We start from the raw sequence: 72,089 nt of genomic DNA on the forward strand, positions 1-72,089 counted from the left end.
GTAGAGTCACAGAACACCCCAGTCAAGGTTCTCGATATGGTAGCAATGGATGAGCAACTAAGGCTGAGACTCAAAGAGGTGATACAGGCTGGTTCCGAGGTACAGTGAATCCCCAAGTCCCCACAAAGGAATGTCCACACACTATGTTATGTGTTAACACAGTACTTTTATATAAAATAGGGTACAGGTAAATATATACACATAAATAACACACTTTGTACTCAGACAAAACTATCCTAATAATGGCAGTAATATAAACTCTGTGGTACCACAATATACTTAGATTCAGTCAAAATGCACCCACATAACTGCTGACAGTTATTAAAAAGCATGAGAATATGAAGCAAGGTGTAATTTCATAGATTACAGGTAGAAGGCAGATTAGATTAGACACATTGTTAGAATGCTTTCTTTAGAGTAGATATACAATATTGTGTGAGGAGCCCTCCACGTGGGCAACCTATAAGGAAATGTTAAGGTGTACTTTATCTTGTATATTACAGCTCAGTCCAAATATGTTCAATAATAATTTGCCTCTCTTTATGCAGATCCCACTACACCAAAGTACCTTGGAAGTCACAGAATTACAGAATCCAAGACAAATCTGGGACACCTGGTTGAATCCTCAGGATGGAAGATACTCTTCCTTGTCACAGTACCTTGGGTGCTTTGACAGGTGGTGGAGTTTCTTGGCTTTAGTCGACGAGACCCCTTTAGTATGGACCCCCATTGGAAGAAGCAGTTTCTGGGATGTCAGTGTCGAGAAGATGAAGGGAACCGAGCAGTGTCAGAAAGGCAGCACTTTTGGTTGTCGCAGTGGTCTCAGTTGGTGGGTCACTACTCTGGTTGTGGATGTCCCACGAAGGTCAAACTTACTGTGGACCTCAACAAGGCCTTGCTGAAGAAGTTAAGACCCTTGGTAGCCTTGGATGACTTTTGGTGTTGACCGCTGCAGTGGCAGAATTAGGTGTGGGGTTTTGCGATGTCGTGTTTACAGACTTTCGAGTCTTCGGTGCTGTAGCCGCAAAACAGACCGCAGCATGGCTTCTGGTGACCTGGAAGCGACCACTGGACTGGTCTTCAGACCATAACCAAGTCTGGGCCCTCGGGACCTCTTCTTCAGATTTTGGTGGTTAGAAACCCACTGGTTGACACTCCACTGCAGGCAGCGACCCTGGACCTTCTCTGGTGTGGACAAGTGGACAGATGTCATGGCATGGATGCCCCTTGAAGGATTCTTCAATGATTTTGAACTTTCACAGCTCCGGGTGCCAAGCAGCACTAAGCCAGGCTAACCCTTCTTCGGGCAGATACTCAGCAGCTTGACTTCCAGCGGTCACGAACACTCATCTGGACCCTGGGTGACACAGGTGAGCCTCTTGGCTTCAAGATGTTCAGACATTCCTCTTCTGGACTCACAGAGATCCCTTCTCCAGATGGCAGGCACAGAGGACTGGCTTCCAGGACACTCTGGGTGAAGAGCAGTAGGCACACAATGTCCCCTCGTTGCTATGGGAAGAGGTTGCCTATCCAGGCCCTCTGTGGTTCATTCCTTGAATCAGCATGGCAATTTTCAGATTTCAAAGATTGGAAGAGATGCAGCCACAGACTTCTTCCTCCATCTGGATTACAGGATGAAAGCTTAAGATGGCTTCAGCTTCTGCATAAGGTTTCTTGTTACAGCATATAACAAGGAGGTGCATGTGAGGCCCCCTGTTATACAAAACACTCCCCATTCACTCAGGATGAGCCATGCTCAGCCAGTCAATCCCACACAAGTGCATGCATGCAGAAAGCACCCAATTAGGCTCACAGGCTTTCAGGCCATTCACCAGAAGACAGACACACACAATACATGATGTAGATTGGGAGATACTGCCCAGCCTTTCAGTGCAACATGCTGAATTCATTCCAGTTTCAGTCAGGGCTTGCTCAGACATTTTGTCACCCAACCAAAACCAGACACTAACAACACAGAATGCATATTGACATCTCACCCCATTCAGGTAGGCTCTCCCCAAGTGTGTTCCCACAACAAGCAGCCCTTAGAAAGGCTCCACCCAGTCTAGCAGGAGACAGCCCCAGAGCCATATATGGTCCTTTCACCCAACAACCATTCAGGGGAAGGGAGCAGAGCCAGGGCTTCTCAGGACTTTAAGAAACAAGGGTGTAAGTCATAGGAAACCAAGAGGTCACCATTGGTCATCTTGCCCTTGTGTAGGAATCAATTGAGTCCTATGGCAGGGCCTGAGTATTCCACAAATGGAGCATATATTGCGCCACTGCCACATCAGCATGTAGCTGCCACCAGCCCATACCCTGCTCTGTGGGCAACACACATGTGCCCAAAAACATGCACTAGGGGTATAGGGTTGTACCCCAACCCATGGGTGCCCTAAGGATATCCCATGGGTCTTTGTCCACCAAGAACAAAATGAAAAGCTGCCCTGCCAGAGGTCTGACCTGGAATTCTGTGCATAAAATGAACAGAACGCACAGAATAAGGAGGCATAGGACAAGGATGCCATGTCCCTCCAATGCATTTCCAGCATCTTATTTATTTATTGTGTTTTAATTCCATCAGGAACATTTCACAATTTTTGTTCAGTCATTTCAAATAATATAATTTACAAATTCAACCCTAAAATCACATCCTAAAATTAATTCATTCAATAATTACAGAACTACTAAAACCTCACTATTAGAATCACAATCTTAGATATTTCCTGTAAGGAATCTTGCATCTAAACATTAAAAAATGTCAATATGTTTTCCCAAATTCTATAAAGTGCTACGTGCATTGCCATTGACTGCATATTTAGGCAATACAAGCATTTTCCGGAGATTTGATTGACTCATAGTTATGCGTCTATTTGCCCAGAAGGGTCATATATACTGAGGCCAATTTTGGACATTCCGTGAACAGATGTTTAACAGTTCCCTTGTTTGACTGGATCAAGCAAATTCTACTGAATCATCTTATTGGGGGTAACTCCCATTGCATACCACAGGTAACTTGTACCGGTAACTGATTGGTGCATATTTGAAGTCGAATTTTACGAACAGCACCATCTGGACATCTCCGTAAATAAAGTTATGACTTCATGTACTTGTGTATAACCGTAGCTACCTGAGGATGGCCATGTAATTTTGACAAATGTTTGTAATTTTCACCCCAATCCCATCTAAATAACCTTCTGGCAAATGCTCTTTTTAACGTGCTTAACTGATTGCATCGTGTGAAATCGGGAAACCAGTTTAACTCTACCCACAGTATGCTAAGGCACTCCTTTTCAACAGTTTCCAACCTACGTTATCTACCCTTGAGTTGCCTACTGATGAACATTATGGGGTCATCTCTTCCTTTGTCGTCCACTGGAATAAGACATTTCCAATTCCTGTGTCACTGGCATCAGTTTGTACAATAAAGGGCCTGCAACACCTTATCCAAATGAATGAAATGTTCTTCCCAAAGGGAACGTTAGACAGCAATGTCATCTAGATAAGCCACACAGAAGGCCTCTAGTCCACTGAGGGCATGGTTGACTTGCCTTTGGAAGGTGATAGGGGCATTCTTCAACTCAAAGGCATGACTCTAAACTGGTAGAGCCTTTCAGTTGTTGAGAAAGCCGTTTTCTCCTAGGCCTGGTCAGTCAGAGCTATTTGCCAATAGCCTGATCTGAGGTCAAATATGCTTACAAACTTAGCAGCACCTGTGGTGTCCACAAGCCGCCCATCAGTCCTGGGCAATGGGTGAGCATCAGTCTTAGTGACTGCATTGACTCCTCTTTAGTCCACACAGAATCTTTAGTACTGGCCTGTGAACTTGCCTTGGGAACAAGTACCACTTAGCCGGACCAAGGACTTGTTGAGGGTTCATTTACACCCATATCCAACATCTTGGCGACCTCTGCCTGTATGTGGTGCTTTACAGTGTCTGACATACTGTAGCATCTGCTTTTGACAGTACACTGTCACCAGGGTCAATGTCATGCCTGCACCATCGGGTGAGGCCTGGTGTCCATGTAAACAGATGGCCATACTGCTGGATGAAAGCCCTGGAGGCCATTTGCTGCTCTGATGTCAGATCTGGTGAGAGATGCACTCACTGCACTGAGCCAGCCTGAGGAATGCCATGCAGCAAGCCAGGAAAAGGCTCATTTTCATCCTCCTCCTGCCCTGAGGCTATCAGAAGGCGTGAGACGTCCTCTCTTCTGTGGTATGGGTTAAGCCTGTTAACATGGAAAACCTGAGGGGCTACCCCAGGGTTATCCATGTCAACCAGATAGTTAACCTCACTCATTTTAGAGATTGTTCTCAAGGGGCCAGTCCACACATCTGCCAAAGCTTGAGGCTTGGTGGGTTCGATGACAAGGATCTCCTGGCCAGTCAGGAGTCCATTCCACTTGTGAGGCTTTACGGTAATGTCAGTATATGTTCAGTTCTTGGCTGGCCTTGAGATTTGCTGATACCTGGCCCATAATCTGTGCAAACCAACTTCTGAGCCCTAAGACATAGTCCTCCACTTGCTTGGCAGGACCTGTGGGTGTGGCTTCCAAGCCTTCTCTAACTAAGGAAAGGGGTTGTCTAAAGAGGAGCTTGAAGGGGCTGAATCCAAAATCCTCCTGAGGCAACGCTCTATAGGCAAGCAGCAGGAATGGTAATAGAAGGTCCCATTTCTTTCTCAGGGGCTCTTCAAAAGCACCCACCATGCCTTAGAGAGTTTTGCTAAATCTCTAAACTAGACCAGTGGTGTGGGGTGACAGGATGTAGAGAACTTCTAAGTTACACCACACTTGCATGCATGTAACTAGACATGAAGTTGGAACCCCTGTCAGAGATGACCTCTTTACAGAAACCCACGCTGGTAAAAATGCCCAGGAGAGCCATGGCCACCACCTTGGCAGTTATGGTTCGAAGGGGTATAGCCCAGGGTACCCGATGGCATGATCAACTAGTACCAGGATGTACCTGTGAGGGTCTAAGGGACTGAAGAGGTCAAAGCCTACCATCTCAAATGATGTGCCAACTACTGGCAAAGGCTGCAGTGTGGCAATGTCAACAATAAAGGGTGGACCAGTGGATCGGGGGTGACACGACTCACTATCTCAGTTAATAAAAATGTTATTAAATAAATCACAAATAAACATATATCTGTATGTTTCCTCAAAAACAACATTTTCATTTTTACAAGAAAAAAGTCATACATATTTCACAACTCAGAGGTCAAAACTCTCAATCCCTCATTCATACATACATAAAACCATAATGGCCTACTATACATAGTGTAGCAACAAGCAACAATCAAATACTGCACCAATATTCACAAAAATCTATTCGACCTCTATTTTCTCTGACCCTGTCCGTATTAATAGTGTCATATACAGTATGTTTTTTAATTTTCGGTTTATAGACATAATCTAAAAAAAAAAGTCAACTTACAAAAATGTAGAAAAAAAATGTAGAAAACAATAATGTCGAAAACCTATACATATAATGAAAAGAGTCAATTTTTTGAAAAAAAATGTCAAAAAAAAATGTCAATTAGCACTATCAATAAATAAATAAACAAGAAGAGTATCATTTACTAGGGGGGGTCCCCCTCCAACCCCCTTCACCCAACACCTCCCGGCCACCCCCCCCACCATCCTCTCACCCCTCATACTCAATACATTTTAATTATATATATATTTATTTATTTTTTCGAAAAAATTCTAAAAAATGTAGAAAAAATTCGACATTATTGTTTTTCGACATTATTGTTTTCTAAAAAAATAAAATTGACATTTTTACTTTCTACATTATTGCATTCTACATTATGACTGACCACCTTAATTTTCAAACAGTTTGTGTGGTCATCAACGCGTGTTTCGGTCACTTGGACAAAACATTACTGCCCTTTTCTTCTTAAGACCTTCCTCAGGACGTGAGGCAAAATCAAGATGGCCTGCCTCTCAAGGACTGGAGTAAGCCATACCAAATCTAAAAAACATACAGAAAATAAAACCTATCAGGGTCTTGTGTCATTCCCATTTCTTCAAACATGCATTTCTCAACAGTACATGCTTCAACATCTTACTCTCCCCATCTACCAACTCCGGAGATGTAGCTAGATGTGGTGGAATCAATCCTTCACAGGTGCCCAATATCCTATTAGACTAGGTCCTGTGAATTACAACATTAAAAAAGGACAAACTAATTTACTGATTAACCAAATGATGGAAATAGTCCTGACTATTGATCACAAATCCAAGGTACTTACACAAACAGACACCCCGCCAAATTATCTCTGGATCGTATATTTTAATCACCGCCCATAACAGACATGCACCCTCTGTCTCTGGCTCCTTTGATCAAGGAAAGATCCATATGTGATTTGCCAGTCTTAGTATGAAAATTTAAAACTATACACACCGATGTCTCTCATATACAGACTTACACCCTTAAAGATCTCAACTGGGTGGGTAGTTCATGGAGAGAGTTAATTCCTCTGTTCACTGTGAATATTCAGTGCCAATAGTTCTTTTTCTTTTTCTTTAGCTGGTTCTGAATTCATTAGGTCTCTGAAATGGAAGACGTATCATCGTCAAAATCCATCCATGTTGCTACTAGTTACTAAACAGCAAAATCAGTCGCCATTTCTAGTAGACATTCTCTAGCGCCACCATGTTGTAATGTTGTACATCCAAAAGGAATAGACTCATTTTTAACATACCTCTTAAAATATTCTGCCTGTTGAAAAACAATTACGCCTGTTAAAACACCCCTGCATGGACTACACACTGGCATCCACGTCCGGGCCACGCTTAAACACAATGAATACATATCATTTACTTGTTTTCATTGATCACATTGATCACATTCACTTACTCATATTTCCCAAATGTTGTGTCTGTCCTTAGATGTTCAAAAAATCATGCGATTTCCCAGTGCTCTGTCCCCGTTCAACTCGAAAGTATAGACATAAAGAGTGGACTACTGTTTATACTGATCCACAGCACCGTCATGGTAATAGAAATGGGACTACATGTCCATCATTACAAATGCATCCGCATTTGTTTAGGATGATGCTGATTTATGTCTACAGATACAGCACCATCGTAGTAATAAAGAGGAGACTCATTGTCTGTCGCCACCTATACCTTCTCATTTATTTCAAAAGGTTCCTATTTAACTAATTTTTGATCATTTTTTTCTTCTTGTCATTTTTTTCGGGTGGTGCCTACTGATACAAGGTTAAGAACCTCCCGACCTTGATCAATAGTCTGCATAACTAGGCTCTACATAGCCTGAAAATAATTCCATAACTAATGTACAGGTCACTATACCAAGTGATTCATACCAGTGCCTGCGGGACATGGCCCTCTAACATAAATAGCAGTGAAGAATATCAACGGCTCCAACTACACTTATGGATAATGTGCCGGTCACTAGTTCTTCTAATATGAACAAACTTGTGTAACATCCGACCACCTAATATATCATGTAGACTCATCTCACATGAAAAAAGGGAGCAGGATGCCTCACCCTAGTCCTCCATGATTCCTATCTGTCCCCATTCTGAGGTCCTGCCTAGTTTGCCTAAACGCTAGATGTGTACTGTTGGTCAATTAAAAATATACATCCGAACCTACTTTGGTCACTGTGTAATAGTTATTTTATTTTCTTGTAACCAAAGAATTCCACTCTACTGAAACGTTCAAGCCTTGCTTTACTGTATACAAAGTATGGATCCATCGCTGTTCAATGCGGTGAAGCAGAGTTCCTACATCGCCTCCCCTCATGTTGACCTTTACATGTTGCAGAACAAACCATTTCATATCCGTTTCTTTGTCTTTGAACTTGGTAAAATGCTCAACCAGAGGTTTGGCTGCCACATTGTTGCGTATACAACTTCTGTGCTCGGATATACGCTGTCTTACTTCTCTAGTTGTTTTACCAACATATAAAAGTTGGCATGGACAACTAATCATGTGAATAACATTCTTAGTGAGGCAGTTTGTGTGGTATTTAATTTTCTAAATTGCGGTGCCATACCGAAACTCCAATGACGGACGGCAGTCCCAACTGATTGAGGACCGATTGTTCTTTATTACATTCCTTATATGTGTGCACCAATTTCTGTCTTAAATTCTGGTTCCTTTTAAAGACAAACATAGGTTTATCTGAAAGGGTACCTGGCTGTTTTACCAAATGCCAATTTTTATTGATAATCTTCTTGAGATCACCACTGATCGGGTTGAACGTGGTGACACAGACTAAACAATCGTTCTCTTGTTTCTCTCGGGTGGCCAAACACATATCCCTGTCAGTATTCTCTGCTCTTTTCAGGTGAACCTTTACTAGTTTTTGTTGGGTAACCTCTCTTGCCCAACCTCCCTTTTAGATGGTCTGCATGTGTTCTAAATTCATCTTTCTCTGCACAATTACGGCTAATACGGAAAAAATGGCTGTAGGGCAAAATTTTGGCGTAAACTGGCAGGATGGAAGCTGTTAAAATGTAAAAGAGAGTTTTAGTCAGTGGGCTTCTTAAAGAGGGTTGTGATCAACTTTTCCCCCTTATTTCTTTATCATAAAATCAAGGAAACTTACCTGCCGATGACTATATTCAATTGTGAACTTAACATTCACATCACAAGTAATGAGCCATTTATGAAATTCTACCAAAGATGTTATTGAACCCCTCCAAATGAGGAAAATATCATCTGTGTACCTCCGCCACACCCGAAGTTGAGTGCTGAGTTCCAAATGACATTCTAGGAGATTCTTAGTCCCTAGTATATATTTATCCTCATAGTCATATTTTTTGAACATCTGAGGACAGACACAACGTTTGGGAAATACAAGTAAGTGAATATGATCGGTACCCCATGTAGAAATTGTGTGGACTGCCATGGACTAATTGGGTTTCGTCCCATGAATTGCGCCGTCCATGTTGGGTGGTAGCAATCCTCCCATTCTGCAATGGTCAGGCGTAATCTTAAGGGACATGAATGAAAACAAATAAATTACATGGATACATTGTGGTTAAGCGTGGCCCCGACGTGGATGCCAGTGTGTTGTCCGTGCAGGGGTGTTTTAACAGGCGCAATTGTTTTTCAACAGGCAGAATTTTTTAAGAGGTATGTTAGAAAGAAGTCTATTCCTTTTGGATGTACAACATTACAACATGGTGGCGCTAGGGAATGTCTACGAAAAATGGCGACTGAGTTTTCTGTTTAGTAACTAGTAGCAACATGGATGGATTTTGACGATTATACGTCTTCCATTTCAGAGACCTGGCAGCTTTCGAGGGAGAAGTCTGCGTACGTGGAAGGGATGCCGCCTGCCCCAGATCTGAAAGGATCCACAAATGTGAGGGTGAGACCTCTTTGGAGGAACATAGTAAACAAGATTAACACCCCATAGAGTGAGCGACCTCAATGAACCAACAATTGCGGCAGGGCGACACTTCTGGAAAGTAACAGACTATTGTCAGAAGGCAGGAAACAAACCGTCCAGAGGGCACTCTTGGTAGGCATTGATAGCCAATATAGATCCTCTAGAGGAAGTACATACAATTGGAAACGCCCTGGACCAGAGGTGGTCCAGGTGCCTGCCAGCCATTCTCTCACTTGGAGCTCTGCACAGAAACACAGCTTGACCCACAGAAGTATGAAACTCAGTTGGAAAATGGAAAGAAGTCACAGTGTGAACATCTAGATGACACGCATTGCATATTGAATTGAACGCTAACATGAACTGGTTTTTTGGTATTCAACAATCTATATGTCCTGATGAGGAGCACCAGATAGAAATACTATATCTCTATTGGGGTGCCTGAAACTCGAGTAGACAACACCATAGAGCCCATTTTGTTCAGTTGGGCCTTGTTGAGTTTCTGTAAAATATACAAGCAATTGACACATGTTCATGAGTAAGCATTTTTTGAACATCTGTCCTGTTTAACTCTATGAAAGGAAATATTCACTGCCAAATAGATCTTTGTAATTATATAACAATATTGGAGCCCTAATAGAGGGGTGTTCTATTTCTAGAACAGAGGGATCAGAATTGCGTTTTTTTGCACAGTACGAATGGTAAATGGTATGAATGTGAATTAAAGTGGATGTGAGTAAGAATAGGTGAAATGTGATCACTGTTTTTTTATATATGTGTTTTTTCTAGATGTGATATGTATATCTTTAAAAATTGTTTTTTAATATATGAAATGTTATTGTGTTATGTGCAGTTTTTTCTATAAATGGATGTTTTATAATGAATTTTGAGCAATGAATGGACGAAATGAACTTTAAGCACACCTACTGTGATTTATCTACAATATATGCCCTTTAAGTAGGGCTATTCGTTTGGAAAGGATGTTTTGTCAGCGTTTTGACGCACAAATTGTTTCATAAATGAAGGGAGGGGATGCACTTATCTAGTGACAACTCCAGTTTTTGTATAGTAACTAGTATTTTTAAAGGTCAGGGAGATCCTCTGGTTGTGTACCTCTCCCTGAGGAGTTAAGTTTAGGGTCACCACTGGGTCCAGTCCCTTAGGAGGTTGTTCCTCAGTGGATACTTCTGAACAGAGGTGGCCTTCTTGCTGTTCCTTCTTTCCTTGGGTTTCCCCTTTGGCATGGTTAATTGACTATCAGTCAGAACCTGTTTGGCCTGTGACATAGTGACAGAGGAGTAGAGAGGGGAGGGCCTGAGCGGGCAAGGCCCACCCAAAATCTGTAAATGCCCACTCAGCAGCACTGTGTGGGCACTTATCGATGTTAATGTCACTGCAGTGGGCCCTTCTACATTTTCTTCAGGCCCCATCTGTTAGACAATCCTGGCTACGCCTCTGCGTAGTGACTGCTGCAGCAGCCAGGAGTAGCCCATCAGAAACCAACCCCTAATCAGCTAGGTCCTTTCCCAACAAGACCTGGGCAGGCACGTTGTTTTGTACAATTACAGGCAGTTTGGCTGTCTTGTCCTCAACCATGGATGGTGACTAAGGCTACAGGGGCAGGTTTGGGAGGCCCGCCAGCTAGCCTGGCGATTCTCAGAGGAGCACCTACATATTCCTCTGGCCTGAGCAGGGTCCTGTACACCACTGTCATGCTAGACCGTGTCTCACTAACCGCTAGAAGAATGACCTTTAATGAGGACACTTCTCAAAAATCTCTGGATATTCAGTGGGATAGTATTCAGTACTTCTGAATACTGATCCGAGGACCCTAAGGAATTCTCTGCAGGAGCACCAAAGGTGATTTCTGGAGAGGAGCTAAGGACAGTGGCCTTCACCTCATGCATAGGGTAAGAGTAGGCAGGGGGCGGTTCACAGCAGCGAAGGAGGCTGTGGTGCAGCGGTAGGTGTGCGGTCTGCTCTTCTGTGACCATTGAGGTGAAGGAGTGCGGGTCCGTCTTATGAACAGACCAAGAAGCTAAGTGACCATCGAAAAAGAAAACCATTGCAGTGAAGAGTGACATAATATAGAACTGAAAACACAAGAAGCACTCCTTGGTTACAATTTTTTGGACAATTTAACAGCGATGAAGAATATGTAAACAATCTCTTCATCCACGCAGGAGTATTGGCATGGCGTAATAGCTGAAATCAGGTTCCTGGTTACTAAAGAACCATTTAGAGAACATTATCAGACTTATTCAAAGAGGTCGGAGGGTATTCGGGTGCACTGTGGCACACCTACACTGCAGTAATCCTACTTGTGAGGAGTACGGTTTGAAGAGTACTGTTGGGGCCCTGGATTACATGGTGGAGAAAAAATTAAAAGTGTTCTTCCCCTGAAGAAGGTTCATGCATTTAGCGCCACGAGGAACTGAAACATGTCGGGACTGTTTATTCTGAGTTAATAACACTCAGTGATTGGAAATGTTTGAATCATTATATAAATTTTATATGTTGATGTATTGTATTGTCATGTTATAGGAATGGATGTGAGTGAAACTAGTAATTTGTATTGTAGATGTATCCACCGTATGTTGTGTTGTGGGGTCCTTTTTACTGAAAATTCTGTTTTAGAGTTAGTTTTATAAAAGAACAAGTTGGGTTGTGATTCAACCTATCAAAATAAACTATTTTTGATATTATAAAAAAACAAATAAGTACTAGGTCTATTTTTTCAAGACTATTGGTATAAAGAGGGTCTTTCAGCATCACACGATATGTAAAGATCAGTGTTGAGTGGGGAATGTATTTTCTGTCTCCTTTATATGATGAAAATGTTGGTTATCCCCTAACCGTGTGAGAGAGGGAATGTTAAAATAAGGGGAACGGTAGACCTTTGTAAAGATAGATAGGGTAAGAGTAGGTCAGACTGACAGCCTGGACTCCAAGTGCCTTACCTTTACACTTAGGGTCACCCTTCCTGTGATCCTTAGCTCCACATCCCCAACAAGTGCCAGGTATGTGTGGAACTGAAGTAGGATCACTGGGAGTCTACCTTACAGCAAGAGGACCACTAATGTTACTCCCACGCCCATTAGACTTATCCCCACTAGCTTTCTAGAACGTAGGAAAGGGAGGTTTTGGTTTATTTGACTGTGGATGCCTTTTGTGCTCCTTAGGTTTCTGAGAGGTCTCCTTTACTTTTCCGTCCCACTGGAATCCTTAGGGGACACCATGTGGGAGACCCACTTGTCAACCAGCCTGGAAAACGTACAGGGATTTAAAATGTTCTGGTCAGCAATGTACTGACACAGCTCTGGTGAACAAGCTTCAGAAAAATGCACACAAAAAGGAGGTGAGATAATTCAACAAATGTTTTCACCTTGTATTCATCAATCCAACCCATCATGTTCATATGGGCGGCAGCACTCACCCAGTCAACCCAAGACACACTCTCTCTCATGTTCCAGGAACCTTTTAAGGTACTTGGTAGGTGTCTTGCCAAACATGCTAATCAAAGCAGCTTTCATACTGCCATTCTGGCCTCCTTCTTCCCCTCAGCTTCAGAATACAATTGTGACCAGTATGAGGTTTTCTACTCAATAAACACTTAACCCGATCTCTATGGTCAACAGCATGGTTATCACAAGCCATCTCAAATGGCTCTATCCAGTGGAGAGTATCAAAACGCTCCAAATACACATCAACCAAATCTTTCATAAACTTGGTAGCAGGAGACCTGACACTCTCAACTGGTCTAACCAAAGTCTCGACCTTACCTTTCTCTGACTGGAGTCTCAGTGTATTTGTCTTTGTCTTTGAGTACTATTTGTTGGGACAATTCCTCCTTTTTCAACTCAGCTTCTGTTTCAACTTTTAGTACTGAAAGGTTAACTTTTCTCTTTGTAGCTCCAATTTCAAAAGTTCAAGTTTCAGGGCATCCCCCTGAAGAGCAGTGCTGGGTGTGGGAATAGAAGTGGTAGGAGAGGTGGCAATCCCAACAATAGAATCTGTAACAACCCCAGGGGCAGGCTCCCCATTATACCCCCGGCCCCTTCATCAAGAGTGTCATAATCATTCTGATAATCCACAAAGGCAGCTATAAACTCTGCCCTAAACTTATCCTGGAAGTCTAATTCTCTCACAAGCACTCTGTAGAGCCTCTCAGCTCATTCTAGTGAATTTAGCATTAACAATAGATACCATTGTTTGTTGTGATCTTTTTCGTATATACCACTAAACCCTAAATTAACAAAATTGGAGATATGTTGTAAGTAGCAGGATTAAACACTGTGTGCTTAAACCAGTGATCCCACTGCTCTGCAACCAGTGTAAAGACTGGAGGGGGATATCTGTATTTCTGTCCCCTATACAGTTGGGGTAGAGGCACAGTACACCCCAGCCAAGGTTCTCTAAATGGTAGCAATGGACAAAAAACCAAGACCGAGACTCAAAGGAGATGATGCAGGCTGGTCCTTAGGCGCAGTGAATCCCCAAGTCCGCACAAGGATCGTCAATAACACAGTACATTTATATAAAATCGGGTTCAGGTAAATATATACGTATAAATAACACATTTTGTATTCAGGCACACTATCCTAATAATGGAAATAATATACACTCTATGTGGCACCCAAAATACTTAAATTCGGTTGAAATGCAACAACTGCTGACAGTTATTAAAAAGCATGAACACTGTAAGCAAAGTGTATCTTCATAGATTACTGTAGGATGACAGATTAGATTAGAAGCATTAGCAGAATGCTTTCTTTAGAGTAGATATACAATACTGTGTGAGGATCCCCCCACCTTGGCAGCCTGTAAGGAAAGATTAAGGTGTACTTTATCATGTATATTACAGACCAGTCCAAATATGTTCAATCACAGTCTGCTTCTCTTTCTACAGATACCACTACCCCAAAGTACCTGGGAAGCCACAGGAGAACAGGATCCAAGACAAATCTGGAACACCTGGATGAATCCTGAGGATGGTAGATGCTCTTCTTAATCACAGTACCTTTGGTGCCTTGGCAGGCAAAGTGGTGGGGTTTCTTAGAATTACTCAATGAGACCCCTCAAGGATGGACCCTCTTTATAAGAAGAAGTATCTGGGATGTTGGTGTCGAGAAGAAAAAGGGACCCAAGAAGTGTCGGAATGGCAGTACTTTTGGTCTTCGCAGTTGTCTCTGTTGGTCTTTACTCTGGCTGTGGATGACCCACGAAGATGAAACTTACTGTGGACCTTGACGAGGCATGGCTGATGAAGATAAGACCCTTGGTGACCTTGGATGACTTTCAGTGGTGATAGGTGCAGTGGCAGAAATAGGTGTTGAGTTTTGGGATTTCGCAGTTCACTGACATTCGGTTCTTTGGTGCTGCAGCCACAACACAGACCTCAGGATGGCTTCTGGTGACCTGGACGTGACCACTGAACTGGTCTTCATACCATCACCAAGTCTGGACACTCATAACGTTTTCTTTGGATTTTGGTGCTGGGAAACCCATCAGCGCACACTCCACTGCCAACTGCGACCTTGGACCTTTTCCGGTGTGGATAAGTAGACAGATGTCATGGCAAGGATGTCCCTTGAAAGATTCTTCAATGATTTAGAACCTTTTAAGCTCCGGGTGTCAAGAAGCACTGTGCCATTGTACCCCCTTTTTCAGGCGATACACAGCAGCTTGGCTTCCAGCTGTCACAAACACTCCTGTCAGAGCCTGGGTGTCACCGATGAATTTCTTGCATCAAGTTGTTCAGGCACTCCTTTTCAGGACTCACAAAAATCCCTCCTCTGGACGGCAGGCTGACAGGACAGGCTAACAGGACACTTCAGGTGAAGAGCAGCAGGTGCATGATGTACCCTCATTGCTACAGGAAGAGGTCACCTATCCAGCTCCTCTCTGGTTCAATCCTTGAAGCAGCACAGCAGTTTTCAGATTTGATGAAGTGATGCAGCCGCTGACTTCTTCCTCCAACTGTATTCCAGGATGCAAGCTTAAGGTGACTTCAGCTTCAGCTTCATGTTGCTTGTTACAGCTTCTGACAAGGAGGTGAGTGTGAGGCCCCCTGATATGCAAAACACTCCCCATTCACGCAGGCTGAGCCAGGCTGAGCCAGCCAATCACACACAAGTGCTGCATACATGCAGGCAGCACCCAATGAGGCTGACAGGAATTCACAGAAACCAGACACCCACAACACAGGATGTGGATTGGGGGCTTCTCCTCAGCCTTTCAGCGCACCACACTGAATTCCTTCTCGTTTCAGGGCTTGCTCAGGCATTGTGTCACACAACCAAAACCAGACACTTACAACAAAGAATGCATATTGACTATTTATTTTATTTATTTATTTATTTATTGTGTGTTTTAGTACATAAACTGAACTTTTCACACATTAAATCATCAAAACACAGTATCACCAGTTAGTACAGGAATCATTTAAAAAAAGATTTTTTAAAATATTTAAAACAACATCCAAAAATTCTAAAAATCTTAAAGATAAAGAAATGTCATTTGTGTTTACAATTCTTATCCATAAATCCTCTTCCAATGAACTTAAAAACAATTCAGTTTTTTTCCTCCAGAAAGGACGCAAGTCAGAGCAAGACACACAAAGATGTTTTCGGGTCTCATCCTCTTGAGCACATTATCAACAAAGTCTAATTCCCCTTGGTACCAACCTCCTTATCCCCAACACCTCCATGGTAGGGAGTACATTTTCCTTCAACCTCAGCATTTTGAACCTAAACTCTCTGGATGGATGCTTCTTCAAATAAGGGGTCAAAACATTATAATTTTTTTATTGACCAAACCAAGTGGTCATTAGAGCACTGATATTCCTACATTCCAGCAAATCAGCCCCAGCTGTATCAAGCATATCTATACAGCCTTTGCTTCACTTTGTTTGGGTTCAGGGACAGTTCCTGTGTTCAATTTATAAAAGAACCTGCGTGCACCGCTGCACCCAGTTCACCAGAACCCTAAAGTTGCCATTTACCTACATCACATTAAGGTACACAAAGAAGGAAGCATTTGGGGTAGAGACTATACTAGCACAGATTTGCAATTTTCCTCAGTCAATTAATGTCTGGATTGGAAGTTGTCCCAATTCATACAAAATCCCAACCAAGGTAACTGAAGTTGAGAGACGCAAAACCTGTCTCCACAACTTTTTCTCAAACTTCGCCCAGGGAGCACCATCTTCCATGGGATGAGCCCCAAAAATCATTTTTGGAAAATGATTTTGTCTAAATAGCTTCATCACAGGCAATGCCGAAAACCTACCAAACTTACAGTCAAATTTAATTAGCTGACTTGCGGCTGCCAAATATGTAGACTTAAATCTCCGTCAGGACCCCCTCCTTCCCTTCATAAAGGAAAGAACCCAGATACTCGTACTTGTTTACGACCTCCAAGACTTGTCCATTCAAGGACCATACAAATGTTTTCCATTTTGTCCTTTCTCTATTCAGCATCAAGATTTTAGATTGTAATGCTATTTATTGAGAGGTCCAGGTTACCCAGAAATTCCTTAACAGCCTGTAGAGCTCTCTGCAGGTCTATGGGGGTCATATCGCAAATGACTTTGTAATCCGTGTATTTTACATATTGCAGTTTTAACTTCTTCCAATTTTGGCGGATTTGTCCTCACTGAGTGCCAATAGGCTGCCATATCCTTGATGGAAAAATTAAATAGGAACAGCGCAAGCGAACACCCCTGGCACAGCCCTCGATTCGTCTCTATCCAATCTATGAAAGAACCACGGGCATCCAACCAGACTCTAATCCTAGTCCCAGAATGGAGAGCCTCCATAGTCCCATTTAGGGGCAAGGTGTATCCATTGTCATTTAAGCTCTTCCAAAGAATTGGCCTATTTACATGATCAAAGGCTTTGCTTAGATCAATGAAGGCCAGAGAAAACGGTCTCCCCAGATCTTTTGCTTGCCCAGATAGGAGCGACAATACAAAGCTGTTTAAAGCTGTTCCCACACCCTTCTCAAAGCCTGCCTGACATGGATCCAAACAAATTATCTATCTCCACCCTTAAAATCAGAACAATCAATGCTGCACTTCAGGTCCCCGGAAGCTCTCTTTTTACCAAAATGTTTCCAAACAAATGGGACAGTAGTTGGGACCATAACAGAACACTGGATTTGAAATTTAAATTAGACAGACAATCAGGGCCCAGAGCATTAGACTTGTTACTCGGCTTTATTAAGAGAGCAGTGTCATCCAGGTCCCAATAGACTGCCCCCAACCAACTAACATGCAAAAAGTAACAACAGCCATTCAGCCCTGTCTTTACATAGACATCCGTGAAGTGTTTCACCCAGATGTCTTTAGATATTGCCTGAGTCTGCAAGTCTGAGTCTGAGGGATCAATCCCCCTAGGTTTAAGTAGCTGCCAAAACCCAGCGGTGTTACTTCCCAACATGCAACCCAACATTTTTTCACCATCGTTGATCCCTATAACAAATCTGTGACCCTTTAACCAATTCTTGGCATTTTGTTTCACTTTGCGAATTTCTGAAAATTCTCCTGGCGGCTTCCCCCTCTGTATCGACTTGATTTCAGAGCACATTTACCTTTTACGCACTTGGAACAATGGGTTAAAACCATGATTAGACCCCACCAACCTTGACCTTTTTTTCAGTTGTTTCTCAGACAATAAGTGCCCTAAAACCGATAAAACACAAGTGGCAAAGCCACTCGGAGAACACAAATCTTTCGCATTAGACCTAAAAAGACCCCCAATCTGGTCATCAAAGGGCAAGGCTACTCACTGAGACCATTTTACTGCATTATTTCTTGGGTTCATTTCAACATTCATAATCATATCATTCGCAGATTTCACCCAGGACAATGACAGCTCACAGCACACCATAGAATGATCACTCAACACTGTGTGCTTTATCGCCAATTTTCCACCCAACATAAAGAAGTAATCTAAGGTAGAGCTCCAGGGACCATTGTGCAAAGTGAAGCTTGGAGGCATGTCACCAGTAAAAAGTCCATTCAATGGTGACAAATGCCACACCTCAAGCTCCTGTCAAACTATTTCACCACTGTCATGTGCTGCCCTTGACCTTTTGCTCCTATTTTGATCTTGATACCACAAATCTTCCAGGCATTCAGCATTGAAGTCCCTGTGGGATGCATTGACCCACTAGGCTCTGCCCTGCGACATCACTGTGTGCTGCTTTCACCAGAAACAGAATGGCCGCCAAAAAGCCCTATGCGCGCTAGAAACCTCTGAGAAGTGCGCAGGGAAACCCCAAAACCTGTAATTGGGCTGCCCACAGAGTGAAATGGAACTAGTTGAAAGGGCAGTGCTTCATTGCCAGGAAAACCCAGAAGTGCTCCAAAATCCCTTTTTCCTTGGCTGTTGAAATTGCAAAATAATGGTTCCCAAACATCAGAAAAGATCCAACATCCTTGTTGGGTGTTAACCATCACCTTATTTAAGGAATCCCCATAAGCACAATGTCAGGAGAAGCAGATTTCATCACAAGAATATCCACATTCAAAAAGGCTTGCCTGGAAAAATCTGTCAGAATATGGGCGCAGTATCGCCGCCGGCCTGTATCAAAGCTGTCATTTACTTACACTGGGAGTTTAAACTTGTACATTAAAACCAAATTGGGCTAGCAGAATTCCAGTCCAGAAATCCTTTGACCAGATCCCTGACGGGCCTATTCCAAACCATAGTTGTAAGTTTCTATAGCATAGAATTGTCCACAGCCAGTATCTTATCCTTAAGTAATCCTATCCAAACCCATTCTATCAGATCCAGACTGCACTGTAGAAAATCCATTGTCTTTCCTGAATCTTTCCCTCATCCATATAGTCCTTTGATAGTTGTAGTGATAATATCATCTTTCCGCTAATATAGTTGCTGAAGAAAGACAAGCATCTCGGCAGGTAGAAACCATCCGGAGACGTTGCTGGATTGGTGGCTGTGCTGTCGTGTAGCTTGTGGCTTCATAGACTCCCTAGTGTAAAGAAAATCTTGTCGTAAATTCAAAAGCACATCTTTCTTTTGAAAATCTTGACTCTTTCTGAGAAAAATCGACCTCTACTAAAACCTTCATAACTTCCGTACCGTGCATGCTAGAAACGGAATTTAAGTGTCAAATTGAAGCTAACATATTCAGCTTTCCAAGTCCTTCTAGTTTTCCAACAATCGCGTTTCTCGCACATGGAAAGGTTTGCTGGACATTTTTCGTTTGGCTCAATTTCATCACATGTAAAACAGCTGTCCTTTGCATCCTACCTCAGAATTCAATTTTCAACCTGCTAGTTATTCAATCATCATTGCTAGTGTTTACCTGAAACTATACAAAGCGGCTCCCACTAGTTTTGAATCCAATTAAGGGAATTAAATCAATTTTTCTGTGTTTTTAACCATTCATTCAAAGCCACATTCAAAAGCATTTCACCTGTTTGAAATCATTCCTGTTTCTCTCTCTATGCTTGCTGGGGGGAATTGGGATTGAAACTGTATTTGTTGAGTGTTTATTCCTGAAACCTGTGTTCTCTCCTTCCATCTCTATATTGCATATTGGGGGGGATTGAGTAGTGTGCAGGGAGAAAGAGTGATATTGCATTTGACTGAACCCACACAAAGTTTTATCATGTGCTGCATTGTTTTCCTATCCATACTGCTTCTGATTAAAGAGATTGTTGATTGTTGTGAGATCACCCAATGGTGATCATTGTATAAATATTAAATAGTGTGATATATATTGTGCAGATCCATAAAATAAATCTTTTAACTTTGCAAAACAGCCTGCTTCCTGGTTCAGTGAGACTGGGGGGGGGGGGGGGATTCAAAGAGAGGGGCGTGATATAAGGGTACATCATTCAGAAATAAAACAACTTATAGACACAAATATATAATTAAGGGTTCCAGCTGTGCATCACATGCTAGGCATTGAGTTAGGTGGAGTGCCGGGTTGAAATCACTTACATCCCCCAGAACGATGATTGATGTACCTTCCTCAGGCATATCCACCAGGAGTAGAAAACAGAGTGCAGAAAGAGCTTGCTCCATCTGAAAGGCCTCTGGATTAAGATATACATTAACCAGCAAACATTTGCTAGTCATATCCTTTCTGCCTGAATGTATTTTATGCACAGCGAGGCCCTGAATACACCTGATAGCTTTTAGAACACCACCAAAGGGACATCCCCCTAAGCCCCACTGTGCTTCAATGAACATTACTTCGAACCCGGCTATGATAAGCATGTCCATCAGCAGAGTTTCCTGGGGGCAGATGATGTCATAAGAGGCAAACTGATCTTGATTGCTCACTATGCTTGTAAAACCTCTGAAATTCCAGGATACAAATATTAAATACGAATTCAAGCTTCCTGCCCAAACCTATTTCTCCCCTAAGCACTATTGTCTACCCAGGGGCTCCGCCCATGAGTAGAATGTCTTTGTGGTCTCTGCACAGGATGCCAGAAAGGCTCATCCAAGTCCACTTGCATGGCATTTTGTTCCCCCACTTCCTTATGACCAAACACATCATTTGAAGCAGAAAGTCTGCAGATAGCTGAGATCCCCACGTCAGCTACTTCAAAACCCGGGGAGAGGAAACATTCATTTTCAACCAAAATGTCATTATTAAGAATTTGTGAACACAGGTGTATTTTTACAATATCAAGACAGTTCTCATGTACAAATTCTAAAATACTGATGTCGCCAATGGTTACAAATCTAAGACTATGGATTTCAAAGAAAAGCGACAATATATAATGTCTGTTTATGGGTATTCTATTTGAACTTTCAAGGAGCCGACTCAAGTAAAGGTAAGTCACGCCGTCTTCTGACTTCTTTTAGCACCTGCCCCAGCTGATACCCTAGCCCCTCTGTTCGCCTGACTACCCCTGTCTACCAGATGGGCAGAAGGGGACGCTCCTTGTGGGAGTTTCTTACTTTTAGGCATACCTGACCTCTTCTCTTAAATTGTACGGGACATGGGCACAGGACCTTTACAAAAAGCTCCTGGGAGATCCACAACTGGGGGTCTAATTCAGTAACAACCACCAGTCTTGAAAATATTGAAAATGGTATCTACTTAATCAGCGGACATTGCAAGGCCCTTCATTAGACTTCAACCCCACTAACGTTGTTTATTTCTGAGCAGTGGTTTCAAGATTGTATCCTCTTGTATCCCTCATAACACAGAATTTCCCCTAACCCAACCCCAGTACAGGGGTAACCCTATGCAGGTGTTCTTTAGCCCCACCACCTTGCACCGAGACTACGAGTTCCTCGTCAGACAGATAAATTGAGATGTTACTTAGGTCAAAGGAGGGGCTCTCTTCAAGTTGTTTAACATCTTGAGGAGCACTCCCTTCCATCCCCTGCCCCACGCCTTGAGGGGGCCCACTCCTGGACCTCATGGAGCTCTTTACCTTCCTACTCTTAAAGAAATCCTTTTTCCGCTCTTGATCTGCTTTTGTAAGGGTCATACCTTTGTCTACCTCCATCCTTAATTCTTCTGTTCTATTATTCTGTTTAGGGGAGAGCTTACAGTTTTTAGACTTTTTTTTTGGCCTAACACTTTTCTTTAGGTTGTGGGCCTTTAACAGGCAGAAGCACCTCGATAAGGCTGCTTTACAAAATTTCTTGAGCCTCCTCAGCACCCAGCCCTGAAAAACAGACACTGAGGGAAAGAGTCCTCGTTTGTAACCAAGACCTGGACCTCTTGCAAAATCTGCACAGGTGACCCTACCCTTTCTACATGGACCATAGGCACCAACTCGGGTCCCACACAGATCACCTGCTGATTATGAAACCTGTTTGAGGCAATAATATACCCCTCCAGGAAACTAACTTTCCCTGAAAGTTCCTTAAGGGTCTGTCTAATGTCTAATCTCTTGCTGTTCAAAACTGAGAGGGTCATAGCCCTTATCCATTGAATGTAGAAGCTGTGCAAAGATTGGAAAGGATCATTCATCAAACACTGTTGTTGTGTCCCCCCGGTCCTGGCTAGGCCCTCCTCCTGAGCCGGAAGGCACCCCGGAGGACGACCCGGTATTGACTACCTCTTGAAGTCCCGCCCCTCCCTGAGTACTCGGGGGTACCTCCAGCCCCCCACACATACATCTCATTGGGATAGGTGAACAAGAGGCATCCGATCTATTTGGATTCATGTAGTCGGCTGGAGTAACATGATTTCAGTCAAGCCCTGCGTACGTGCTGGAGACTCGGAAAGGAGCACACTGGTTTGTCATAAAATCCAAAGAAAGTCTAACACGCTTCCCCAACTCGTAAAAAATGGCAGGTGCCAAAATAGACACATCAGAAACCAAGTCCATCCCATGACCCCCCTCCCCAACCCCCCCAAAATAATGGCATTTATGTTTTCATCAAATCTGGATAAGGCTTGGTTAAGGTTTCCGTTGTTACCATGAGCGAGTTCCCAGGTTCACGAGGTAAAACCTATCCACTTGTGCCTCCTCTAAGGTCGCAGGACCAGAATTGGCCAAAGACCCTGCAACCGCTCCATCAAAAAGGGCTGGTGGAGATGTTGCATAACCCAGGCTTGAATTAGAAGAAGTTGTTTCAAGAACCAAATCCACCGGTATGTTGCTGCCCCAGAGTCATCTCCTATGCCTCCAGAGACCACAGCAACCACTTCTGCCCACATCACGTCCGCGCCGCGCTGGACTGATGTTAATAGAGTAATGCCAGTAAGGTCCAGGTTGAAACTCCTCCTCCGGTAACAAAAGTGAAAAAAGACTCCACCACAGCAAACACTTTTGCCCACCCACTACAAGCAGCCCCTGGGAAGGTTGCAGCCAATTGTTAAGGATTTCAATCAGGCACACACCCAGGTCTTGCCTAGCATGTTGTGCACAATGAAATACCTATTTATTTGTGTCTATAAATTCAATACTCTGAATGATATACCACTCATATCACACCCCTCTCAAAATACACCCCAGGTCACACTGGACCAGGAATCAGGCTAGTTTGTAAAGGTAAATATTTATTTATTTATTCAATATTCAAATTACACATAAGTTTTAAAATATATATATATATGTATAATTCAGTGAAAAACCTTTGTCAAAGGGACGTTATGGGTTCAAGTCAAACCGAAAAACCCCTGAAATTCGCCAGTTATGGTAAGCTAAGCAACCATAACTCGCGCCACCACCGTGCACTGCTAAGACTAACACCCAAAACATCAAAGATGACATCACAAATGTCATTGATGACATCACTGATGACATCACATGTGTATGTACTTTTCATGAAATATGTGTACAAGGGATTCTCATTATAATGTTGCGAAACAAGTGTCAAGGATCATTGCAATAAATATCATACCATAATTAGTGCATTGAACGATGCATTGATATAAATAGCATTCTATTATGGGGTTCTATCTAGTATACTAAGCTACTCATACAGAAACATAACATTGTGTGCAGCGTACAAGATGAAGGTATAATATTCGTAATGTTAATATGTTGAATAATGAAATGATAATTGTTTTCTTAATAGATTTTTGTGTACTGTGAAATATGTAATACGTAGCTAATAAAACACATGTATTACATAATTGCATTACTATAGACAAAACACAAAGACACAAGAACACATACCAATATGGGTATATACAGGGAAAGTGAAGTTAGCAAAAAAAGCACAAGTAGTAGCAGAAACAATTCATAATTTAACTGATTATTTTCATGCATATAAATGATTGCTCTGTTTCAAAGCTGCTATTTACCCTATGTATGTGTATCACTTGATGTGATTGGACCCACAGGGAAAGTACAGCCATAAAAACAAAAAAAAAAAACAACAGAACTATCAGAAAGTGCTCACAAGTCTATTGATTATCTTTATGCACAAAAAGGATTGCTGTCTTTCAAGCTTGTGTCTTCCCGTATGTATATGTTTCATATGATGTGACTGGACTCTAAGGGAATTACTGTAAGAACCTACTTGAAGGATACGTCTACAAATAAAATAACATTTTTAGTTTCTGACTGTTACTGAAGAAAACTATGTGGCCTACATATGTCAGCAAAAGAAAAAAGAGTGAGCCAGACATGTGATGTCATCAGTGATGTCATCGATGACATTTGTGATGTCATCTTTGATGTCCTGGCTGTTAATCTTAGCAGTGCACGGTGGTGGCGCGAGTTATGGTTGCTTAGCTTACCATAACTGGCGAATTTCAAGGGTTTTTCGGTTTTACTTGGAACCATAACGTCCCTTTGACAAAGTTTTTTCACTGAATTTCATAGGTTTTTAGTAGCGCAACTTAACCATAACGTCCCTTTAACAACGTTTTTTCACTGAATTTCATAGGTTTTTAGTAGCGCAACTTAACCATAACGTCCCTTTAACAAAGTTTTTTCATTGAATTTCATAGGTTTTTATTAGTGCAACTTAACCATAACGTCCCTGTAACATTTTTTTTTACTAAATTTTAAAGGTTTTTATTACTGCAACGTCACCATAACATCCTTTTCAATAGATGAAGACCACTAACATCTTATGTCCTCAAAGTGGGAACGCCGGGTGGTAAAAAAAACAAAAAGATTTTCCTTCCTACACCGGGACGCCTGCGGTGAAGGAAAATCTTTTACCAAGATGGCCACCATGGAAAGGGAAGGCGGGGTGTATAAAGAACACAACAGGGCATGAGCGGGGGTGGGGGGGGAACAGAGGAGACACATGGGCATGAGCGGGGGTGAGAGGGAACAGGGTACAAACGGGGCATGAGCAGTGGGTGGGGGGGAAAAGGAAGGAAACACGGGGCATGAGCGGTGGTGGGGGGAACACGAGAGAGACAAGGGGCATGAGCAGCGGGTGGGGAGGAACATGAGGGAGACACAGGGCATGAGCGGGGGGTGGGGAGGAACACGAGGGGGACACGGGGCATTAGCGGGGGGTACAGGGCACACACGGGACATGAGCGGGGGTGGGGGGAAGGAGAGAGACAAGGGGCATGAGCGGTGGGTGGGGGGAACACGAGGGAGACACGGGGCATGAGCGGGGTGGGGGTTGACACAAGGGAAACACGGGGCATGAGCGGGGGGTGGGGAGAACACGAGGGAGACACAGGGCATGAGCGGGGGTGGGGGCAACAGGAGACAGACACGGGACATGAGTGGGGGGTGGGGCCAACAGGAGAAAGACACGGGGCATGAGCAGGGGGTGGGGAGAACAGGAGACAGACACAGGGCATGAGCTGGGGGGGTGGGGAGAACAGGAGACAGACACGGGGCATGAGTGGGGGATGGGGGAACAGGAGACAGATACGGGGCATGAGCGGGGGGTGGGGAGAACAGGAGACAGACACGGGGCATGAGCTGGGGGGTGGGGAGAACAGGAGACAGACACGGGGCATGAGTGGGCGATGGGGGAACAGGAGACAGATACGGGGCATGAGCGAGGGTGGGTAGAACAGGAGACAGACACAGGGCATGAGCGGGGGGTGGGGGAAACAGGAGAGAGACACGGGGCATGAGGGCGGAGTGGGGGGTACAGGAGACAGACAGAGGGCATGGGTGGGGGCAACAGGCGACAGACATGGGGCATGAGCGGGGGGTGGGGGGAACAGAAGACAGACACGGGGCATGAGCGGGGGAGTGGGGGGCAACAGGAGAGAGACACGGGGCATGAGCGGGGGGTGCGGGGTACAGGCGACAGACACGGGGCATGAGCAGGGGGTGGGGGGCAACAGGAGAGAGACACAGGGCATGAGCAGGGGAGTGGGGGGGTACATGAGACAGACACAGGGCATGAGCGGGGGGCAACAGGCGAGAGACACGGGACATGAGCGGGTGGGGGGAACAGGAGACAGACACGGGGCATGAGCGGGGGGCAACAGGAGACAGACACGGGGCATGAGCAGGGGGTGGGGGTACAGGAGACAGACACGGGGCATGAGCAGGGGGTGGGGGGAACAGGAGACAGACACGGGGTATGAGCTGGGGGGTGGGGGGAACAACAGAGACAGACACGGGGCATGAGCGGGGGGGCATTAGGAGACAGACACGGGGCATGAGCGGGTGTGGGGGGCACCAGGAGACAGACACGGGGCATGAGCGGGGGGAAAAAGGAGACAGACACGGGGCATGAGCGGGGGCAACAGGAGAGACACGGGGCATGAGCGGGGGGTGGGGGGCAACAGGAGAGACACGGGGCATGAGCAGGGGGTGGGGGAACAGGAGACAGACACGGGGCATGAGCGAGGGGTGGGGGGAACAGGAGACAGACACGGGGCATGAGCGGGGGGTGGGGGGAACAACAGACATGGGGCATGAGCGGGGGGTGTGGGGGGCAACAGGAGACAGACACGGGGCATGAGCGGGGGGTGGGGGGAACAGAAGACAGACACGGGGCATGAGCGGGGGAGTGGGGGGCAACAGGAGAGAGACACGGGGCATGAGCGGGGGGTGGGGGGTACAGGCGACAGACACGGGGCATGAGCAGGGGGTGGGGGGCAACAGGAGAGAGACACGGGGCATGAGCAGGGGAGTGGGGGGGTACATGAGACAGACACAGGGCATGAGCGGGGGGCAACAGGCGAGAGACACGGGACATGAGCGGGTGGGGGGAACAGGAGACAGACACGGGGCATGAGCGGGGGGCAACAGGAGACAGACACGGGGCATGAGCAGGGGGTGGGGGGTACAGGAGACAGACACGGGGCATGAGCAGGGGGTGGGGGGAAAAGGAGACAGACACGGGGCATGAGCTGGGGGGTGGGGGGAACAACAGAGACAGACAAGGGGCATGAGCGGGGGGGCAACAGGAGACAGACACGGGGCATGAGCGGGGGTGGGGGGCACCAGGAGACAGACACGGGGCATGAGCGGGGGGTGGGGGGCAACAGGAGACAGACACGGGGCATGAGCGGGGGCAACAGGAGAGACACGGGGCATGAGCGGGGGTTGGGGGGCAACAGGAGAGACACGGGGCATGAGCAGGGGGTGGGGGAACAGGAGACAGACACAGGGCATGAGCGAGGGGTGGGGGGAACAGGAGACAGACACGGGGCATGAGCGGGGGGTGGGGGGAACAACAGACATGGGGCATGAGCGGGGGTGGGGAGAACAGACATGGGGCATGAGCGGGGGGTGTGGGGGGCAACAGGAGACAGACACGGGGCATGAGCGGGGGGTGGGAGGAACAGGAGACAGACACAGGGCATGAGCGGGCTGTGGGGAGAACAGGAGACAGACACGGGCATGAGTGGGGGGGTGGGGGGCAACAAGAGAGAGACACGGGCATGAGCGGGTGGGGGGAACAGGAGACAGACACGGGACATGAGCAGGTGGGGGGAACAGGAGACAGACACGGGGCATGAGCGGGGGACAACAGGAGACAGACACGGGGCATGAGCAGGGGGTGGGGGGTACAGGAGACAGACACGGGGCATGAGCGGGGTTTGGGGGGAACAGACATGGGGCATGAGCGGGGGGTGTGGGGGGGCAACAGGAGACAGACACGGGGCATGAGCGGTGGGTGGGAGGAACAGGAGACAGACACAGGGCATGAGCGGGGGGTGGGGAGAACAGGAGACAGACACGGAGCATGAGCGGGGGGTGGGGGCAACAAGAGAGTGACACGGGCATGAGTGGGTGGGGGAACAGGAGACAGACACGGGGCATGAGCGGGTGGGGGAACAGGAGACAGACACGGGGCAAGAGCAGGGGGTGGGGGCAACAGGAGATAGACAAAGGGCATGAGCGGGGGTGGAGGGAACAGGACACAGACACGGGGCATGAGCGGGGGGTGGGGAGAACAGGAGACAGACACGGGGCATGAGCGGGGGGCGTGGGGGGCAACAGGAGACAGACACGGCACATGAGGGGAACAGCAGACAGATATGGGGCATGAGCAGGGGGTGGGGGGCAACAGGAGATAGACACAGGGCATGAGCGGGGGTGGAGGGAACAGGACACAGACACGGGGCATGAGCGGGGGGTGGGGAGAACAGGAGACAGACACGGGGCATGAGCGGGGGGTGTGGAGGCAACAGGAGACAGACACGGCACATGAGGGGAACAGCAGACAGACAGGGGCATGAGCGGGGGGAACAGAAGACAGACACGGGGCACGAGCGGGGGTCGGTGGAAGGGGAGAGAGACACACGGGGCACGAGCGTGGGTGGGGGAGGAGAGAGACACACGGGGCATGAGCGGGGGGTGGGGGAGGAGAGAGACACACGGGGCATGAGCGGGGGGTGGGGGAGGGAGAGAGACACACGGGGCATGAGCGGGGGGTGGGCGGGAGGGAGAGAGACACACGGGGCATGAGTGGGGGTGGGCGGAAGGGAGAGAGACACACGGTGCATGAGCGGGGGTGAGGGGAGGGAGAGAGACACATGGGGCATGAGCGGGGGGTGGGGAGAAGGGGAGAGAGACACACGGGGCATGAGCAGGGGGTGGGGTGAGGGAGAGAGACACACGGGGCATGAGCGGGGGTGGGGGGAGTGAGAGAGACACACGGGGCATGAGCGGGGGTGGGGGGGAGGGAGAGAGACACATGGGGCATGAGCGGGAGGGGGAGAGACACATGGGGCATGAGCGGGGGTGGGGGGAGTGAGAGAGACACACGGGGCATGAGCGGGGGTGGGGGGGAGGGAGAGAGACACATGGGGCATGAGCGGGAGGGGGAGAGACACATGGGACATGAGCGGGGGTGGGCGGGAGGGGGAGAGACACATGGGACATGAGCGGGGGTGGGCGGGAGGGGGAGAGACACACGGGACATGAGCGGGGGGTGGGCAGGAGGGGGAGAGACACATGGGGCATGAGCGGGGTTGGGCGGGAGGGGGAAAGACACGGGGCAAGAGCGGGAGTGGGCGGGAGGGGGAAAGACACGGGGCAAGAGTGGGGGTGGGCGGGAGGGGAAAGACACGGGGCAAGAGCGGGGGTGGGCGAGAGGGGAAAGACACATGGGGCATGAGCTGGGGTGGGGGGAGGTTTGAGAGACACACGGGGCATGAGCGGGGGCGGGGGGAAGGGGAGAGAGACACACAGGGCATGAGCGGGCGGTGGGCGGGAGGGGGACAGACACATGGGGCATGAGTGGGGGGTGGGCGGGAGGGGGAGAGACACACACGGGGCATGAGCGGGGGTGAGCGGGGGGTGGGGAGAGACACACGGACATGAGCGGGGGGTGGGCGGTGAGTGGGGAGAGACACACGGGACATGAGCGGGGGTGGGCGGCGGGTGGGGAGAGGCACACGGACATGAGCGGGGGGTGGGCAGCGGGTGGGGAGAGACACACGGACATGAGCGCGGGGTGCGGCGGGTGGGGAGAGACACACGGACATGAGCGGGTGGTGGGTGGCAGGTGGGGAGAGACACACGGACATGAGTGGGGGGTGGGCGGGAGGGGAGAGACACACAGGCATGAGCAGGGGGTGGGAGAGACACATGGGGGTGAGAGAGACACACGGGGCATGAGCGTAGGGTGGGCGGGTGGGAGAGACGAGCGGGGCACGAGCAGGGCATGAGCGGGGCAGGAGCGGGGGGTGGGCGGGAGCTAGAAAGACACACGGACATGAGCGGGGGGTGGGCGGGAGGGAGAAAGACACACAGACATGAGCGGGGGGTGGGCGGGAGGGAGAAAGACACACAACGTTCGTGTGCAGGCGGCAGATCCCGCTCCTCGGCCCTCCGCTGGCCACCGTGCGCCGATGGCGTGAGCGGGAGGCTGCAGGAAAAGGGAAGACACGGAGCATGAGTGGGGGTGACAAGAAGGACACACGGGGCATGAGCGGGGGCGGGTGGGAGGAACAGGAGACAGACACGGGCATGAGCAGGGGTGTGGGACTTACTGTGTGCAGGCGGGATACAAAGCCTCTCATGTGAGGAACAAAGATGGCGGGCGTCTCTGAAGCCAGACGCTCTGCAAGCTTTCACCGCATCCAATGAGAGAGCACGTCAGATGTCCGCAGACATCACGCAAGCTGCTTGCCCAATCACCGTCCTGTCTGCGGAGCGAACAGGGAAGTGTGTCCGCGAAGCGAACAGAGATATCACTAATTTTTTTCACTTACATTTTTGTCATTTTTTTTAAAACTACTGGACGGATTTACACCAAATAGAGCAAAGCACGCTTTCGGGACCAAGCCGCCACTCCTGCCGCAAATTTGGTGTAAATCCGTCCAGCGGTTTGGGCTGTAGGCGTGAGCAAAGTTTTTTTCCCATAATGTCTATGGGAAAAAAAAAGTTTTGGGACCCCCCTATAACTTTGCCCCCCCTGGACGAATACTCACCAAACTTTGCAAAAAAATTCAGAGTGACCAAAAACTGAGGATTCGTCCAGGGAGAGCGAAGTTATAAGCCGCCCAAAAAGTGCTCTTCCTATGGAAACAGCAACTTAACCATAACTACATGGCCACTACTGTGGCCATGTTATATATATATATATATATATATATATATATATATATATATATATATATATATATATATATATATATATATATATATATATGGGGCAGCAATCACCAAGCGGTCACAATACAATTCAAAAATAAGTAAAGCAATTGAGTTCACTAATAATAATGCAGAATATAAAACACAAGAAAAAGAACAGTTTTGGTTTGTGAACAGATAGCATTTAGGTTAATATTTCCCCCTGCTATGTTCTCAAGATACAAATGAGTAATCCTACACAGAGGTAAATAACCAGCCGGTATGCAGGAATGAAAAACAATGTCTAGAGTTTGAATGCATTCTTCCCTCCCCAAACAAGAGAGAAAACCATTTTTGAGAATTGACACTTTTAAACTGACAGGTGAAAATGGCTTTATGAAATAATGCAAAATGGTCAAAAATGCTTAAATGGATAAACATTCTTAGGAAAGAAACACTAAACAGGTCCTAACACACATGAGCTACAAGATAAACAACAGTACACACTTTAGATCAGGATGGGAGTTGAGAAACACTTTGAACGGGAAAAAGACATGTGTAAACTTTAGCTAAAATGTCAATTCGCAGCAAAATGTCACTATGCGATTTTTGATAAAAACAGGTCAAATACGCTATTCCGCAATGCAGTTTTTGGCTGTGGATGTAGCTAAGGGTCTTAGGTATCAGTGAGAGTTGAAATTTGGTTTTAAAAATGACAGATTGGTTTTATTATACTATATTAATGACTATGAAAAAGAGAATGCCACCCATGATTCTCCGCAGTTACGTGGCCAGCGTAACCCTTCACGTGATGGATACTCTGTTTCTTTCTGGGATTTACTTTAGTTACTCAAAATTACTAATGACTTATGCTTTTGTAACACAGATGAGAGAACATCAGCGCAAGAATGGTTCTAACAATACTAGGGTTCTGAAGTTAAAGATGGGATGGGCTGAGATTGGGATAAGACAATGCAAATATACTATGGGTCACCGTTTTTCCTATTAATACTTACAGTCCCTTGTTAAAATTGGACTGTCAAAGCTCTGGTCATTGGATTGGGTCAGGTCTACCGGCAGCAGGGTACTTCTGGCGGGATTGGATAAGCAGTGCGGTTCTGGTCAATTTTGGACTGCACCTCAGACTGGATTTGGATGGGCCCTTCTGGTCACTGGACATGATAGATAGCAGGATGCAAGTTTCAGCAGGCAAGCCTTAATGGTAGCAAGCCAGACGGAATCAGAATTAAATTCCCTCCAGCTTGGGATAGTTGAATTTGGTTCTAGCTAGAAAGAGTTCAGCAATGCTAAATTCTGGATTCTGCAAACAAATCTGGAGTCAGCTGCAAGATGAAAAGTTCTGGACAAGATGAAGAAGTCAGGAACAAGACACTGTGTGGAAATCTGGATGGGTTCTGGAAGCAGTGTGTGTCTATGTGTGGTAAAGCTCCTATATTTATCCTACCAAGTGACATCACAAAATGTATGGTGTGGGCAGGATTTCAAAACACACCCCCACGGCTGTAAGTGGCCACAGGCACTTGCCTTGTTCTAGTTGGCAGTCAGAAAAAAGCTGTCATCTTTATGATGAGATTTAGGAACTCCCACATTGATTTTGACCAAAAGTTAACTTTTGCACAAATGTACATTTCTAAAATTATGTCCCCTAATAACATCAGACACATACATTGTATATTTGATGGGTTATGTTCACGTTCAATCCTCATCTCTGTGAGAGCTGTATTTGTCATTCTATAGAATTTTATCAATTTGAATCATAACAGTTTATACTAATAATTTCTAATTCGGTAAATATCTGGGCGATTATCACTGGAACAAGAATATACAATCTTAGACTTGTAGCATCAAGAGTTTTGCTACAATCAAGTTTTTCCTGCTTATTTATCCTCCTTCAGGTTGTACAGTTAGAGTTTCAAACTTAATCAGAAATAAGGATTTAAACATCAAAGTTCTCATTTGTAACTTCCCCTTCCAAGGCAGCAGCTGTCACATTCCTTTGATCAGGGTGGAGTGTAGAGGGAAGCAGCCTGCCACTCCCTAGCAGAGGTCAATGCTCAGCCTGTCTTTTGTTCTTGGCTCAGCCAAAAGATGAATGTATAATGAAGTCTATTGTGCTCCATATGCGAGAACCTCCAGCATCCCTTAGCCTTCCCGTAGCAAGGGAGTGTCAAACTGAAGTGTGAAACTTTCCCAGGCTGGTCACTGTCCAATCAGAATTAAACAGTTACTTAACTCTAATACTGGGTTGCTTTAAAATTCACAATAAAGTATTTTCTTTAACACATATAAAAATAAGCACTGTTTATAAGGGATTTGGACATTTAAAAGAATTAATCCCTTCACAAACATGCTTTAAATAGGCGAACTTTGCAATTGCTTCAGGAAAAAGAAACACTTTTAAACTTTGTTTGACATCTAATTTTCTTATGCAGCTGTCAGGCAGTGAGGCCCGGTTTTCTCTGACTGCACTGGATGATCAGTGGTTCCAGCACACTTTTCATTTCAATAGTTCACCTGGAAAATGACTGAAATTAGTGCCAAAACAGCACTTTGAAGGTTGCAATTGATTGGGAAAACTGTATTTTAAAAGCATTTTCGGATTTTAGCCAACTTCTGTGGCCTTGCTTCATGTGACAGGTAACAGCACTCCCTGGCATTCTCCTGCAGGGAGTTCTGTTCTAACATCAACGTTGCCTGTGTGTGGCAGAGGGGTGCAGCCTTTTGTGATTAATGAACTATGTGCAGTTTTGCAGATTTGGTGGGCACAGGGTATGGCACATCCATTTTTGACAGTTTCCTTTCCCCATTGGCAAAGGGGTGTAGTGGGGCGTGCACTGGCATGGGTAAAAATATCCCACACATCCCCCCTGACTTCAGCGTGACTTCCATTCTTGGGGGAGTCGGGCAGGTGGGATTTTTTTTTTCCTTCGGTCCATGTGAAGAAATCCGGTTGCTTCTCCCATCAGCGATTGATGCGACACACTCTTCTCGCCGGTTCTGGTTGGAAGTGTGGAGCGACACTCTGGGTTTCTTGGGTCTTTCCTCCTGATCCCCAAAGAATGTCTCCTTGGTGATTAGGTGGATTTAGTTCCAGTACTAGAAAACAGAACATAGCACGGTTATGGAAATTTCCCCACTACTGTTCCCCGGGGGCCTTCAGCAGTGGAACAGATGCCTGCCTTTAATAACAGTTGACATTATTCCTCGCATATTCAATGATAGTCTTAACACTTTCCTTGCACGTAATCAATGAACATTTAATTGTTTTTATTTTCTTTTAGATCTCTGGATTTTCCCCCCCTGGGTTTCCAGTAGGCTCTTCTATTTGCCACAAAGTATGCCTGGGATGGCAACTCTTTAGCTGGTTAATGTGGATCCACTTGTCTTCCCCTTCTGTCAAATTTCCCATGGGGATGCGGATTCTGTAGGCGACTGGCGAGATTCTGTCCATAATTTCACAAGGACCCCACCAACTTGGGAAGAATTTGCACTCCTTGGATTGGCTCCTTTGGAAATTGTACAAGTAGACCCTGTCTCCTTCTTGATATTCCTTTTTGCTTGTCTTAAGGTCATAGTGGGTCTTCATACTGTCTGCAGATCTTTCCAGATTCTGCTCAGCCTACGCAAAAGCATGTTGAAGGTGTTTTCTCAGATTCTCAACATACTCATGAGTTGTGGAGGCATTTATCAAGGTCTGCACTTGTGTTCTGTAGAGCAGATGCTGCCGTAGCACCATCCTTCGTCCAGTCATCAGCTCAAGTGGAGACATTTTTGTTGCAGAAGAAGGGGTAGCTCTGATGGCCATCAGGACAAGGGGTAATCGAATATCCCAAATTGGCCCAGAGTCTGCCATAAACTTTTTTAATATGCTCACAATGGTTTTATTGTACCTCCAACTCCACCACTGGAGGACTGGTGGTATGCAATGTGTAATTTCCCTTTTACCCCACGTATCTCCCACATCTTTGTCATCACTTTGCTGGTGAAGTGACTACCTCGGTCTGACTCAATCCTTTGGGGTAGTCCAAAACGCGAGAAGATGTGATTGATCATCAGGGCAGCTGCTGTTTCTGCCTTGCAATTTGGGGCCGGGAGACATTCCACCCATTTAGTAAACAAGCATGTTACGGTTAACATGTACTTGTTCACCCTAGAGGAGCGAATCACAAGCCCGATAAGATCGACTTGAAAATCTGACCAAGGCAGTGTCATCCCCCTCTTTTGAAGGGGAGCACAGTGTGTGAGTGATGTTGGCTGAAAATGTGCACACACAATACACCCCTTCAAGTATTGGTTGAGGTCCTGCCCCATGTGTGGCCAGTATGCAACCTCTCGTAAGATTTCTAATGTCGTATGAAACCCCTGATGAACGTGTGTGGCCGCATAATGGGCGTGACTTAGCATCAGGCTTCGGAATGAGGTAGGGACCACCCACTGGTCACAGCCAGTATATGGATCTCTTCACCAACAAACCGTCTTGGATTCAAAACATTTTTGGACATTTCATCAACACTCTGAGGTCCTCTTTCCCAATGCAATCAGTATCCGTCAGGGGAAAGTTCTTAGGGTCTTCAATGTGTTGATAAAACTTACCAATTATTGGATCCCCTTTTTGAGCCATAATAAAATCAGCATCTGGGGTCTCCTTACACCACTGGGCAGTTGAGAGTTCATTGTAGGCATTTGTCTGGGATCTAGTGATAGCAGTGACCTGGATTTCCCCCCAACAGGTATGAGACAGTGATACAAATCAGACAAAATCTACCACTGGCATAGCCCTAGTAGGCGACCATGCATCAGTCTTAGACAATCTGCTAGGGCGGTGTGGATCACTATGTCCCCCTGCTCTTGTATCTCAGGGCCTTTGTGCACTGTGTTACTCCTAGATTACTCCTATCTTACTCCAATGGACACATTAACATAAGACATAAAGAAAACACATGAATCGATTCAACAATAGAAACACTTTTAATCATACATAGTAATGCATGATGCAAACACAACTATAATGCAAATCTCGAAATGTGCACCTTTTATGCTTTTGGTGCAAATCTACCAGCAATGCAATAACTATACGCCTTACAGGCTTCTAATGCAAGTTTCCTAATAACTCCAAACCTCTCCATTCCACACCATACTTCACACTCTCTCTCTAAAACAAACTCTGTTTGATTACCCCATCTATAGCTCTGTGTGAGTGTCTGTTCTAATTCCCTATGCACGTGTCTTATTCAGCAATACTCCCCTGTTCCTGTCATTTGCTCTGTCTCTCCTCTCCCGCTAACTCTGCAACCAGCCAGTCAGTCAGGACCAGGCCTCTCTCTGCCAAGCTCTCAAACTCTGCTCTCATCAGAATGCTTCCCCAAGCTTCCAAACTCCCAAAGCCATTGGATTCTCCCTCAATGGCAACTTCCTTTCATTTGCCTCTTGATCTCATGCCAACCAAAAACGTCTCTCTCCAAGTCATCTCCATCTACACCTAAAAACTACAATCTCCTCACCTCTGGTTATACTATTCAATGACGTAAACATATCCATGGTTACACTCGTAATGATTCTCTAATGATAACAAACCAGGCTTCTCCATACTATCAGGTTTTACACAGGGACTCGATCTCAAGTAGATCCCCTTGGATGGCTCTGGTTTTGGCCAGCTGATCAGCTAACTCATTTCCAGTTTTGTCTGGTGCCTCTACTTTAGAATGGCCCTTGATCTTTTTCGAGTAGATGGTCATCCCACTAGAGGCGACCAGATCATCAATATTCTGTATTAGTTTTCCATGTTTTAGTGGTTTATTGTTAGCACATAGCATGCCTCTGGTTTTCCAGTTAACTTGGTGCTCCATGAACCTGTTCCAGACATAATCTGAATCAGTGATTAAGACCAGTTCATGGAGTTGGTGTTGGACAGAAGTGAGGATGGCTTAATGCACAGCCATCAACACTGCCACTTGACTACGACGGGGACCGATTTTGTACCCAGTGGAGGGTTATGGGGCATCATTCACCCAGGCATTCCCCACGCCGGCCAGAAGTTCCTTTTCCCCGTTGTTGTAAACATGGTAGGAACACCCATCCACGTAGACAGTGGACATTCCCTCACACTTGTCTTCTTCATAGACTTTGAGTGGGGAATTAATGTACACCTCCATGTTGTCCTTGATTTTAAGACTCTCGTCCGCGAGACAGTTTTCTCTGGCACAATCATGCAAGTCAGCCAGACCTTGCGTGAGGTGACTCTCCTTGTTTTGGCCATATCTGACCTCCACAGAAAAGCCTTGCACTGACAGAATCCAGGAACTAATTTGGGAATTACTCACATTTCCATGCTGGATTCTGTCACTTTGAAGATGAAGATTGCAGAGGCTGGTGTGGAGTCTCAACTATAATGTGTTCCCACTGGATGAATGGGTGGTAATTCTTCAATGCCCACACCGTTGCCAGGAGTGCCTTCTCACAATCATTGAATTTTTCCTCCCCGAGGATAAAGTCTTACTCGCATAGGAGATGACTTTATTGACCTTGTCATGCTTTTGGTATAATACTGCGGTCAAGCATGTATTTAAGAACCCTGTCTCCAAGAAGAACTCCTTGTTTTTGACAGGGTAAGCTAGGCAAGGCACTTGTGAGAGGCTTCTCTTAAGTTTTCTTACTGCCTCGGCTTATTCTGGACCCCACTCCCACTTGACCCCCCCTTCAACAGATGGATCAGGGGTCTTGTGATCTCTGTGTAATCCTCAAAGAACTTTCTACTGTAATTAGTCAGTCCAAGGAGGCTCCTTAGCTCACACAGAGTTGTGGGGTCTTTTAGTTTCAGGAGTGCTTATACTTTCTTTTCCTGGGGACAGAGACCCTCAGGAGTCATCTCATACGCCATGAAATTGACACGGGTCCTGCACCACTGTGCCTTTTGGAAAGATAATTTTGCTCTGGCAGCCCTCAACTGTGCCAGAACATAACGGATCTCCGCTATGTGTTCCTCTACAGTTGAGCTTTTGATCAGAACATCATCTACATAGGCCAGGTTACCCCTTTCACCCAAGTCGGGCATGGCCTTATGTAAGAAGATATTAAATTCATTGCCAGAGTTGATGTATCCAAAGGGAGTCCGGGTCCAAATATAGTGCTGCTCCCGAAGGTAAAGGCCAGCTTGTATTGGTCCTCCCTACTGACAGGCACGGTCCAGTACCCATTGGTCAGGTCAATGGCAGTGTACACCTTTGACCCCTGGATCTGGGCCAGCCTTTGGTCAATGTAGGGAAAAGGCCATTGGGAAGTGGGGACCCATTTGTTTAGCTTCCTTAGGTCAGCACAGAGTCTCCACTGGCTGTTTGGTTTCAAAATCCCCAGCACCGGATTATTGAAGGTGCTGTGGACTGGACGAATTATCCCACAGGTCTCAAGGTTTTTAATCATTTCTGTGAGGGACTCCATGGATGCGAGAGGTAAACGCTATTGCTTCACAAACACTTGAGTCAAGCCAGGGTCTGTGGGAATTGTTGTTGTGTGGATTTCGGTGCGACCACAGTCATATGAGTCCACCGCAAAGAGATATTGAAAATCTAAGAAAACTTGTTTCAACTTTAGCTTTTGCTCAAGAGTCTCACAGGCGTCAGCTAGGTTGACTCTCTCTTCAACCATCTGCCTGAAGCCCGGAAAGACTTCTGGTTTGGTTATCTCAGCGGCCTCCTCCAGCTGGGTGGAGAAGTCCCTGGTTAAAGTACTAACTTGGACTAATGGCTTCAGGTGGGGAAGGCAGTCCTGGTGGATTTGAAAGATCACCTCATCCCTCCTGAAGTCACAGGTCACCTCTTCCTTACAATAAGGGCAGGAGGAGTACACCAGGAAATTCCCCCCCCATGCCGGGTGAAGATCCTGTCTGGTGTTGTGTCATTGTCGCTAACGCTGTCAAAACAGTCATTGGGGATTGGGCCTACCAGTTCATTACCTAAATCTATGGAGAAATGTCAGTCATCAACCGCCATTCCAATAATGGTGCCTGCACTCAAAGTGAAACTCCTAAGGTCGCTGTTATCCACCACTATTGGAAATGTGTTGTGTTTTGTATTGACTAGTGGTGTTGGGTTTAACCCCAACCCTTGCTGTTGGAAATGGGCGTTGAGGTGAACATATGCATCAGGATTTAGCAGTTTCTGTCGTCTTTTAATTTTTACTTCAAGTGGGAATAGTCGGGTTGGTTCTGGGATGGTGACTTCCTCTCCAATCTGAACTGCAACTGCATATGGCAGCAGTTGAACTGACTGAAATGCTTTCTCCCGATCATCAAAGTCCTTGGGATTACCCGCTAATCGGGACCAGGCTTTGAAGTTTATCAGGTCCAAACAAATGGCAAAGAGATTGAGAATGTCACTGCCTAAATAAAATGCGGCAGGGCATCTCGCACAACCCAACGATTATGGACTATGCTCTTGTTGCCTATGGACATTTTGAGCCTACACCTGCTAGGCAGGAGATGTTTGGAATTGGGTGTTTCTAGGTCCATTTCCCATTTGTCTATCAATTGAAATGTGGGAATGGCTGGATCTTTTGGGAGTTTTCGGAACATGGCTGCGCTAATGAAGCTTTTACCATTATTCACGCACACTCGGCGAGAACAGAGTCCTTCCCTTCAGTTAACTGAATAGGGATGAACAACTGTTCTCCAATTTTCTGAATGTCAGCCAAGCTTTGAGCTGGTTTCTCATCATTTTGGACTATGGAAGTGGGATTTTCTGATTGTGAATTGGTATAGAATTTCAGAGTATTTCCTTCCAGTGTGGAATGCCACTTGAGATTGGAAGGAAGGTTCAATGTTATCCTTTTTTTGTTCAACCATGTGGCATGTGCCATTTAGACTAACATGGTTGATGTTATGTTTTAACTTTATTGGTCGGTTAGCATGGGTGCAGAGGACCTCATTTACACAATCTATTAGGGGAGACAATCTACGCAGGATGTCATTCCCCAGTAAAGATGGTGTGCCCTCTGGAGTCCCAACTATGACCGGGTGTTTCACCTTGTGTCGCCCAATTTCAATTTCTAAATCCGCAGTCCCCTCGACAGGAATTTCATTCCCATCGAAGTTCTGAAGTTGTCCAGGAAGAGGGGTGAGAGGGATTTGGTATCTCTCCCCCCTTCCTGAATTCAGCTAATCAAAGGCTCTTTTTGACAGAAGGGTAGCTTGGGATCCAGTGTCCACCAGTGCCAAAAATGTACATTGCCCTTGCATTTGGACCGGGGCATAACATCTTCCCTCCTTTTCCTCAAGGGGGCAAAGATAATGTGAATTTTGGGCCAGTTGGTGGATTAATTTCTTGACTCTTGATTCTGACACAGGGGAAGCTTGGGCTGGATTCAATGTGAGAGCTTAGGGATCTGTAAGAAAAAGGTGGCAGTTGTATATTGGGGGAGTTCTGTGCTCCCTTGGTTCTGATTCTGAGCCGCCCTCCCCTCTTTTTGAGGCAGTCACCAGAATCTGTTTGGGCAAGGTGATTTTATGGCTCGTCATTCCGGGGTTCAATGATGGGCGGTTCAAACTCAGTCCCCACATTTACCCAGTCGTGATTAGGATCCCTCAGGACCAATTTTTCTTTGGGAGGAGTTCCCCCATCCCTGAAGGAGAAGATCCTTTTCCCAGAGTCATCTGAGGACCGCTCTCCTTCAAATTGGAAGACTCTAACCTCCTCCAAAAAATGGGTCTTTTTAGGTCCTTTATTTCTCCTACCCGCCCTCTGTTCTTTAGGTTGCAGACTTTTGGGGGCAGGAGATTTTGGTTCCGGTTCCGGGGTTTCCAGGGGCTTTTCACAAGTGGGGAAAGAAGCTTCCTCTAAGGCTTTACACTCCCCTTCCCCCCGTGCCTCCTCCTTTGGGACCGGTGGATTGTCAGGGTTCTCTCTCCATCATTGCTTTGACCCTTGGTTTGTGGAGTTCTGAGCCGGCATGCTCATCTGAGGGTTCTGCTGAGCACTCAACATGCGCTCCAGTTGGGACACCCGCTCTGGCTGGTACAGGGGTCTCTGATCCATCCTAGGTGGATCACGGTAAGGGTAATTGTCCCTTCTCCCATAATACCCATGGTTGGGATAGTTCTGGTAACCCTCCCCCCTTGGCCTCCCCTCTCCCGGATTGGGCTGTCTGGGCTCAGGAAAGTGGGGAAAGAAAGGAGGGTTGTTTTGGGAGTTGAAGTTTGGCAGGTACCAGGGAAAGAAGCTCAACCCGGCATTTGGGGGAATTACTGCCCTCCTGGGCAAAGTTAGGATGGAAGTTTCCTGGGTTGGTAGCTACCTGGTTGGATCTCCCCCCTTGGGCTGGGGGAGTCCACACATACCCCAGGATGGGTCTGTTGCCCTTGTAATGGGGGCTGATTATAATCAGGGGAGTTAGGGGTACCATTTGTGGGGTTACCTCCCTGACTACCTGTTTGGGATTGGCCCGAGGGCCTTCTGGTTCTTTGGTTAGAAGATGGATTCTGTACAGGAATATTTTTAGGCCCGCCCATCTCTAGATCTAAAATGGGGGCAACCTTCACCTCCGCCACCCTAGCAGCAGCAGGGGTGTTGGCTGGTTTGGGTTTTTTATTTTTATTTTTATTCTCTACGGGTTTCTGCACTTCATAAATATGAGTCGCCTGTTCAATGACTCAGTCTAGTGATCTCTTGTCGTGAATGATGTATTTAGGGAGTGCATGAAAGAAGATATTAATGAACTCCCTACTGTCGGTGCGCACCCTCCTGGTGGTCTGCGCAAAGGCACATTTTAGTTCTTGCAGACATTCTTGTGGGGCCTGGTCTTCCCCCCACTGCAGATTGTAGGCCGCCTTGCGGCCCTCTTTGGGGTTCCTATGTACAGAAAAATGTTTTAAGATGGCCACCCTGTAGGTGGACCTTCTTGAGTGGTTCTGATCCTCCAGCCCCGCAAAGAAGCTTGTGTACTCTGGGGAAAATGTCCATTTGACATATTGGATGCAACTCTGGCTATCTTTCAGATGGAAACTATCCATCATTTGCTCGTATAACTCAAGGTGCTCCCAAACTGAATATTTGGCATTTTTGTGATAGGGAGCTATGACGCTCCTAATGGCGTTAATCTGTTTCAGGGGATCTTTCAGTAGAGCGCTTTTAATTTTGTTGGCCTTTTTAGTCTTAGACACCCGAGTCCACTCATCCTCTGATTCAGAGGCACTGCTACAGGAGGTGGCTATCTGATCCTCCAGGCTCTCCCTGATTCTGCGAGCTTGTGAATGGCTTGCAGAATGTGGGGGCCTAGTTTCTGGATGCCTGTAGCGCTCAGAAGAGTCTTCTGACTCTCCCCTGCTCCCAGGATTGGCTGCGTACCCCCCCACTACCCTAGCTGGGAAGAGGTCTTTAAGATACTCTGTGTGGGCCTGCTTTCCTGGAGTTCCTCACCAAATTTTACAGACTGACCCTTTGGTAGGTGGTATTTTTAAGGATCCAATTCCCTGATTCTCCCCTCACAGGAGTCATCCTGATCAGAGAAGCTAGCCCTAACATTTGGGAATCTGTACAGAGATGCCCGCCCATCCATTTCTGGGAGGCGCTGATCTGTCAGTCCCATGTTTCCCATTGTGCTGAAGTCTACCATCCCTGTGGCCCTTGGTTCATATGAGCCATTGGGCATGAAGGCGGCAGAGTCCATGGTACTAAAGGGGTTAGAGACCCTGATGACAGGGGTCCTGATGTTATGTTCAGAGGTTTCCCTGTCCCTTCCTACCTCTTCTCTTTCAGCCCCTATTCCCTGGTGACATGCCAAAATCTGACTCTTTTGCTCCTCTATTAAGGCCTTACCGGTCTCAATGATTTGCTCTTGCATGGCTATCTGTTTGTGGAGCCTATCATTCTTTTCAAAGAGAGCCTCATTGTCTCTCTGTACTTCCTGCCTGGATTGTAAATACTGGGCCCTTTCCTGACACTCCTTTTGCAGTGTCCATACTTGAGTATCTTTCTCTGCCTTCTCTTGCTGTAAGAGAGCCAGATCTTCCTTTAGTTTTATCAAGTACTTCCTAGCTTATGTCTCTGATTCTTGGCTCTTCTGGAGCCTTTGCTCTGCAGAGTCCAGATTAGTTTGGATTTTCTGTAGTGTTTCCCCTTGCTTCTTTGCCAGAACTATGTTTTCTGCATGCTTTTCCTGTATGATTCCTATGTGGAGGTGTAACGCTCACCTGGTTCCCACGGAGGCGCGGCGTCGAAGGCGCAGAACTCTGAAGATGGACAGGAAGGGCCCCTCTATTCTGGCTTCCCTGGCTCGTTGGATACCCTCCTGTGCGTGAAAAGGGAGTATTACCAACTGTGGAACAATGCTCAAGCCTCCCACTCCCTTCCAACCCTCCACGATACCTCCTCCACGATTCCCCGTGAAGCCTCACCTTAGGGTTTGGAAGGATGAGCTCTCCATCCTGCTTCTGATGCAGGGGCGCGTTGAAACCCAGTTACTTCACTCGATTGAGGATTGATGGGAGTTCAGGTAAGCTTGACTGTTCAGGTAAGGCGCTGTAAAAGTTCTGTTCAAAAGTTCAAGCTTAATAATAATGTTCGTTGTCTAATTGCAACAAGCGCTAATGCTTATGTCTTTTTCCCCTTAGGGGCCGGGGTTCAGAGTGCCGGAGATATGGCGCCGACCCGAAGTGAAACAGTTCTGGATGAGCGCTCAGGTAATGTCTTTGCATTCGCTCATTCAATGTCTTTGTCTTTTTTCCCCATAGGGGCCGGGGTCCGGAGATGCCAGGAAGCGGCAGGACCCGAAATGCAGTGGGAATAATCCAACAGGTAAGACTTAAAAGGAAACTGAGCTTTCCTTATTCCTTTTCTCCCTCTCACCTTTGTTCTTGTCTTTTTTCCTCTAGGCGCCGGGGCGTAGCTGAATCCGGAAGATCGCTGCTGAAGATGGAAGCGCCTTGCAAAGGTGAGTAAAATGCAGCGCTGCAGCGATCGAAACGAAATGCCTTTAAAATGATGTCTTCCTTTTCAGGGCCGTTGGAGAAATGACTCCGGGATGCAGATTTAGCAGGTAAGGGCTTTTCTTCTCCTATTCTCTTCCTTTCACCCCTTGCAGGTGTTCCAGGGTGCTGGCAGGCGTGGCTGAAGTCAGGATGCAGGAGCTGACACAGTGAGCGTCCAGCTGCTAGGTGCAGAACAACGCGAAGCATGTGTGGCTGTTCGGGTGGGGTTTAAATAGCCTTGGAAGAAGTTCCTGGTATGTATCCTTCCACCAATCAGGTATGTATCCTTCCCCGACCACACCCGGGTGGTGAAGTAGTCCTACCGGTTAAGTAGTCCCATTCAGGCCTCAAGAGGGCCTGGATGAAGCAGCAAGGTCTGCATCAGGTAAGTGTGCACCCAAGCACTTAAACACATATCCTCTTCTATGAGCCTGGTGCCTAAGGCGCCAGGACTGGGGTCCGCTATGAGCCTGACGCCTAAGGCGCCAGGACTGAGTCCAAAGGGCCCCGACTTGGGCAAGCTGAGACTTCCCTGGGGAAAATGATGTCTGCCTCTGGGGTTGCTGGGCCCGGCCTGGCTCCTTAGAGGTAGGCATCATGACAGTACCCCCCCTCAAGGCCCCTCCCAAGGTCTTTTCCTCCGGGGGTTTTGGTTTGTGCGGGAATCTTCGATGGAATCTTTGAATTAATCGTGGTGCGTGAACATAGTTACTGGGTTCCCAAGATCTTTCCTGAAGTCCATATCCTTTCCAATCAACAAGATAGAAGAGTTTCGACTTAACTATCTTGGAATATAAAATGTCTTTCACTTCGAATTCTAATTCTCCATCAATTTGGACAGGGCCTGGGGGCTCAGACAGTCTGGTTCCAGGTTGTACTGGTTTTAGAAGAGATGCGTGAAAAAACGGGATGAATCCGCATGTTGGATGGTAAATCGAGTTTAAAGGCCACTGGGTTGATAATAGCTTTGATGGGGTAAGGCCCAATGAATCTGGGATTAAAAGTTCGCTGACCCTTGAGGGGTAGATGTTTAGTTGCTAGCCATACCTGATCTCCTACTTGGTAAGGAGGAGTTTTACTTCGGTGCAAATCAGCGTTTTCTTTATACTTTTTCTTGGCTTGCTGTAAGTGGGTTGTAGCTTCTTTGAAGGCTTGGGTTATTGTGGAATGTAGGTGATTTACTGCAGGCATCTCCAGGGTCAGAGGTGGATCTAGGTCAGAGGTCCGAGGATGGTGACCATACAGGGTATAAAAAGGAGTCTGTCCGGTTCCAGAATGCACTGAATTGTTGTATGCATATTCTGCAATCCAAAGGATGTCCTTCCAATTCAACTCGGATTGGTGTAACATGCACCGCAGATATTGCTCGAGAGCCTGATTGGTTCTCTCGGTTTGTCCGTCGGTCTGGGAGTGGTGGCTGGTGGATAACCGCACGTCTATTTGTGCTAGTTGGCAACATTTCTTCCAAAAGTGGGAGATAAATTGACTTCCACGGTCTGAGAATAATATGGAAGGGAAACCATGTAACCGCACTATATTTTCCATAAATTCCTTGGCCAAGGTGGAAGCTGACGGCAATCCTTTTAAAGGGATAAAATGGGCCATTTTGGAGAATAGATCCACTATTACGAGAATCGTGTTGTAACCACCACAAGGAGGCAGGTCAGTTATAAAGTCCATTGACAAGGTGTGCCAAGGTGCTGGTGGAATGTCCAAAGGTTGAAGTAGGCCGGCTGGCCTTTTCTTTTGACTCTTATTTTGGGCACAGATTCCGCAAGACAACACAAATGACTTTATGTCTTTTCTCCAAGAAGGCCACCAGAAGTGGCGTTTGATCTTTTCTTCTGTTTTCGCGATACCGGGGTGTCCTTCCATTAATGATTCATGTTGACGGGTAATGACAAGTTCCTGCAATTCTTTACTTGGCAGAAATAACCCCTCTTGGAAGTAGGGTAAATCAGCCATTCCAGTAAGGCAGAAGAGTCAAAAAGCTGTTTTACTTGAGCTTGGATGTCCTCAATGGTTTGCAATGAAGTCAAGCCCAGAATTCTTTGTTCCGGTATGATTGGCACAGGTTCTAAACTCGAATTGGGTTCTTCCATGCCTATCCGGGATAAGGCATCTGCCTTACCATTCTTGCAGCCAGGGCGATAGGTAATTACAAAATCAAATTCCGCAAAGAATAAAGCCCATCGGAGTTGTCGCGAAGATTGAGCTTTGGCCGTCTTTAAATACTGCAAATTTCTGTGGTCCATAATTATGGTGATGGTGTGTCTTGCACCGAGAAGATAGTGACGCCAAGCCTTGAAAGCTGATTTAATAGCCAGTAGTTCTTTGTCGGTAATTGCGTAATTGAGTTCAGGTGGAGAGAATTTTCTGGACCAAAAGGCTACAGGGTGTAGTTGGTTAGTTTCTGCGTCTCTTTGCGACAGGACAGCTCCCATGGCCGAACTGGATGCATCGGTTTCCACGATGTAAGGGAGATCTGGGCGTGGGTGCTTCAATACAGGTGCAGAGGTGAATTTGGTTTTCAGGTCCTGAAAGGCTTGTTCAGCCTCAAGAGTCCATTCAAAGCGTTTATTTTTCTTTAGGAGAGCTGTGATGGGTTGAACAGTTCGAGAAAATTCCGGGATGAACCTTCGATAGAAATTGGCAAAGCCAAGCATGCTTTGCACTCCCTTCACAGAGCTAGGAGATGGCCATTTGAGAATGGCGTCCACTTTCCGCGAGTCCATTCGGATTCCTTGAGGTGTCAGGATGAATCCGAGAAACTCCACTTCTGTGGTATGAAAAACGCATTTTTCGAGCTTGGCAAATAATTTGTGCTGGCGCAATTTCTCAAGAACTGCCCTAACATGGTTTCTGTGATCAGATTCTGAGGAGGAATACACCAGGATGTCGTCAATATAAACGATGACACAAACATTGATAAGTTCCCGAAGAACATCATTCATGAAGTACTGAAAGGCGGCAGATGCGTTGCACAAACCGAAGGGCATTACTTGATATTCGAAGAGCCCAAATTTGGTGCGGAATGCAGTCTTCCACTCGTCGTCCTCTTTTATACGTACCAGGTGGTAAGCTCCTCGGAGATCTAGCTTGGTGTACACACGAGCATCTTTTACTTGGTCGATAAGCTCAGGTATCAGGGGCAAAGGGTAACGATTCTTAATCGTTATCTGATTTAGGGCGCGGTAGTCAATACAGGCCCTAAGGTCTCCTTCCTTTTTAGGTACGAAGAACAAAGCGGAAGAGACTGGTGACTTTGATGGGCGAATGAAACCATTGGCCAGGTATTGATCCAAATACTGGCGCAAATGCAGGTTCTCAGGTTCAGTAAGAGCATAAATCCTACTACAAGGTAGTTGTGCATTGGGTACCAAGTCGATTTGGCAATCGTAAGATCGATGGGGAGGTAAGGTGTTAGCCTGCTCTTTCTGAAAAACGTCTTGGAATTCTTGGTATTCAGATGGTAGCTGTACAGGGGTGGAAGTTACAGAGGCTAGACCCATAGCTGGATTCCTTGGGTAACAGGTTGGTTCACAATCAGGAAAAGTTATCTTCTTTGCTCGCCTGTCTATTCTCGGATTATGTGTTTCTAACCAAGGGATTCCAAGAAGTACTTGAAATTGTGGGGCCTTGATCACATCAAACACGATTGCTTCCCGATGTCCGTCCTGACCCACCAGAGTGATTTCAACTGTGGAATGCGTTACAGGCCCTGAGGCTATTTCGGTTCCATCAACTGTAGTAATTACATCTTGGGTTACTTTCGGGCGGAGAGGAAGCTTAATCCTGGAAGCCAATTCACGGTCTATGTAATTTCCAATAGCTCCACTGTCTATGTATGCTTTTATAGCATGCAACTGCTGAGGCTGTTTTGGGTTCACAAGCACCATTGGCATGACAAAATGCGAGGTCAAAGAGTTTGTTTTCAAGCTCGGCAAGCGGACCCCTACGCTTGTCGGGCTAGGTCGTTTCCCGAACCAGGTGTCAATAACTCGTTATCAGTGGCTCCAACCACCTTCTTGGGTGGTTTAACTGGACAACTTTGAAGAAAGTGACCGGAAGTTCCGCAATACAGACAAAGTTGCATTTGTCGCCTTCTCTCTCGTTCCTTCTGCGTTAATGGTCCTTTAACACTGCAAATTTGCATAGGTTCGGAAACGTCAGTACTCTTGGAGTTAACGTGGGTCTTGATAGGTACTCTGGTTTCATACTTGAGCCGATCTGCTTTTCTATTTTGAAGTCTGTGATCAAGTTGAACCACTAAGTCTATGTAGTCTGCGCAGGCCTGGGGTGGATCTACTATCTGAGCTATAACATCTTTAAGCACTCCGCGCAGGCCTCGATGAAACAATGTGATCCTTTTATTTTCAGGCCATCCGGTTTCCACAACTAGTCTATTAAAGGTGGCGATATAGGACAAAAGATCCTGATTACCTTGTCGTAAGGATAGCAGTTTTTTGTCAAGGGCCTGTCCCTGCGAGTGTCGAGCGAACAATCTTTCCATGCTGGCCGGGAAGCCCTGGAAATCCCGGAGAATGGGATCATCCTGATTTACCAATGGAATAGACCAATCGGCAGCACAGCCACTGAGGTAAGATAGTACAAAGGCTACTTTGGTCTGGTCGTTGGGGAAGGCTCCGGGCCTGCATAAAAAGTGTAAACGGCATTGGTTCATAAAAACGGCATATTTCTTGGGATCCCCCGCAAAACGTTCCGGCGGGGCCAAAGGCATGTGTCCAGGTAGATTGATTTGTACCGGGTTATTCGAACCCATTGTTGTAGAAATATCTCCAGAAACAGGTAAAGGAGTGTGCTCTGCCTGGCCCTGCAATAACCTTGTGGCCAGATCATCAGTTCTTTCCTTGGATAGGATTAGATCCCTTCTGAGAGCATTAGTCTCCTGGCGGGCTGAGTGCACTTCTGCCCGTAATTCCCCTAAAAGATGGGCAAGCTGATCTGTCTCGGAAGTCTCCATAGCGCCCAGGTGGGAAATTGTGGTGAGGCTTCGTGTTCTGTAACGCTCACCTGGTTCCCACGGAGGCGCGGCGTCGAAGGCGCAGAACTCTGAAGATGAACAGGAGGGGCCCCTCTATTCTGGCTTCCCTGGCTCGTTGGATACCCTCCTGTGCGTGAAAAGGGAGTATTACCAACTGTGGAACAATGCTCAAGCCTCCCACTCCCTTCCAACCCTCCACGATACCTCCTCCCTGATTCCCCGTGAAGCCTCACCTTAGGGTTTGGAAGGATGAGCTCTCCATCCTGCTTCTGATGCAGGGGCGCGTTGAAACCCAGTTACTTCACTGGATTGAGGATTGATGGGAGTTCAGGTAAGCTTGACTGTTCAGGTAAGGCGCTGTAAAAGTTCTGTTCAAAAGTTCAAGCTTAATAATAATGTTCGTTGTCTAATTGCAACAAGCGCTAATGCTTATGTCTTTTCCCCATGGGGGCCGGGATCCGGAGATGCCAGGAAGCGGCAGGACCCGAAATGCAGTGGGAATAATCCAACAGTAAGACTTAAAAGGAAACTAAGCTTTCCTTATTCCTTTTCTCCCTCTCACCTTTGTTCTTGTCTTTTTTCCTCTAGGCGCCGGGGCGTAGCTGAATCCGGAAGATCGCTGCTGAAGATGGAAGCGCCTTGCAAAGGTGAGTAAAATGCAGAGCTGCAGCGATCGAAACGAAATGCCTTTAAAATTATGTCTTCCTTTTCAGGGCCGTTGGAGAAATGACTCCGGGATGCAGATTTAGCAGGTAAGGGCTTTTCTTCTCCTATTCTCTTCCTTTCTCCCCTTGCAGGTGTTCTAGGGTGCTGGCAGGCGTGGCTGAAGTCAGGATGCAGGAGCTGACACGGTGAGCGTCCAGCTGCTAGGTGCAGAACAACGCGAAGCATGTGTGGCTGTTCGGGTGGGGTTTAAATAGCCTTGGAAGAAGTTCCTGCTATGTATCCTTCCACCAATCAGGTATGTATCCTTTCCCGACCACACCCGGGTGGTGAAGTAGTCCTACAGGTTAAGTAGTCCCATTCAGGCCTCAAGAGGGCCTGGATGAAGCAGCAAGGTCTGCATCAGGTAAGTGTGCACCCAAGCACTTAAACACATATCCTCTTCTATGAGCCTGGCGCCTAAGGCGCCAGGACTGGGGTCCGCTATGAGCCTGGCGCCTAAGGCGCCAGGACTGAGTCCAAAGAGCCCCGACTTGGGCAAGCTGAGACTTCCCTGGGGAAAATGATGTCTGCCTCTGGGGTTGCTGGGCCCGGCCTGGCTCCTTAGAGGTAGGCATCATGACAGGAGGTACAGGTAGGCCGCTATTTTGGCAATTTTACACTGCTCCTCTTTGATTTGTGGGGCCATGTACAATTCGATAAGCGCTTGGTGTAATGGGCCCTTGTCTTACCATGTATCTCGGTCTAAGGCAGTAACCTGTTCTTTGATGTCTTGTAGCCAGATCTGCTCATTCTGTTCTGGCCACTCACCCCTGACAAACAGTTTGTGCAGGGAATGTTCCCTAGCAATATTAATTTCTAATGGGATCGTCATTTCAGAAATATCAATTTCCTTCAGACTTATTTCAGGGTTAATTTACTTTCACAAACAGGCCCGATGTTTGGAGAATTTATTTTGAGAGGTGCTTGTACAGTGTGGCACAGTAAACCAACCCAGCAAGGTGTCTGTACGCTGCAGGCTAGTATGCTGTGTTAGACTTTCACAGGCAGTTCCTCGAATTCAGAATCCTGGATGAGTGCCCAAAATCTGTTAAGGATTTCAATCAGGCATACACTCAGGTCTCGCCTAGAATGTAGTGTGCAATGAAATACATATTTATTTGTGTCTATAAGTTCAATATTCTGAATGATATACCACTCATATCACACCCTTCACAAAGTACCCCCCAGGTCACGCTGAACCAGGAATCAGGCTAGTTTGTAAAGGTAAATATTTATTTATTTATTCAATATTCAAATTACACATAAGTTTTATATATATATATATATATATATATATATATATATATATATATATATATATATATATATATATATATATATGGGGCAGTTACAAGCGGTGTCAACACAATTAAAAAATAAGAAAAGCAATTGATTTCACTTATAATAATGTAGAATAGAAAACACAGGAAAAATAAAAGTTTTGGTTTGTGAAAAGATAGCGTTTAGGTTAATATTTCCCCCTGCTAAATTCTTAAGGTACAAATGAGTACTCCTATACAGAGGTAAATACCAGCAGGTTTTCAGGAATGAAAAACAACGTCTAGAGTTTGAATGCAGTTTTCCCTCCCCAAACAAGAGAGAAAACCGTTTTTGGAAATTGACACTTTTAAACTGACAGGTGAAAATGGATTTGTGAAATAACAGAAAATGGTCAAAAATGCTTAAATGGATAACAATTCTTAGGAAAGCAACACTAAACAGGTCCTAACTGTTGGGTGTCCTGACCCATGTTTGAGCTATCATGCTGCAACATTTGGTGCTGTGGGCTTAGAAAATCCAAGATGGCCAAAAAGCCCACAAGTGCGCCAGAATCCAGAAGAACCACGCAGTTTGTGCGCACATCAAAATGGTTACCTAACTTGCCACCCACCAGAGTAAAGAAAGATCTTTGTTAACAAAATCCACTGTTACTGATGTCAAAAAGTTGCTGAAATCGTGGCTCACCAGACCACTTTAAAGATTCAACCCTTTTGTGGGGTTCCACATAACCATTTTACTGCAAGGAGCCCCATCAAAACAATGTTAAGCAAGGATTATTTACTACCATGTAAGAACCATTCCTGTTTAGAATGCATTAATCCAAGAAAGATCCCAAAATTGCATGCAGTACCAACAAAATCCTCAAGGCGGCGCTGGCGATCTAAACTCTGACAGGAGAACTGAGTGCAGTTGCTGACAAAGGGATTTGACTCAGCTGACTTCAAAGGCTGCATTTTAATTAAAAAATAGCCACCTGCTGTTCCCAGAGGCCTGAAGCCTGGGAAACCCTCTCACCTCCAGAGATTCACACCAGGAGTTAGAATCTCACATGACCTCTTGATTGATAGAAGGCAGACTGGCTGGGAGCCTCCTGGAGACCACACAATAGGCTCTTGCAATTGAATAGGATATGTTGATTTTGACTGTTTCCTGTCAACAAAGGCCTGCCTGCCAGAAGACACATGTGACTGACCCACCCAAGTCTTGGAGGCGGACTCCAACACTCTGAGAACTGAATTGAAAGCAAAATATATATTTTACAGAAACACTGATAACTCTTTGTAATCAAATGACAGAAATGTATAACTTTGAGAGCCTTAATTTAAAAAATGTACCTTCAATTCAAGCCCAAACTCCAATTTGTGTGATGTTATCGGGCAAAACCCTGCTATTTATGTATACTACAGACTCTGTGTTTAAGCTAGAGACATGTTAATTTACTGGAGTATGTATGGACAGGCCGTGTACATGTGTACAAATCTGGAGAAAAATCTGATGTTGCAAAACCACTAAAAAGTGAAATATGTTGCCATTTCTCAATGCAAGCTCTCAGGAAGAGCAGATTTGAACAGGGTATATCTCATGTGATATGCATGATGGGTGCATGTAATTTCAAACCACTGTGTAGCCATGAAATATGTCTTTTTGATCAAATATAGATTGTGTGTAAAGTTGACAGAGGTGGGTTCTCTGTATCATAAACACGTGTGAAAACAGCAGCTTCCTTGCTTTCCTTGCTAAAAATTCGTTTGCCTCTTAAGAACCATCCCTGAATCATTGCTAGAGTGAGCCTGGACTAATATTAACTAGATACCACTCACCCTGAACCTCTAGAGGGAATTAAAAGCATTTTAGCATATTTTTCACTTCATTGCCAGCACATATAAAAGCATTTTGGGCCTGTGTTTCCAACTTCTGTAGTCTAAGCTTTCTGGGGTGAACTGAATTACATTTGATTGCATTTCTGAGAACTGTGTGCTTTCCTTCCATTTCCTTGCATTGTATAAAGGGGGGAGTGGATTGCCAGAGAAAAGTGATTACATTGTTTTGTTGAAATCATATTGAGTATTTTCTGTACTGCCTTTCATTCAACATTGCATCCATCTGAACTTATATAAAGCATTCTCTACCACTTTATTCTTCTGTTCCTATTCACAAGTGTGCTAGTGCCAGACTATCCATTATTGATTACTGCTCAGATTAAGTGTGATATTCAATTATTAATTATTATAAAGTGTGATATATATATCGATTGTTTAAATTATCAAATAAACCTTTGAACTTGCAAAACAGAACTACTTCTTGGCTCAGTGGGGTCAGGGGGATTCCAAGAGAGGGGTGTTATATAGGGGTAGTCACCCAGAACGCATGAACTGGACGTAAAGATATATCAATAAGGGTTTTCATTCAGTATTCTAGACTAGGCGTTGACTTAGCTGTAGTGTTGAATTGAATCCTCTTACAAATTGGGGGCTCGTAGCCGGGGATTCCGGATTAGATCTATCACTTGTGCAGATTAATACAGTGTGCCAGCTGACCAGATACACATATCCGGTCAGATCACCACGCTGTGTTAGGCTGTAAAGCACTCCTCAAAGGAACGCTCTAAGGAAAAGGTCTGTTTGGCAAAAATAAAAGACAAACTTCTGTAAGTCAGGAAGGAACTCAAATTCCAGAATGACGACCTTGGTAGATATGAAAATAGCCAGAGAGCACTTCTTACATAAGCTATTTGTGAGAGCTGAGTGGACTCATCAGGACCAGACGGTCTGGTTGCAGGCAATCGCACCCCAGATCACTGAAACAGGGTCAGATATATGGAGAGATCAGGGTCCCTTACATGTGGCCCTGAGTGAACTATACATGGCTCCTAAAGCTAAGGATGAACAAGACAAGATGGTTAGGATAGCAGCAAACCTGTACCTATATACGGGAGACATGCAGGATATATGTGCTGAAGGCCAAGATCTGGCGAGTAGGCAACTGCTGGCATTACAGAAGGCCCAATCTGATCTGGACTCTTCTGAGCAGAGGCTGCAGGGGAGCCAGGAGTCAGAAAATGAGAGTAGACAGCACATCATTAAAATAAAGAGGGATATGGACATCCTGCAACAGGAAAAGGCTGACCAGGATACCAGATTTCTGGCCTTGCAGAAGGAGTACCAAGAAGGTTTGGACTCCCTACTGCAGAGCCAGAAAAAGCTGGAGCAACAGTTAGACTTCAATAGGGTATATGCTGAGCAGGTAGTCACCCTGCAAAGCCACCTAGATAGGGAGAAGGCAGAGAGCAATAAACTGATTCTGAAAGACCTGGATACCCAGGCAGAGTTTGATCAGGAGCGCCAGAAAGCTGGTGCCTTCCAAAGGCAAAGGGACGACCTGACAGTACAGATGCAGACTCTTAGTCAGGAAAGGGACACCTTAGGCCAGGAAGTCTGCCATTTAAAAAGAAAAACAGAAGAAAATCACTTGGCCCTCCAGGGGCTGGGTGACCTCCAAAAAGAACACCAGAACTTGTTAGAACACACCAGGAGGGTGGAGGATGCTCTGGCAAGAAAGGAGCAGGCCAATAGGGACACAGCTCAGGAGGTAACCCTCCTGCAGCAAAGACTGGCCCAGTGCTCCAGGACCAATCAGGAGGCACAGAGAGAGAATGAGGCTCTCTGCCAGCACAATGATAGGCTCCAACAACAGGTAGCGATGCAGGAGAGACTGATAGAGTCTAGTAAGGCCTTAACTGAGGAACTGAAGGCGCAGGCTCTTGCATTGCAACAGGGAGCAGGGGCGGATAGAGACCAGGTTCGCTGGGAAAGGGGAACTCCTGAGCATAACCTCAGGAGCCCTAGTACCAGAGGCCTTTATCTCTCTCAGTCCCTGGACTCTGCCACCCCCATGTCCCCTGGCGCACATGAGCACAGGGCCACAGGGATGGCAGATTACTATCCAGCCAGAAGCATGGGGCTCATAGGCCAGTACCACCCAGGAATGGAGGGGCGGGCATCCGGGTATGGGCACCCAAGCACAGTGCAATTTAATGGGGAACCCCAGGAGAGTAGGCCCATTAAGGGCATCCTGAAAACCTCTGCCCAGTTAGGTCAGTGGGGGGGTACCCATCAAATCCTGGCAGCAAGGAGGGATCTGAAGACTCCTCTGAGCGGTACAGGACACAGGAGACCAGGTCCCCACATTCTGCCAGCCATTCCCAGGCTCGCAGAATCCGGGAAAACCTGGAAGAACAGACGGGAACCTCTGGGAGCAGTGCCTCTGAGTCAGAAGATGAATGGACCAGGGTTACCCGGACCAAAAGGGCCAATAAGACAAAAAGGGCCTTGCTTAAGGACCCCTTAAAGCAGATTAAGGCAATCAGGAGCGTCATCACGCCTTATCATAAGAATGCCAAGAATTCTGTTTGGGAGCACTTAGAGTTGTTTGAGCAAATGATGGAGACTTTCCATTTGAAGGACAGCCAAAGCTGTATTCAATATGTAAAGTGGACCTTCTCCCCGGAATACTCCAGTTTCTTTGCGGAGCTGGAGGACCAAAATCATTTAAGATGGTCCACCTATAAGGCGGCCATCTTGAAACATTTTTCTACTCATAGAAATCCTCAAGAGGCTTGCAAGGCAGCCTACAATTTACAATGTGGGGAGGATCAGGCCCCACAAGAGTTTGTGCAGGAGTTAAAGCGTGCTTTTGCACAGACCACAAGAAGGGTGCGCACGGATATCAGAGAATTTATTAATACGTTTTTCCATGCCTTGCTCAAATACATAATGACCCAGCTTGTGAGGGATTTTCACGAGAAAAGATCTTTAGACTGGGTCATTGAACAGGCGACCCGGATCTATGAGGTGCAGAAGCCAATAGAAAATAAAAATAATGCGCCCAAAAACCCCAAAGCCAACAGCACCCCTGCTGCTGCCAAGGTGGCAGAGGTAAAGGTTGCCCCTGTTTTGGATTTGGAGATGGGGGGGCCTAAAAACCTACCTGCACCTAATAATGCTAGGCCCAGAAGGTCCTTGGGCCAGTCACAGACAGGGAGGCAGCCCCACAAATGGGGTCCCTCGCTCTCCTGATTATGTAAGCCCCCGTTACAAGGGAAACAGACCCATCCTGGGTTATGTGTGGACTCCTCCAGCCCAAGGGGGGGGATCCAGCCAAGCACCTAACCCAGGGAACTTCCCTCCTAACTTCCCACCGGAGGGCAGAAATTCTCCAAATCCTGGGCAGAACTTTTTCCCCAGGTATCCACCCAACTTCCAGCCCCAAAATCATCCATCCTTCTTTCCCCAATTCCCTGAGCCCAGACAACCTAATCCGGGAGAGGGGAGGCCAAGGGTAGAGGGGTACCAAAATCTTCCCAACCAGGGGTATTACCAGAGAAGGGATAGCTACCCTTCCCGGGATCAGCCCAGGGGAGAAAACAGGGCCCCGTATCAGCCTGAGCGGGTTTCCCAGTTAGAGAGCCAGGTTCAAAACATGGCGCGGGATCTGGGTCACATACTGAGGGCTCAGCAGAACCCTCAGATCGGCATGCCGGTGCAGGACGCACCCAACTCTGGACTTGGTGCTTCAGAGCAATGACGGGGGCAGCACCCCGGTAACACACCGGTTCCCAGGGAGGAGGCACAAAGGGAAGGGGGGTGTAAAGCCTTGGAGGAAGCTTCCTTCCTCACTTGTAAACAGCCCCTGGAAACCCAGGAACCGGAAACAAAATCTCTTGCCCCTGAAAGTCTGCCTCCTAAGGAGCAGAGGGGGGGTAGGAGAAACAAAAGACCCAAACAGACTCAGTTTGAGGAGGAGGTACAGATCTTCCAATTTGAGGGAGAGGGATCCTCAGAGGATCCTGGGAAAAGGATCTTCTCCTTCAGAGAGGGGGGAACTCCTCCCAAAGAAAAATGGGTCCCTAGTGATGCAAATCCAGACTGGGGAGATGGGGAGACTGAGCTACCGCCGCCCACCATCTCATCCCAGAACCAACAGCAAGAAAATCCCCTGGTTCAAACCCATCCTGGTGACTGCCTCCAAAAAGGGGGGGGCGGCCCAGAACCGGAGCCAGGGGAACCCACAATGGCTCTGATCTCCAGTTGCCAACTTTTTCTTTCAGATTCCCAAGACTCTCCACAGAATTCTGCCCAAATCTCTTCGCTAGCGATGTCCAAAACCAGAAAGTTAGCCCACCAGTTGTCCAAAAATGTGCATTATCTGTGCCCCCTTGAGGAGAAGGAGGGAAGATACTATGCCCCGGTACAAGTACAGGGGCAGGGTACAATTTTGGCAGTGGTGGACACTGGATCTCAAGCTACCCTTCTATCCAGAAGGGCCTTTGACGAACTGAATGCAGGAAGGGGAGAGAATTACCAAATTCCTCTCACCTCTCTTCCTGGACAACTGCAAAACTTTGACGAGAAGGAAATTCCCGTTGAGGGGACTGCAGACTTGGACATTAAGATCGGGCGACACAAGGTGAAACACCCGGTCATAGTAGTGACTCCAGAGGGCACCCCTTGTTTACTGGGGAATGACCTCCTGAGGAGGTTGTCACCCTTAATAGATTGCGTAAACAAGGTCCTCTGGACCCAGACTAGCCGACCAATAAAATTAAAACAGAGTGTCAACCATGTTAGTTTAAACGGCACCCACCACATGGTTGAACAAAAATCTGACCAAGTACAATTTCACTTCCAGAACAACCAAATTCCAGACGTGACAGTAATAGCAGTAGGACAACAGACTGGTGATGGGGGGTCCTCTCTATTTCTGAAAATCAACCTTCCTTCCAGTTTAAGGTGGTATTCCACACTGGAAGGAAACACCCTGAAATTCTTTACTAATCCACAATCAGAAACTCCCACTCCTATAGTCCAGAAAGATGTGAAATCAGCTCAGAGCCTGGCTGAGATTCAGCAAATTGGAGAGCATTTGTTCATCCCTGTTCAGTTAAATGATGGGAAGGACTCTGTTCTCGCTCGAGTGTGTGTGAACAACGGTAAGAGCTTCATCAGCGAAGCCATGTTTCGCCAACTCCCAAAAGATCCAGCCATTCCCACCTTCAAACTGATAGACAAATGGGAAATGGACCTGGAAGCACCTAATTCCAAACATCTCCTGCCAAGCAGGTGTATGCTCAAAATCTCCATTGGCAACAAGAGCATAGTCCACAATTGTTGGGTCGTGCGAGACGTGCCTGCCGCCTTTTACTTAGGCAGTGACATTCTCAATCGCTTTGCCATTAGTTTGGACCCAATAAACTTCAAAGCTTGGTCCCGATTAGCGGATAATCCCATGGGCTTTGATGATCCAGAAAAAGCGTTTAGGTCAGCTCAATTGCTACCTTATGCAGTTGAAATTCAGATCAAAGAGGAAGTCACCATCCCAGAAAGGACCTGACAATTCTCCCTGGAAGAGAAAGTTAAAAGAGGACAATATCTGCAAAACCCTGATGCTTACATACATCTAAACGCTTCTCTCCAACAGCAAGGGTTGGGGGTAAACCCAACGCCATTAGTCAACATAGAACATGACACCATTCCAATAGAGGTGGATAACAGCGACTTAAAGAGTATTACTCTAGTCACAGGCACCATTATTGGAATGGCGGTTGATGACCGACATTTTTCCATAGATTTAGGTAATGAACTGTTAGGGCCAATCCCCAAGGACTGCTTTGACAATGACAGTGATGACAATACAACACCAGACAGGATTTTTACCCGGCATGGGGGGAACTTCCTGGTGTACACTTCTTTCCCTTATGGTAAGGAAGATGTGACTTGTGACTTCAGGAGGGATGAGGTGATTTTCCAGGTCCATGAGGGCTGCCTTTCCCACCTGAAGCCTCCGGTCCAAATCAGCACTCTGACCAGGGACTTCTCCACCCAGCTGGAGGAGGCCGCGGAGATAGCCAAACCAGAAGTCTTTCCAGGCTTCAGGCAGATGGTGGAAGAGAGAGTCAACCTAGCTGATGCCTGTGTGACTCTGGAACAAAAGCAAAAGTTGAAACAAGTTTTCTTGGATTTCCAAGATCTCTTTGCAGTAGACTCATATGACTGTGGCCGCACCGACATCCACACAACAACAATCACCACGGACCCTGGCATGACTCCAGTGTTTGTGAAGCAATATCGTTTGCCTCTCGCATCCATGGAGTCCCTTACTGAAATAATTAAGAACCTTGAGTCCCGGGGAATAATCCGTCCAGTCCAGAGCACCTTCAATAATCCGGTGCTGGGAATATTGAAGCCAAACGGCCAGTGGAGACTCTGCGCCGACCTCAGGGAGCTCAACAAACGGGTCCATACTTCCCGATGGCCTCTTCCCTACATTGACCAAGGGCTGGCCCAGATTCAGGGGTCACAGGTATTCACTGCAATTGACCTGACCAATGGATACTGGACCGTGTCTGTCAGTAGGGAGGACCAATACAAGCTGGCTTTTACCTTTGGGGGCCAGCAGTATACATGGACCCGGACTCCCTTCGGATACCTTAACTCCGGTAATGAGTTCAATATTTTCCTACATAAGGCCATGCCCGACCTGGGTGCGAGGGGTAACCTGGCTTATGTAGATGATGTCCTCATCAAAAGTTCATCTGTGGAGGAACACATAGCAGAGATCCGTTATGTTCTGACGCAGTTGAGGGCCGCTGGAGCAAAACTTTCCTTTCAGAAAGCACAGTGGTGTAGAACCCGTGTTAATTTCTTGGGGCATGAGATTACTCCTCAGGGTCTCTGTCCCCAGGAAAAGAAAGTGGAAGCACTTCAGAAACTGAAAGACCCCACAACTCTGCGGGAACTAAGGAGCCTCCTTGGACTGACTAATTACAGCAGAAAGTTCATTGAGGGCTACGCAGAGATCACCAGACTCCTGATTCATCTCCTGAAGGGGGGGGTCAAGTGGGAATGGGGTCCAGAACAAGCTGAGGCAGTAAAACAACTCAAAAGAAGCCTCTCAAAAGCGCCTTGCCTAGCTTACCCTGTCAGAAACAAGGAGTTCTTCCTGGAGACGGGGTTCTCTAATACGTGCTTGACGGCAGTATTATACCAAAAGCATGACAAGGTCAATAAAGTAATCTCCTATGCGAGCAAAACTTTATCCTCTGTGGAGGAAAAATTCAACGATTGTGAGAAGGCACTCCTGGCAACGGTGTGGGCATTGAAGAATTACCGGCCGTTTATCCATGGGCAACACATCATAGTGGAGACTCCACACCAGCCTCTGCAATATCTCCAAAGTGACAGAATCCGGGCCGGAAATGTGAGTAATTCCCGAATTACTTCCTGGATTCTGTCAATGCAAGGCTTTCCTGTGGAGGTCAGATATGGCCAAAACAAGAAGAGTCCCCTCGCGCAAGGTCTGGCTGACTTGCATGATTGTGCCAGAGAAAACTGTCTCGAGGACGAAAGTCTAAAAATCAAGGACAACATGGAGGCATACCTTAATTCCCCACACAAAGTCTTTGAAGAGGACAAGTGTGAGGGAATGCCCACTGTCTATGTGGATGGATGCTCTTACCATGTTGACAACGACGGGGAGAAAGAACTGGTGGCTGGCGTAGGGAATGCATGGGTGAAGGAGTTCCCAGAACCCTCCGCTGGATACAAAATTGGTCCCCGAAGTAGTCAGGTGGAAGAATTGATGGCTGTGCATCAGGCCATCCTCACTGCTGTCCAGCATCAACTCCACGAACTGGTCATAATCACAGATTTGGATTATGTACGGAACGGGTTCGTGGAGCACCTGGTTAATTGGAAAACCAGAGGCATGTTATGTGCTAACAACAAACCCTTGAAACATGGGAAGTTGATCCAAAACATTGACGATCTGGTCACCTCGAATGAGATGACCATCTATTGGAAAAAGATCAAGGGTCATTCCAAAGTAGAGGGACCAGACAAAACTGGAAATGACTTAGCTGATCAGCTGGCCAAAACCGGGGCCATCCAAGGGGATCTAATTGAGATAGAGTCCCTATTGGGGGAAATCCAGGTCACTGCTATCACTAGGTCCCAGACAAATGCTCACATTGACCTTTCAATTGCACAATTGAGTAAGGAGACCCCTGATGCTGATTTAATTACAGCTTAGAAAGGGGATCCAATAATTGGTAAATTTTACCAGCACATTGAGGACCCTGAGAACTTTCCCCTGATGGATACCGATTACATTGGGAAAGAGGACCTAAGGGTGTTGATGAAATGTCCAAAAATGTTCCGGATCCAAGACGGTTTGCTGGTAAGGAAATCCAAAGCTGGCCACGATCAGTGGGTGGTTCCTACACCATTCCGAAGCCTGATGTTAAGTCAGGCCCATGATGCGGCCACCGCCGGTCATAGGGGGTTTCACACAACATTGGAAATCTTAAGAGAGGTTGCATACTGGCCACACATGGGGCAGGACCTCAACCAATACTTGAAGGGGTGTCTTGTGTGTGCACAATTTCAGCCATCATCCCTCACGCACCGCGCGCCTCTCCAAAAGAGGGGGATGACACTGCCATGGTCAGATTTACAAATCAACTTTGTAGGCCCTGAGATTCGCTCGTCTAGAGGAAACAAGTACATGTTTGTTTACCAAGTGGGTGGAATGTCTCCCAGCCCCAAATTGCAAGGCAGAAACTGCAGCTGCCCTGATGATTAACCACATCTTTTCCCGTTTCGGTCTACCTCAAAGGATTGAGTCAGACAGGGGTAGCCACTTCACCAGTGAAGTAATGACAAAGATGTGGGAGATACTGGGGGTCAAAAGGAAGTTGCATATTGCTTACCGGCCAGCTTCTTCTGGGGCAGTAGAGAGATATAACCGAACCATTGTGAGCATACTAAAAAAGTTTGTGGCAAATTTTGGGCCAAGTTGGGATATCCGATTACCTCTGGTCCTAATGGCCATCAGATCTACCCCTTCATCTGCAACCAAAATGTCACCATTTGAGTTGATGACTGGGCGCAAGATGGTGCTTCCTCAGCATTTGCTCTATAGGACCCAAGAGCAGACATTGATAAATGCCTCTACAACTCATGAGTATGTGGAGAATTTAAGGAAACACCTTCAACATGCTTTTGCTTATGCTCAGCGGAATCTAGAAAGATCAGCTGATAGCATGAAGACCCACTATGACCTGAAGACTTCCAGGAAGGAATATCAGGTGGGGGACCGGGTCTATCTTTACAATTTCCAAAGGAACCAGGCCAAACAGCGAAAATGTTTGCCTACATGGAAGGGACCCTTTGAGAGTATAGACAAAATCTCCCCTGTGGCCTACAAGATCCGCATCCCCAAAGGTGGTTTGGCAGAGGGGGAAGACAAGTGGGTCCATATTAGCCAGTTGAAGTGTTGCCATCCCAGGCACACTCTGCAACAACTGGAGGAATCCTCTGGAATCCTAGAGGGTACTGTCTCAGATTAATTCAGTTCTAACTTAAAATATCCTACATATCGCCTATCAAATTCTGAGTTTCTCAATGTGGGTGTTTTCGTTTTTGAATGCAAAAAGAAATGTGCATGTTCATATGTTTTGACTATAAATTTATATGCCACCCCACTATATCAATGGTGGGGGAAAAATGTCTATGAATAGGTATTGCCGCTCTCCCTTTGTCGTCCTAGGAGAAAGAAAACCTCGAGACTGGCCAGGGAGGACGATCCAGAGACCGGGAGCAGAGACGCAACGGGCCCAGTGTACCGCCCAATATTCCCATCAGGACCGGCGAGGAGAACCGATCGATCAGTACCGGATGGAGGAAAAGATGCTGAACTGTGCCATTTGCAGAATTGGAAGAAGATTATACGGACAGACCAGTGCGTGGGTCAAAACCCTTGTGCACCCGACTCCCCATCGACTCAAATTCAAAGGGCAGTCACGTGGGGGGATCTGTTGGGTGTCCTGACTATCATGCTGCTATCATGCTGCAACATTTGGTGCTGTGGGCTTAGAAAATCCAAGATGGCCAAAAAGCCCACAAGTGCGCCAGAATCCAGGAGAACCACGCAGTTTGTGCGCACACCAAAATGGTTACCTAACTTGCCACCCACCAGAGTAAAGAAAGATCTTTGTTAACAAAATCCACTGTTACTGATGTCAAAAAGTTGCTGAAATCGTGGCTCACCAGACCACTTTAAAGATTCAACCCTTTTGTGGGGTTCCACATAACCATTTTACTGGAAGGAGCCCCATCAAAACAATATAAAGCAAGGATTATTTACTACCATGTAAGAACCATTCCTGTTTAGAATGCATTAATCCAAGAAAGATCCCAAAATTGCATGCAGTACCAACAAAATCATCAAGGCGGCGCTAGCGGTCTAAACTCTGACAGGAGAACTGAGTGCAGTTGCTGACAAAGGGATGTGACTCAGCTGACTTCCAAGGCTGCATTTTAATTAAAAATTAGCCACCTGCGGTTCCCAGAGGCCTGAAGCCTGGGAAACCCTCTCACCTCCAGAGATTCACACCAGTTAGAGTTAGAATCTCACATGACCTCTTGATTGATAGAAGGCAGACTGGCTGGGAGCCTCCTGGAGACCACACAATAGGCTCTTGCAATTGAATAGGATATGTTGATTTTGACTGTTTCCTGTCAACAAAGGCCTGCCTGCCAGAAGACACATGTGACTGACCCACCCAAGTCTTGGAGGCGGACTCCAACACTCTGAGAACTGAATTGAAAGCAAAATATATATTTTACAGAAACACGGATAACTCTTTGTAATCAAATGACAGAAATGTATAACTTTAAAAGCCTTAATTTAAAAAATGTACCTTCGATTCAAGCCCAAACTCCAATTTGTGTGATGTTCTGGGGCAAAACCCTGCTATTTATGTATACTACAGACTCTGTGTTTAAGCTAGAGACATGTTAATTTACTGGAGTATGTATGGACAGGCCGTGTACATGTGTACAAATCTGGAGAAAAATCTGATGTTGCAAAACCACTAAAAAGTGAAATATGTTGCCATTTCTCAATGCAAGCTCTCATGAAGAGCAGATTTGAACAGGGTATATCTCATGTGATATGCATGATGGGTGCATGTAATTTCAAACCACTGTGTAGCTATGAAATATGTCTTTTTGATCAAATATAGATTGTGTGTAAAGTTGACAGGGGTGGGTTCTCTGTATCATAAACAGACCTCATCATGATGACACTTCATTTCATTCCCCCAATCAAGGGGAAGAGGAGGAAGTGGCCAATGACAAGTGGAGAGGGGTAGGGACTAGGAAGCTAGCCTCTCCACCCATTTTCAAAACACATAAAAGCAGACAGTCAGGACAGATAGGGACATTCTATTCCATCTGCTGCGGGACGCTCTGCCGGGAAAATCCATACTTTACCTCCATCAACCTCCAGAGAGCCAACATAGAGACTTCAATCTATCCACCTTCAGAGACCAAGACTTTACTTCAGAATTTGTAGCAGAGAGGTCAACTACAAGCTAAATCCCTCTTTAGCAGGCCTCAAATCATTGCCATTATCACAGCCAAGCGAGCTGTTTGAATTCTTTGCAAGAACTCTTGCCATTTGCCAGAGAGCAGTTTTGTATCCAGAGAGAGACCAGCTGAACCGGAGACCGCTGTATCTGGACCCACAGACCTGATCACAACCAGAGACCCAGACCAGACCAGCAGAGTAGAGCAGACCCCGACGCTGTGCGCAGAGACCGTCCGTGGCGAGTGAAGAAAACTTGACCAGATCCGTGGCGAGGCCCATTCTATTTCTAAATATATTGTGAGTACCTAGCAGAACTGTGCAGAACCAATCTCTTAGTTAAAATAATCTAATCCAAGCTATTTTAATCTAAGTAGAACTGCCTCCTAACTGTCACCTGTCATTTGCAAAGCTGTCACCTGTCATTTCTAGTTGCTAGCTGTCACTTGTCCTTTGAACTTTAAAATTTCAAATCTGAAAAACGACCTTTACCATATCGCTCATATCTCCGTGACCGTTTGTCTTAGAGACTTTTGCCGCAATCGTGAAAAATGCACTCGCGAATTTTACCGCGATTTGCAATTTCTCCACGTGTGAAAACAGCAGCTTCCTTGCTAAAAATTCGTTTGCCTCTTAAGAACCATCCCTGAATCATTGCCAGAGTGAGCCTGGACTAATATTAACTAGATACCACTCACCCTGAACCTCTAGAGGGAATTAAAAGCATTTTAGCACATTTTTCACTTCATTGCCAGCACATATAAAAGCATTTTGGGCCTGTGTTTCCAACTTCTGTAGTCTAAGCTTGCTGGGGTGAACTGAATTACATTTGATTGCATTTCTGAGAACTGTGTGCTTTCCTTCCATTTCCTTGCATTGCATAAAGGGGGGGAGTGGATTGCCAGAGAAAAGTGATTACATTGTTTTGTTGAAATCATATTGAGTATTTTCTGTACTGCCTTTCATTCAACATTGCATCCATCTGAACTTATATAAAGCATTCTCTACCACCTTATTCTTCTGTTCCTATTCACAAGTGTGCTAGTGCCAGACTATCCATTATTGATTACTGCTCAGATTAAGTGTGATATTCAATTATTAATTATTATAAAGTGTGATATATATATCGATTGTTTAAATTATCAAATAAACCTTTTAACTTGCAAAACAGAACTACTTCTTGGCTCAGTGGGGTCAGGGGGATTCCAAGAGAGGGGTGTTATATAGGGGTAGTCATCCAGAACGCATGAACTGGACGTAAAGATATATCAATAAAGGTTTTCATTCAGTATTCTAGACTAGGCGTTGTCTTAGCTGTAGTGTTGAACTGAATCCTCTTACATAACACACATGAGCTACAAGATAAACAGTACACACCTTAGATCAGGATGGGAGTTGAGAAACACTTTGAATGCGAAAAAGACACATGTAAACATTTGCTAAAATGTTAATTCGCTGCAAAATTTCACTATGCGATTTTTGATAAAAACGGATCAAATACACTGTTCTGCGAAGCAGTTTTTGGTTGTGGATGTAGCCTTGGGTCTTAGGTATCAGTGAGAGTTTAAATTTGGTTTTAAAAATGACAGATTGGTTTTATTATACTATATTAATGACTATGAAAAAGAGAATGCCACCCATGAATCTCCGTAACCCTTCACATGGTGGATACTCTGTTTCTTTCTGGGATTTACTTTAGTTACTCAAAATCACTAATGGCTTATGGTTTTGTAAAACAGATGAGATAACATCAGCGCAAGAATGGTTCTAACAATACTAGGGTTCTGAATTTAAAGATGGATGGGTTGAGATTGGGATAAGACAATGCAAATATACTATAGGTCACTGTTCCTCCTATTAATACTTACAGTCCCTTGTAATTAAAATTGACCGTCAAAGCTCTGGTCATTGGATCGGGGCAGGTCTACCGGCAGCAGGGCACTTCTGGTGGGATTGGATCAGCAGCGCGGTTCTGGTCAATTTTGGAATGCACCTCAGACTGGATTTGGATTGGCTCATCTGGTCACTGGACACGGTAGATAGCAGGATGCAATCTTCAGCAGGCAAGCTTTAATGGTAGCAAGCCAGACTGAATCAGAATTAAATACCCTCCAGTTTGGGATGGTTGAATTTGGGTCTAGCTAGAAAGAGTTCAGCAATGCTAAAGTCTGGATTTTGCAAACAAATCTGGAGTCAGCTGCAAGATTAAAAGTTCTGGACAAGATGAAGAAGTCAGGAACAAGACGCTGTCTGGAAATGTGGATGGGTTCTGGAAGCAGTGTGTGTCTGCGTGGTGAAGCTCCTATATTTATCCTACCAAGTGACATCACAAAATGTATAGTGTGGGCAGGATTTCAAAACACACCCCCATGGCTGTGAGTGGCCACAGGCACTTGCCTTGTTCTGGTTGTCAGTCAGAAAAGAGCTGTCATCATTATGATGAGATTTAGGGACTCCCACATTGATTTTGACCACAACTTAACTTTTGCACAAATGTACATTTCTAAAATTATGTCCCTTAATAACATCGGACACATACATGGTATATTTCATGGATTGTGTTCACGTTCAATCCTCATCTCTGTGAGAGCTGTATTTGTCATTCTATAGAATTTCATCACTTTTAAGAATTACAGTTTATACTAATAATTTCTAATTCGGTACATATCTGGGCGATTATCACTGGAACAAGAATATACAATCTTAGACTTGTAGCATCAAGAGTTTTGCTACAATCATGTTTTTCCTGTAATTTTGGTTCCTTAGGTGGTATAGGGTTCATCAATGTCTTCAAAACAAAAGCCTAAAATTAGGTCAACATCTACCGATTATTTGATTTATCCTCATTCAGGTTTTACAGTTAAATAGTTTGAAACTTAATCACAAATAAGGATTTAAACATCAAAGTTCTCCTTTGTAACTTCCACTTCCCAGGCAGCAGCTGTCACATTCCTTTGATCAGTGTGGGGTGTATAGGGAAACATCCTGACCCTCCCCAGCAGAGGTCAATGCTCAGCCTGTCCTTTGTTCTTGGCTCAGCCAAAAGTCGAATGTCTAATGAAGTCTATTGTGCTCCATATGCAAGAACCTCCAGCATCCCCCAGCCTTCCTGTAGCAAGGGAGTATCAAACTGAAGTGTCAAAATTCCCCAGGCTGGTCACAGTCCAATCAGAATTAAGCAGTTACTTAACTCCAATACTGGGTTGCTTTAAAATATACAAAAAAGTATTTTCTTTAACAGATATAAAAATAAGCACAGTTTATAAGGGATTTGGATATTTAAAAGAATTAAGCCCTTCACAAACATGCTTTGAATAGGTGAATTTTGCAATTTCGTCAGGAAAAAGAAACACTTTTAAACTGGGTTTGACATCTAATTTTCTTATGCAGCTGCCAGGAAGTGAGGCCCGGTTTTCTCTGACTGCACTGGGTGATCAGTGGTTCAGCACACTTTTTATTTCAATAGTTCACCTGGAAAATGACTGAAATTAGCACCAAAACAGCACTTTGAAGGTTGCAATTGATTGGGAAAACTGTATTTTAAATGCATTTTCGGATTGTAGCCCACTTCTGTGGCCTTGCTTCATGTGACAGATAACAGCATTGGATTCATTCAGGCCCTCTCTGGCATCCTCCTGCAGGGAGTTCTGTTCTGACATCAACTTTGCCTGTGTGTGGCAGGGGGGTGCAGCCTTTTGTGATCTATGAACCATGTGCAGTTTTGCAGATTTGGTGTGCACAGGGTTTAGCACATCCATTTTTGGCAGTTTCGTTTCCCCCATTGGCAAAGCGGTGTAGTGGGACGCGCACTGGCATGGGTAAAAATATCCCACACAATCTGCCAGGAGACAGCCGCCATATATGGTCCTTCCACTCAACAACCATTCAGGGGACAGGAACAGAGCCAATGGTTCTCTGGACTTTGATAAACAAGGTTGAAAGGCAAAGGAAACCAAGAGGCCACCAGTGATCATCTCGCCTTTGTGTAGGAATCCATTGATTCCTATGGCATGGCCTGGGTATCCCAAAAATGGAGGATACCTAGATCCACTGTCACATCAGCATGTAGCTGCCAACAGCCCATACCCTGCTCTGTGGGCCTCACACATGTGCCCAAAAACATACACTAGAGGTACAGGGTTGTACCCGTACCCATGGGTGCCCATGTGTCTTTGTCCACCAAGAACAAAATGAAGAGCCACACTGCCAGGGGTTCAATATGGACTCCTGGGCAGGAAATAAACAGAACACACATAATAAAGAGGTATAGGTCAAGGACATGGTCGCCATGTCCATCCTATGCATTTCTAGCATCACAGGATCTTCATCAATACTTGAGGAAGTCTTATTTTCTGATATTTGGCTCTTCTGCTAAGGGTTAGGTGGCCATTGAAGAGTTGGTTACAAAATATGAATTCACTTGCATACACTTTCCCTGGATTATACATTGGGCCTAGTAGAGCTATGGCCCTGCTTGAGCAGCAACATTAGGAAATATTTCCAAGATCCTAAAACCATCATCATTGGGGCGTTCTGAAGGAAAACATTTAGAGGCAGGATGCTGATCACTGCTGATGCTAGCCTTTGGGACAATATGGCTGAGACTCTGAGAAATGGAGAACACTGCAAGCTCCTCAGCATAAAGCTTCAGACACAACTGTTCAAGAGCGTTATTGACTTTGCTTTTCCCGCCTGAATGTGCCTTAAAACTCCTAGCAATTACCCATGGGCACTTTCATACTGCACCTCTTTGTAATCTGTATGTCAAGCAATTGGCTCTTCTCCCAGCAGTGGAGGCAGCTTTTGGTGCTGGGGGGGTAATAGGGCACCAGCGGGAAGCTGACGGGCACATTGGGAGCGCACTGGGCACCACCCTGGCTCCTCCACTGACTTTTCCACTGCTTCCTGCCTTCACTGAACTGAGCAGGAATGTGCTCTGGATGTCAATGGTCAGATCCACTCTTTTCCTTAGCCCACACTCTTCTTTATTGTTTTTTCTTCTTGGGGTGCCACATAGGGACTGTGTCCTGCATATGGCACTGTATAAATACATAATCAGGCAGTTCCTCTAGGCATTCGATATAGGTCTACCAGGGGCATCTTTGCTGTTACCAAAGAAGAGGGGCTCCTTTAGGGAGGCGGGACTCAGGACAATGGGAGGAAGCGGGAGATGGGAGGAAGGGGAGAGACGAGGGAAAGAGCGGGGGAATGTGAAGGAAGAGCAATAAAAGGAAGATCAACGAGAACTGGGCTCCTGTTTTGTCTGTCAGTGATGTGTGGCAGGGCCTAGTTAAGGCCTAACAACTGGCAACGAGGACTGATGAGTTCCCATGCTGTGCCCAGCCAATAAGTGGGGTGGTGAAGAGAGCCCAGCAGAACCGACTGCGTGGGAGGAACGACGGGTGGACAGTGCCCAGCAGAGCAGAGGAGAGTCCAGCAAAGTGGACTGTGTGAAGGTGCGGCAGGCGAGGTGAGCCCAGCAGCAGCAGACGACGGGCGAGCAGTGCCCAGCAGAATGACAGGTGGACAGTGCCCAACATAGCAGAGGCAAGTGTTATAAGTTTATATTAATAAAGCACTTTCAATAAAATACGTCTCTCAGCAATTGTAAATAACACCTACCTCTATGCAGATCAGTAGTCTTGTAAGAGAAGAAGGAGAGTTTCACCTAGAAACCCCTCCACCACCCAGCCAAAAGGCTAGGCAGAAGTGGAGTCTCCAGGGAAAACCCCAAAAGGGGAAAAACCCTGCGATGGGCTGCTGGTGATGGTATACACGCTAGTTTTAGTGCAGACCGGAATCCTCTCGTGAAGAATTCTAATAAAGACAGAGTAAGTGTAAGGTAAGTATGAGTAGAAAGTATCTCAAGGTTTGTTGAAAGTCAGAGGGTAAAAGAAAGGGGCTTACCCTGGCAGGAATAAACACTTCTAGATCTATGTTATTCAATCTGATGGTAGCAGCTGGTAAAGAACCTAATGGAGCATAGGAAGTATAAGGATATGCCCTAACGTATTTTGACACTGTTGAAATGAGGAAAGAACGTTAATGAGGTAGAAGAATGGAACCTTTCCAACATGCAGGCGACCAAAGGAAGGATTACAGATAACAGATTATGAGTCTTGGACTCGAAGACTGCAGAGGATTTCTAAGGCTGAGTCCTAATGCTTGAATAGGAAACAACAATAGGGTTCAAAGCGTGCTGAAAAAGACTGCATGAGGAAACAACTCTAAGTGGATCTACACACCAATGGTGGCTGGGGAAGTTGCTGACGATTGAGAATAGCTTCCTTTAGTTTCACAGAGTATGAAGGAGGATCAAGGTATCTAATATTCCAGAACGAGGGGAAAAAGAAATTATTTAAAGGATACGAAGTGAAGAAAGTCTAGCGAACACAGTGCAGATAAAGATTCAAAATTGTGGAAGTGAGCGAACTTACGATGCGCAGCGCGTCTCTGCTTAGAGGATCAACGCGTATTTCCGAAAGTCCGGGTAGCCGGATATTCGATTCCGGAAGTCGGGGGCGTGGCTACTCGCTCGGCATGAGAAGCGAGAGACACTGGCGTGCAGCTCACAGTTCCCGACTCCTCTGTGTTGCGAGTACCGAAACCGGGCAAAACCGCGGGTATTGGCACACGGGAAAGTGAAACAGCAGAACCCAGCTGGAGAGTTGTAACAGCAAGTCCATCAAAGCAGACTGTGTGAAGGAGTGGCAGGTGAGGTGAGCCCAGCAGCAGCAGACCGCGGTGAGCTCAGCAGCACATACTGCATAGGAGGAGCGGCAAGCAAGGACAGCCTAGCAGCAGCAGTGCAACACCCAGCAAAGAGAGCGGCAGAGGAGGCGTGCACTGGAGGTGCGACCCTCCGCACCTAACACAGAAGAGTAATGACCACGACAAGACCAACGCACAGGCCCTGTGCACACCAGGAGAGGACGGTAAGGAGGACCTGGGCCCCCACTGCTCAGAGGCACACACCCAATAGGGTCACAGGCGACCCTGCTCACTACCCACCAGCCACAGCAGCACACACCAGAAAGGGGAGGCAAAGACAGACATGCAGCACGAGGGCACACCAACAGGGAACAACTTTGAAAAAAATGGGGGAAAAAGAAAGATAACCCTAATTAGCACCTCAATCCAGAGACCTCAGATGCACACACACAGTGCCTAAACAGACACCAACGGCAGCTGCAACAGGGCTGGAGAGTAGCCCACGGACAAGCAAAATCACATGGCGGACGGCCCCAAGAGTAGGGCCAGTATGGCACACAACTACAAAGCGGCAACAGTACCACCCTAACAAGTGTCCACAACTGCAGCACGCAACGCCAGATACGCGGCTGCTAGATGCACAGGGTGCTCAGCAGAGGCAAGGCCAAAGAAGGCAGGCAAGTCTGCACCACCTCACGAAGAGGACCAACACACCCAGCATCACCACCGGAACGGATAGCTAGTACCACGCGACTCCACCACCATGACGGATAACACCAAAGAGCGGCAGAAGCAGGTGCCCAGGCCCTCGCAATCCTAGGACCCACACCACGACCAAGGCCAAAGGTGGGAAGAATGGGTCGAGAAGTTTGAGGACTTTATGAGGGCGATCGGAGACCACGACTCACCAAACAAAATGGACGTCTTCACCAACCTTGCAGGAAAGGAGATAAAAGGGATCATGAAGACGATCCCTGCACAGGACAGGAGCACATATCAGCGCCTTCTCGCTGCAGTCAACAACAAGTTGCTAGTATTTTCCAATAGGGACTATGAACGATATGCATTCAATAAATGCTACCACACAAGTCCATAGGTGAATTTGTTATCCGTCCCCAGAGGAAAATCACGTATTGTGACTTCTCCAACTTCAACGATGATGAGGCAATATGACTGAGGATAATAGA

The sequence above is a fragment of the Ambystoma mexicanum genome, chromosome 3q, assembly GCF_040938575.1.
Source record: "Ambystoma mexicanum isolate Mex_15411 chromosome 3q, UKY_AmexF1_1, whole genome shotgun sequence".
Taxonomy (NCBI): Eukaryota; Metazoa; Chordata; class Amphibia; order Caudata; family Ambystomatidae; genus Ambystoma; species Ambystoma mexicanum.